Genomic DNA, 72089 nt, shown 5'->3' with positions numbered 1-72089 from the left:
TTTTCTTCTGCACTAACACGTGCCTGGGAGCTGCAATGGTGCGTGCAACACACACAGCTAGGATGCTCTAAGCAGGGTTACAGGAGAAATCCTACACAAAGCACGTCCCTGGCAAGCAGTGGTATTTGTTCATATTGTATAATGCTTTGGAAATAGCATCAGCCACATCTGCATGAGCAAAGCCTTCCAAAATAAAAAATCAGGTTCTTAGACACATATCTGCCTCCAGCTGAGTGTGCGCTATTATATACTTTGCTTTTAAGCTTTGAAGGGGCAATAGCCAGCAAGGCAAAGCTGGTTTCTTCACTGTAAGCCAGCAGACCTGTAGGACTTTAACAGCCTTTGGATCATCTCACATATTTGTTCAGCAATTCTGGGATGCAAGTCACCCGCAGGTGAACCGCAGGTGTGTCAGTAACGGCTAGTTTGCAGGCTCATTAATCACATTTCCCCAGGCTATAGTGCAATCTTTGCTTTTGACCCCGTTGCTGCAGCATCATCTTTTCCCTTATATTACTCTTTGGTATTTTCATGACATAGCTTTGGCAGCTATAAAACTTTCCACTTGCAGTCACCAATTTGCTGAACATCTCTCATGTCATAGCTTGTGAAGTATATATTTACATATTCTAAGGTTAATTGCCAGATTGAAATCAGACATTTCGCTTAACCTGAAACACTATTACTAATGCTGAGCAGTTTCACCAGGAGAATCTCTGAGGTTTTACTAGCTTCTGTCAGATACATTCATTCTTTATCTATGAGAGTTATCATTGTTTTTCTGCCTTTTATATCCCACGTAAAAAGAAATGACTGTCTATTCCCTAGCACCAATGTGAACCTCTGGCCAAACAGCAAATTAGCATGCAAAGAAGTATCAGGGAAACAGCTAGGGAAAGAATCAAATGAAGTTAAGGAAACACTGATGACGGGCTGAAGAAACAATCTTTCCTGTGAGTCATTCTTGTTTGTATTAAAATAGCAAAGTAGATATCAGCTAAGAGATAATATAAGTAAAAGGTGAATGCAAGTATTAAAAAAAAACCCAAACAGACCCTTGCAAATCTCAGTATAGAGTGTCTTGTAAGTAGCAAGTGAGTTAAGTCTCTGAAAATCCTAAGCAAAAGGCTGCTTCCTTTGGCACTGACTCCTTCATGGTCAAAGCATTTCTTAAAGAAACTCTCTATCTATACCTTTACATAAATAATTCGCATTTTACTCCTCACTGCTAGACTACTCCACTGCTATGGGGGCTCCCCTTCCACCGGGGACGGCATAATTTAACTGCAAAGTGATTTTGAACGTCTGTATCTACACACAGATAACTTTTATGTAGCTTTGTTTCTACAAAACACATTTGCGCGCAGTCTCTGCGGACAAGTACCTCCGTATTGCACCAGCTCTGTGTGTATGTCAAGGTACTTCATAACCAGGGGGTTAACAGCAGGGACTGCAGAGCATTATTCAAAGTACCTTCCACTCAGCTCCTAACGCATCCGCCTCTGATCACAAGTATATCTGCAATTAGTGCCTCATCTTAACATCTCGATAAGCAGTTCAAGCATTCAGAAACAAACATCAGTGGGTCTAACAGCTACTTTAATTCATTTTATAAATAAGCAATTGAGAATTTTGCTCCAAGTGGCTGCTCGTGTAGCCCATTCCGTAAACGGCGTTCTCTGCAGAGTAAGGCACGATGCGATACGAATGCAGCTCTTCATAATAGAGCGACTGGGAACAGCACTCCTGCACCATAAACTTCAGCCGTTTTCGTGCATCAGAGTAAGCAGTCCTATAACATGGAGCCTCTTTAAAGTATTCATAGCTCTCCCTCTCTGTCTCTAGGTGGATCTTCCTCAACAGATTGTTAATTAATACAGACCTACGGAGATAGGCTTCAGGGTCGTCCAGGAATCGGAGTTTCTGGAGAGAAAGTTTTAGAATACAAGTCCGGTCCTCGGGTAGTATCAGGTGCTGGGGAGTAAAGAGCAAGTAAATGGGTCTTTAGCACCAAGGAATGAAACTGGGGGAGGATGGGGTCTGGAACGAGAGAGCTACTCACTTTTGGACAATACTCATGGTAATCTTGATGTAAATGTTCTTCTTCTGCATATTTTCTCTTAAAGTAGGCTACTTTCGACGTCGTTAATGTCTTTGGTAGGCCCCGATCAGATCAGCTCTGCGCAAAACAAGAAAAAGAAGCTCAGTAATGCTTGCTGCCATGGTGGCTGTAACGTCATGGTCCCAGGTGTGTAGCGGAAGGAGGGGTCCAGCGGTGGGATGCAGCCAGGACGACACTCAGCCTCAACCTGCAGCCCTGGAAAAATAATTGAGAGGCTGACAAACGTGAAGGCATTTCTGAGCTGCCACCCGGAGGCTTGACAACGCAGCAAGCCCTGCTCCGGAGTGACAGCCACAGCACTGGACACATGCTGCTACTGCCGGGCAGGGTCTCCAGGACCTACAACCGAGCTGGGTACCCCTGGCCAGCCACAGCCTGACGGAGCAGGGCAAGAGAGATGCCCAAGCTGGAAAGGTCTCCATGCACTGCAGGAGGGACGCGGATGGGGACACCTGTCTGCAGAACAGGGGTCCCTGCACCACGCTGGGGTGCGTGTGGGACAAGGGATAGGCTTTAATTTCCAGACACCACGCACAGAGCTCCGTGGCTTCCTTAGAAAACCGATACAGAACGTATTCACTAGATGGTAGTGTCGTCCCAGAGAAGCAGGAGAGCCCCAGCTCGGTGGGAGGGTGATGGAGCTGGTTCGGTCTCTGGTTTGCTTCAGTTTTTCAGGGCAGAGAGGATGAAGACTCAGCCTTTGGGCTAAGCGAAGAGGATATTGGAATTTTGTCCTCTGACAAGAGCCCAGTGGAGATCTACTCCCCCAGAGCAAAAACACACAGAGGGGCAGGGCTCTCTGCACACCCACAGCCAACCTGACTGGCTGCTCCAACCTGGCTCATCTCTGTCAAAAGGTGACGGGACACTAATTCAGCACCTTAACGAGATCCATAGCTTCGGTGGTGTTCAGTCTGGTGGACACTGGGTCCTTGTTAGAGCCAGGATTGGGTTTTGCTTTGCTATTCACCAGGCAATACAAGGAGGCATGTGCTGTTGGGGGTGGCATCATCACCTCCCAAACCCTCTCTTTTGTAAGAAATTTCTGTTGTTTGCTTTTAAATGCACTATTTTTCAAAAAAAACTTAGTATGCTGACATTTAAAGGCAGTCCAGAGAAAGAAAGTATCCGGAGCCACTTTTTACAGTATCTCAAAGTCAAGTCCTACGGGATACGATTTCTCCCCCAAATTGAGATCTCCTTATGCGGGCATTTGAAATTTAGGTTTTCTGAGGAAATGAAGGACTTGGTTCTGGACTGTTTCTCTGCCACAGCAGAAAAATCAAAAGGTATTGCACAGCCATAACACGTATCTCGTGTCACCAGAAGGATCCTGCCATGGGGCATGGAGGGCTCCTTGAGTCTTAGCTGCAGGTGGGAGTGAAAAGATACCCACACATCCATTTCAGGAACTGGTGACATCTCTCCTTCAATGGCAGGAAGGAGTACCTTAGCGCTCCCTTCCTTCGTCTACATCAAAAACCCACAAGAAGGGTCTGACAAAGAAATCCCCTCATAAGAGAGTCTTCTTGTGTTTTCTACCTGAAATTCAAGTCTGTGAGGACGGAGGTTTCCCATAAAGGATGTTACAAATCTGGACAGAAAACTCTTGACTAGTGGACTAACACCTCGTTTGGAGCCAAGACGCCCAGCCCCAGACTGACATGAGTTGCACAAAAGAGCAGCATTTCCCCAGAAGAGAGACCCCCGCTCTTGCAGTGGGACAACACTATGGTTTAGTCAACCTGGACCACCGCACACACCAGGGACACTCCCTGCACTGATCTCAGCTCTCAAGGGCAAGGGTACAGCTGCAGTCTTCACCACTCTGTTAGCACTGTGTAGCTGCAAATACTGGTTTAAATTCCTATGCAGCAAACTTCACTGCTTGCAGGTTTTATTCTAGTATTTGAATTACACCAGAGCCTGGACAACCCGGACATTTAATTACTCTGATATTAGCTTCTCCCAGGTGAAAACCCCACTGCTGTATTATCTGAGTGCAATCACAAATGCATTTATCCTCCAAGCACCGTGGGATGGGAGAACACGACAGTTTTCCTCACACTACTCTAAGGAAGACAAAGGTACAGAAAGATGAAGTGACATTACTGCAGCCACCCAGGTTGTCAGGGCTGGGAGAGCAGCCAAACCCAGCGTACAGGTTGATAAGCCAACCATGGGCTCATCCTTCCCCTTCAAACCAAGCCTCTCCAGGCTAAAACTTGCTCCCTAGTGGTTTTCAGCATAGAGACTGGAAGCATCCCCTGAGCACTGGTGGCCCTGGAGACACCAGCAAACAGCAGGGAGCCAGGACAAGGCAAGGAGCGATGGCACCCTGGCCCTGGGAGGGAGGGAGGGAGGGAGGAGGGAAGGAGGGAGGGAGGGCTGTGCTTTAGCACATGCCATGGGCTGTGGGCTGATGCTGGCTGGCAGAAGCAGGCGGAAAGAATTGCATTTTGGAGAGGGACACAGATGAAATTCTTGGCAGTGGGTTCATCAAGCACCGAACTGGCACGCCCTTTCTGGGGTTACATTCAGCACCAGGCTGGGATATACCCCTCAGGTGCAAGGTCGTTGGCTGTATTTAAAACTCCAAAAGTCCTCACAACATCAGACAAAGCGGCAAAGTTTTAACAACCTCCATAATTGGTTTTAGTAGCAAGGAAGGGAAATAACCAGCAAATGAGCACCAAGAGCCACTCTGGGCTGTAGGGTTGGTTTTAAATGGGTTGCCACTTGCAAGTGGAAGGCCACACTCCTAAGAGCAAAGTAGCCACAAGCTGCTTGACACCATGCTAGCTGTTAGCAAATGCCAGCAATTCTAAATCTGCAGGACCCAAGGCACAGTTCTCCCCAGCCCAGCAGCTCCCACAGGTTGTCACAGGAGGCTAAACTTCCACCTCCTTGCTCTGGGCAGGAAGGGGTGCTGCCCGCACGCCTGCAGCAACAGGACAAGGAGGTGAACCCAAGGCAAGTGAGTCCCATCTCAGGGCTGCTCCACAGAAGCTCAAGGTCCGCTCTTGTGCTTAGTGTAGCTGCCATCCCGCCACCGCCCAGCTCGTCACGAGACATCTTTTGTGGCTGCTGGTGATGCTCGCACATCTGTCTGCGGGTGCAGGGGAACGAGAGCACAAACTGCGCCCTCACCACCAGCGCCAACGCTGAAGCCTACAAGGGGCACCTCTCCCTGCAGCACGCTTGCAAGGACCAAGCCTTTCTCTGATACTTAGCTTGAAAGCCAGAGCAGACTGGCTCCATGCGTGCCTAAGGGCTGCTTGGCCGGGGTTACAGGCATACAAGGCTGTAGTAATGCCGCAGTGAATCAGACCCTTAGTGTTTTGTTTAAATATAAACATATTGAATCAGTGCTTTTTGTGTAGAAGGCTATTCCCGCGAGCCAAGTGTTTTGACAGTTACAGCAAGGTGGTATGAGTCACTGCCGCTGCCTCAGTCAAGCTCAGAGACAGATACATCTTAATCACATTGCATTTTTTTCAGCGTTACACCACAAGTCAGGGCGCAGGGCCAAATTTCCCCACGGGGACTAACCAGCAGAGCGCTGAGTCCTGAGTGTGAGGTTTGTCCTTCCAGCCTGGATGAACCTCAGAAAAGCACATTCAGCATCCCGCCAGCATTCGGCTGCAAGCCCTCTGCTAGTCACCAAGGACTCGGTATAATTTGCAACAGCGGGCAGCGCTGCCAGGGCTCGGGAGCCACAGGGCAGGCGCTGCCGGCTCACGCTGGCCAGTGTTTACACCCCGCCGGTGCGTGCCTGCTCTGAATGCACGGCACATCGGAGCACGGCGGCTGTAGCTGCCATTAACGCTAATGGAAGTTTGAAACATAAATCCCACACGCGGCAGTGAGGGAATAGACGCCTCTGTCTCAAGCCTGCATCTCTCAAATGCAGCTTCGCGAGGGCTTTAATTGTACTTTCAAAAAGAGTAAAATGTGCCTGCTCCTATTTATTTCTCCGGGAGTAATTACAGCGCTCTATGGCATGGTACCCACAGAGTTATTAAGCGTGTTTGGACAGAAGGTCGTCTTATCTAAATTGGATTGGAAATAGATTTATAACACGGCACCTTCACAGCTGAACTGCAAATTGCAAGAAATTCTCATCATCTGGCCCCTGCGCTTCCGCATCACCCCAGCGACAAGAGCCCCTCTTCGGCATGAATTAGTGCTGGGTGATTTCCACAGGGCTGCCAGCTAGCCCAGACAGGAGGCAAGACGGAATTTAACAAACGATTGAACAGCCAGGAAAAAAAAAAAAAAAAAAACCAAAGCTTGTGCTTTTCCATCTCAGGCAATAGAGAGGGATCTGCAAGCCCCAGGGTCTGCACAGCAGATCCGCCCCAGAGCTCGTACGTAAGACCTTGGGAGCATTCCCACACCTGCCTGTACCTCCACCTCTCCTGCCTTTCCTCGGGAAGAAAATTCTTCCCTGCCTGCTCGGTGCTGCAGTGAAAGGGGTTGTACGAGCAGGTACCATTGGCTTGTCGATGCAGATGTCTGCAGGGGGTAAGCACAGAGGCTCGCTGGCCAAGCCAGCCCTGCCGACGCTGGGCGCGGAAGAGGGTGAGTCAAATGTGCGGGTGCCCTGCAGGCTTTCCTCTTGCTGTGTAAGGAATCAATATGCAAGCTAAAGCTGGCTGAGACAGAAACCATTTCTGAGCATCTCTTGCACGCACAAATAGAAGACCTCAGGCTTCTAAGCACACAGAAATTGGCATTTATTATCAGCAGGAGACGTGACTTTGACATGGCGGGAAATATTATCATGTCCTTGCAATTACTGTCAAACTGCAGTGATAAATTGCCCCGTCTCTAACCTTAGCAGCACTCACAATTAGGGAGTGCTCAGCTGAAACCTTCCTCTGATTTCACATGCTATGCTGCTGCATTTCCCCTCTTCAGGGGCAGGAAAAGCAGCCGGTCCCACTGTGGGATTCCCAGTTGATAATGCAAAGCTACCAGACCACAGGCAGATGAACATGCGGATCGAAAACACATGCCAGCCCCAGGATTTCACACGGACTGCCAATCGATTGCAGCCCTTCTAGAGTATCGAGTCTTATTCCTTGCTCAAGCAGAGAGACCCCCCCCCCCTTTAATTGACCTGTGGAAAAGCAGTGACCACAGCTGTGCTGTTGTCTGCTGGCTGGAGCTGCTGGCTTTGCACTTTAAAATGGTTCTTTCTCTTAGTTTGCTAATTGCTTTGCAGGTCTCCCTGCTGCAGATTCTCCCTGGGCACACATGTGTGCAAGGCACAAGCATCTGAATAGCTCTCACGAGTGCATGAAGACACGAGACTTAATAACTGAGTGACTATTCCTGTCTCACTCCTTGTAAACCCACTGCATTTATCAATAGAACAAAATCATATTTCCAACTTCACCCCCTTTCAACACCAATCCAAGTAATTTCCCCCACTCTGAAGGCAAGCCCAACCAGCTGAAGTCTGCAAACTTGTCAGTTACCTGAGGATGCGGAGTCAATCTGCAAAGGGTCTTTCTGGGATAATCTCAGCAGTTCTGGTCAGATTTCCCCCTCGCACGGGCTCAGCGAGCATTTCTGGCAGCACAGCAGTGCTGAACGGTTACCTGCCGTGGTGGATCAAGGAGAAAAACACATGGTTCAGGTGGAAAAGTCAGGACACACACAGCAAGTAGCTGGGCTGCAAGAGAGAAAAGTGCTATTTCAGCAGCACCACAGGGCTTAGTAACAGGAAAAATAAGAGTTCTGATGTCACATCCAATTTTCTGACTTTGACCTTGCTTCCTGGACTCCCTTTCAAACATCAGGAAAGTAAAATAAAACATTAAGAAAAATCACTTCAGTCTCTCAGTGGTAGAGCTGTAATCCTCCTGGAGCAAATGCTGCAAAAATACAGCTCGCTCCTCTACATATCCGGAAGTTTCCTGAGCTAGAACATGATTACTGCCCTGAACGCCACCTCTTAAAATGGCACATTATTCTCTCCATTAACTGTTGTCAGCCTCAGAGGAAAGCTAAAGGGCTACTCTTAAAACCGCACCATTATTTTGAGTTGTAGCATTAATTTCCTATCATACACGCGCCCCACACCCAGATTGCCTGCAGAGCAATACAAGTCTGGGGAAAGTCAGATTACCATTTTTATTTAACAAAATTATTTCAGCATGCGTGTTTCAGTGTTTGCCTTACATATAGTACAGTTTCTAGGCTGCAAGTAGATGCAGCAGCACCCAGCTGATGCCTCGCCTTCTGGGGGGAGTATTTTGCACGCTGTAGCAAGAATGTTTCCCACTCCGGAGGAAAAATGATCACAGATATGCATGTGCGTACCCAAACTCTGCGCTTTTACATGTGTGTGCAGAGACACACACACTTTTTATGCACATGAATGAAAAGAAACAGGTCTAAATCCTACAAGAAAGAAAGAGAGAGCATACATGTGTGCGTATTCATGTCTCGCAGCGATAAGACATCTATATTTAGATAGTTGTCTCATCCCAGAGGATGATGCTTCATTAACAGGCAATGAAAGAGTAGCTATGGTTACTCCTCAGAGTTCAGCTTTGACCGTAAAAAGATGACTCTGATTAAAATGACCTCTCGTAGAGCAGGAGGCACCTCTGCCCAGAGCCCATAGCACTGCAGGACGAGCGGCGAGCCTCCCTCTCAGCTCTTTGCTCTCTTCCCCGATGCAGCAAAGCCGAGAGCTCACAAACAAACACAAAACTTACTCCGTGCCCCCAGCCACCTGCTAAAGCCCTTTGGGCAGGTCCCGCCAGCAAAGCCCCACGCCGACTCACCGCCACGGACAACCCAACGTCTCGTGCTCCCCAGCCACCGCCAACTCATCGGCACTCACCCAGCGAGCCCTGGCTCCGGAGGGAGGGCTGCTCCCCGTCCTTCCCTCGCTGCCCGGAGCCGCCTGCTGCTCCTGGAGGAGGTGGTGGCAGTGGAGGAGGTGGCAGAGGTGGTGGTGGTGGTGGTGGTGGTGGTGGTGGCAGCTCCTGCGGGTCCCTGCAGCCACTGAGGAGCGCATCACCTCCCGGCCGCAGCCCGCGGAGGTGGGTGCCCAGATGTTCCCGGCGCGGATTGGTCCAGCGGGAGCAGATGTTGCCCGGTTGCTAGGAGCGTTGCTAGGGGCGTTGCTAGGAGACGGTGACGCTCTCTCCATCACTGGAGGGACTCGAGGCCGCGGGGAGGGAGGGAGGGGAAGGTCCTGCCACCGGGATGCTCCGCGGCGGGACGGGACGGGACGGAACGGGACGAGCCGGGGGATGGAGCAGACGCCGCGGCTCGGAGCTGGAAAGGCGGTGAGGAGCTGCCTGGGGCGTCGCGACAGGGGATGGGGATGTGAAACGCCCGAACCGGGCAGGGAGGAAGGAATAGCCCTGCCCCGAACCTTGGGGCAGGTGTGTGTGTGGGTGTGTGTGTGGGTGTGTGTGTGTATGTGTGTGTAAAACCTCATGTGTGTGTGTGTGTGTGTGTGTAAAACCTCCCGTCAGGGAAGGCTGAAGGATGTACGGAGCAGAGCAGGAGTCACAGGGGAAGAGCTGAGGGGTACTGGGTGCCCGCTTCAGGGCGAGACTGGGAAACGTAACCCGGTGTCTGGAAGGACTGGAGGGAGCAGTAAGTCCAATTTGGGACTGCTGGCAGCAAAAGCTGAGAGCCAAACTCTTATGCTCCCTCTCTGGGTCACGCCTCCTCTTCCCACTTACGTTCCTCCCTCCTTCCTCCATGTCCCCCACCAGATCTTGGCACACTGCTTTCCCCTGACACTTTAGGATGCTCCAACACGGTGCCCTGGGCCTCACCCCGGCACAGACACTGTGATCCCAAAGAGGCACCAGCAGCACCCTGAAATCCTGTGGGCAGAAACTGGGATTGCTGCAGGAATAGAAGCCACACAGCAAACCAACCCCAACCTCCTCCCAAACAAACCAGCAGCATGGAGCAACTCCTGCATCTCAGCCAGATGGAGGGATTTTGCCTCTGAGCACTCTACTTATGGCAATAGGTGGGATATCAGACTCAGCCTAGCATCATAACCAAAGGTCCAGCCAGCAAGGCTCAGAAAAAGTTTGAAAGAAGTAAAGTCTTACCTGTGTAAGGCAGTGTGCACAAACAGGGGAAATCCCTTTCCCAAAGATCCTAACTCTATAGGTCTATGTCCTGGCCGATAGGAGAGTTTTAAAAGAAAGTGGTTTTTAAAAAACAGTTCCTCCAGCCAGCTGTGTGTAGAGGTCATCCCTGGAAGAAATGGGCCGCTCCCAGGCTTGGGAAAAGGGGTTGTACAAGATGAGCTTTTCTGGAAAACCAGATTGGTGCCAATGGCTGCACTGAAGTTACCAGCACAGTACTGGCTTAGGTCAGACCCAGCACCCAGTCTGGGCTTTGCTTAGCACCTTTCTCCAAGAGAAAACCTCCTTAGACAATAAATTTTCTTCTGTGCCTCCCAGTTGTGTCTATGTCCACACACCTACCACGGATGACGCCACTGCTCCCAAGAGCCTCATGCTCATGCCATAGCCACCCCCATCCGAGCAATTGTTCACGCCAGCCCATGCCCCATCCTACTACTGAAGGTGACTCAAAGGCTCAGTCAGTGCCAAAAACAAGGCAAGGTGCTATGGGAACACAGTCATTTTGGCAGCATCTGAAGCTCCTGGGCAACCCCCTGTTTTGTGATCTGGAAGATGGGTGCCTCCCACATGTTGTACCTGGGCATCCCATTGCTGGTAGGACACGTGGATGTCTCATCCCTCTGGTTGTTCCAGGGTCTCCATGAAGGTCCTGCAGAGAAGCACACATCAGGCATCGTCCTCCTCCTTCTTACATGGTGGGAATGGAGGCACACTTCATTTGGCATTCACCTGATCAGTATGTCGTACAAACTTTAACAAACTGAGTCTTGGCAGGCCCGAGTCCCAGCTAACATATGTCAACACATCAGCCTCAAACCAGTCACTCCATTGTCTTTGAGTATCTGGTTGTATTTGGTATTCAGTATGCGCTGACATGCACGTGCATGCACACAGCTCCTCTGGCCTTTGAGGTTTGAGAAAAGATCAGTCACGGCCATATACTTATTTCAAATTATCTCTGAAGCTCTGCTTCTTTTATTGAGAAGTCAAATGAACTCAAACTAATTTCAAATTTGAATTTTCTAGGACAATAGGAAGGCACTGGAATTTAATTGATTTTGATTACCTGCCTTATTATTACGCTGCCAGTAGCGATAGTTCAGGTTGGTGTAATTTTAAATTTACCGTGAGATGAATCTGACATTTCTGTGCTGCTGAATAGAGGACTTGAGCGATTCTTCAGCTCTTCACAAAGATGTCATAATTAATTCAGTAATATCACTTCTGTAAGCAGAGATAGAAAAGGAAGACACAGAAGCACCTACTCTGCACCCAAGAGCTGAATGAACGACAGGCTTACTTACTCCAGCCTTCCTGAGATTGATTCTATTCTTTTTAACATTCAACACAATTTCTGCTGCAAAGACACATCTTCCCCTCTCTTGTCAACATACAAGCACGACTTATTAGCTGGCAATAATTTACAGCCAAAAGGTCAGCTAATCTTTCCCCAGCTGGCTCCAAGAAGCATTTCCATCCGCTGATCAGCCCGGAGCAAATTCTTCTGCAATCCAAGTCTGGCTGCTTTTCTTTGTCCTCTTTTTAAGGGGGCAGAGAGCACATGGAAAGAGATCCCCTGCCAGTATAAACCAGCATTGCTCTGCTGGCTGAAAGGGATGTCCATCAAGACGAACAGCAGATGCTCCATCCCATCCCACCTCACCCCACCCCCTTCCTCTTGCCAATGGAGCACAAGAGATCACCTCCCCTCCTCGTCTGAAGAAGAGCTTTCCCCTCTGCCAGGGACGCCTGGTCAGGAATCACTGCCCAGCTGAAGCACACAATGTTTTAATGCAATGGAAATTAAACAGAACTGTGAACTGGGACCAAAGTCTCTATTGACAGTGATATTATTTGAAAAGATAAGATTTTAAATGTGTGCTGCACAAGATAAAACCTGGACAGGCAGACAATAGAAAAGCAGCTTTTTTTTTTTTTTTTGAAGACTTTTGAAAGCAAGATTGCCTAGCATAGTCAGTGCTATAATAAATATATGTTTTTAAATGGTTTAGAGCAATTTGGAATTTAAAAACCCAGAACATTAGCATTTACTTTACTTTAACTGCCTCACAGAATTAGAAGAAATCAGTTCCTTCATTTCAAAGCAGTTACATCTCCTCAAGCCAACTGTTACAGAAAAATGAGTTAAAATAATGTGCCCTTTTGAATTTAAGCACCAAACATTCAGAAGATGTGTGTATAAAACCACCGATCTGCCCCGGCAACATCCAACCTACACACGTCCTGTATTTCTAAACACAGCACGCAGAAGGTACTCTCAAAAGATAAAACGTACCTGCAGTGTTTAGCATTTGTACCTGAAACGCCGAGCAGTTTCAGATGTGAGGAGTTACATCCTGGACTAATTTTTATTTCTGGCCTGGCCTACTCAGCTGCCTCCTGCAATGACCCTCAAAGCCTTTCTCACGCCTTACCTTGTCACAGCAAATAGAGGCGAGTAGCTCCAGTTTCTGGACCCTGCTCATGCCTCCCAACAGTTGGCCAGCCTCGGAGGGACCAGATGACTTCCCAAGTCATCCTGCCTGCACCTAAAATGCAGCCTTTGCATTTCACCCTAAAAGACCAGCTCTTTCTGGTTTTCCTGTATGGAACTCTATTTTTCTGCTCTATCTTCCAATTCATTGTACAAGAAAATTTGTCAGAATTTTAAAATTTGTTAATTTCTTTTGACCCTTTTACATTTAAAAAACCTTCAAAAAACTTCAGAAACAAGCTACGGAAGAGCAGAACTAATGAAGCCTGGTTTCCTACACATTTGTGATCTTTACCCGCTACATCCTCACCACCACCAACAATCAAATCCCACCACATCCCCTTGAAGAGAGACACCACATCCCCAGAGACAGCACAAGAGGCACAACACACTGTCGCTGGTCCAGAGTTGCGGGCCATCGCGATGCACCAGCTGACTGACCCTTGGCCATCAAACCTACTTCTTTCTGCTTCTCTGTAAATGATCCTCTGTCAGCTGACAAAATTTGTAGAAGCATAATCGTCTTTGAGACAGTTACCCTTCTTTCAAATGTGATTGAAATTGGCCAACCTGTCCAAAAGTGATGATGGTGGAAGAGAGACGGGCGAGGAGACAGATGGCAAACAGCTCAGCTTCTTTAGCCTCAACTGAGCTGATTGAGAAGTGGGAATGCTTTCACCTTCTCATGAAAAATGATATCACTCTTCCGTTGAAATTCAAAACTTAGTTTCCCGACATTAAAAATGTGACTTTTCCAACCGGTCAAAATTAGGATGACATCAGGGATGTCTTGGCAAAACAATACTTGGTGCTTCGCCAAGGAATGAAGCTGCTCTGAGCAAGGAATTAAAATGCAGCTGGAGGCAGAACAGGATAATCAGGACAATAAAACAAAACACAGCCAAGAGCCCCTGGGGATCCCAGCAAGACCCACACATGCTCGTGCTGAACAGTGGGCATCCCAGCAAGAGCAACAACAAGTGGGTTGCTAAGCCCACTGCTGTATTTGCACAGTGGTGTTGTACACCGAGCATATAGAAAGCCCGAGTATTTTACCATCGATTTTATGGGTGGCCTCATCTAGGCCAAGCTGCCAGAATCTTGGCACCAAGACATATGGCCCATTCCCGGCCCCCCCTGAGTTCAATGCCAGCAGCTTCACCGTAGCGTGTGCTGAGCTTGCACGGGGCCACAGGCAGGTCTGCTTGGAGGGATAAACCAAAACCCGCCTTGGCTAGCCCTGTGCTCGTGATCAGTCTGAGAAAACCCACCCACTGTGGCCATACGGCCAGCTCCTCTGTCACCACACAGCAGCTGAGGACATCCCCACAAGGACACCATGAGGCTGAGGTCACAGCAAAGCAAGTGTGGTGTTCCCAGCAGCGCCCAAGTCCTTTAGAGTAATTGCTGGTACCCCTCGGCGTCGGGTTTAGGCGAGAGAACAGGGTGGAGTTGGTGGGGGATTTGAGGCCAGGAGATGGGCAGGGTGAATTTTAACTGATTTTCAGAAAAATACATGGGGTAAAATGGTGTTAGGAATAATCAGCCAGGAAAGCGCTGTGCTGGTACCGACTCAGGCCACACCACTGCCTTGGCAGCAGCGACCACTCAAGCTCCCAAACCCCAGAGCAACACACAGACGGGATCTGGTTCTGCAGACGCCCCTCGGTGCCCGGAGGAGCTGCTGGGGGACTGACTGCAGCCCAGAGCGAAACCCCAGCGCCCGCTGTGCAGCCAAGCCCTGCTGCCAAGGTCTCCAAAAACGTAAAACTTCACCAGCACTTTCCCACCCTCACCCCCCTCAGCTGAGCCTGGACATCCCACCAACGGTAGTCCTTAGCAAAACACACATTTCATCACCAATCTGCACCAAGGAGGGCTTTTTCCTCAACACCCTTGTGACTGTCTGAGCCTGCCAGCGTACCCTGTTTCTCCACCATCTTTCACATGAAGGGCTCTGGGCTGGGTTTTCCATGTACCCAGACGCAGCTTGTACCGGCCTCTGTGGCTGAGGCTTCCAGGGACTGAAGCTACCAACTGTCACCAGAAAAAGAAACTATTTCTGGGCTGGTCCTGGAAAGCCAGCCCTGCAGATGCCAGCAGGGATTCAGAAATCGTGGTTTCTCATGTCTGCCTCAAAAGCACTGCTATTCTGAGAGGAACAAACTATGCTCAGTTCAAAATCACCAATTTGGAAATTTTTTTAGCTTCTGTCTTTCTCTGTCTTAATGTAGGCATGGATTACAACTGCGACCTGGCAGAAGTATACCACACACACAAATACATCATGACCAAAGGTACATGCAAGCAAAAGTAGCCACCAGATAAAGGCATACCCCTCACCGCTGCAGTGATGTGCCTGGCCTTGTGTCAGCCCAATTTCAGCTCTCCAGCCCAACGCTTGAGCTCTTACCTCTGTTTCCAAAGCCACCCCAACTGCTAGGGGGGCATCCCTCAGTGTCCCCCACACATGGCCAGGGTGCCAACAAAGCTGGTATCTACACACAGGAGACACATTGGTGACACTGACCCCCACGTGCCCTGGTGCAGGTACCAACACCTCCATGGCCGTATAGGACAAACGGTGGCTGGGGGACCACCACAGAGGGGGCTGGGCTGCTCCTCCAACTCCTGATGGGGGGGCTGGATGAGAGATGGGGGAACAGCGGACACCGAACACATAGCCAGCCCTTTTCCTCCCCCACGTAGAGCTGGCTGAAAGGCAGCGTACAGGGGGAGACAGAGACAAGGTGGGGCATGGGAACCTCTTCAGTCCCCCAAAGCCCCCCAGCAGCCTCCGCCTGCTGCCGCAGGGCCCCTCTGTCTGTGCAGACAGACACGGAGACCAAGTCGGGGGGGGGGGGATGGGATATTTCCCATTCCTCCCAGTTACACATTATGCACTGGACACCTGCATCTTTGTTCTGAACAAAACACATCCACCTCTCCTAAATGCATATTCACTCATTTCTGCCACAAAAAGGAAGATGTGCCGGTTTTGCATGTCTACATGAGCCATCTGCTTCTGTTTTATTGATAAAAACCTGTAACAACAGCATTCACCGTAACAATATAAGTCTGTTTCTAAGGTGTGGATGGTTGTATGTGTGCGTGGATAATTTCAGCCCAGAATTCTGCAGAAGCTGTGTTTAATGCTTTTTTTTTTCCAGTCAGATATCATCTAGACATTAGTATTCCTAACGCAGCATATAATTAGCGAGAGGCAATATATTGTATGATCATGCACGTTAGCACTTAAGTAGAATAAAAATGTTTCATTGTCAAGTACATGAAAAGCTAAGAATAATCCTGTACCACTCTTCCTGTTGAATATCCAAACATCTTTTCATCATATTTTTCATCTTTTTTTATCGCAGTTTTGCACTTCAGATATCTCTTTCAATCACACACACAGCACGTGAAATGATGTTCATACCATTCTGGTGGCCTCACCAGTCAATACAAGCCATTTATTAACTAGATTGAAGGTACAATTTTCAGTGCAAATCTTTGAACTTTACAAAAGTGAAAAGGGTATATGAATTCGTTTCTTATAACCTTCACAGTATGAACAATTCTCTTTTACAGACGTATTTACCATAAAAATAATTCAGCAATAAATTCAAGCTCCAGAAGCCTTCCTTTTGCACTGACAGAAGTTAAGGACTTGGCATTTTTTCTTAATTGGTCTTGTTTATTATTTGAAGTGATCCATTTATAGATAAATTTTGTGCTTGTACATCTCAGGCTGGGAAAGGAGAGCTGAAATCTCTATTACTCTTGATGTACCCTCAGCCACAGGGCTGAAATTACTCAGAACACCAACCAGCTCATTACCTGCCCATGGTTGGTGCTGAGGATATGACAGCAATGAAAGGAAAAACCTTAAAAGGTGGATTATTCTGCTAAGCGCCAGGAGGGAGATGCAGTAAGTGGGCTTACAACACTGTCCTGTGGCAAGGCACCCCGGCAGCGAGGGATGTCCACCCACAAAGCCGGTGGAGGGGAAGGATTACCACGTCACAGGGCGCGCGGAGGAAAGAGGAGGTGCACACACACCTCAGCCACCGCATCGCCAGCGTCCAGCTGCGAGTGCAGCAGTGAGACAACAAAACTTGCACCTGCCAGAGATGGTATATCGTTCCAGTACAGAAAGAAGCCAATACACACTAAAAATAGCTTATGACATACAGCATATTTAAATCAACAGTCAAATATACACGGAGATGTGCTTCATACAAATGCCTGGGAGCACTCTACCACAAAAAGTATTTTTATATATACACATACAAATGCCATGCAGTATTTAAATGCTAAGTCTGCCAAATTATTATTTCATAGAATCATCGTTTACTCTTCTTGACAAACAAAACCCTCTGCCGGGAAAAAGTCAGTGAAGTTACAGCTGAGAATACAGACCAGCAAGACAAAAACCACAGCAGTGCCAGCAGAGGACTATGGGGGAGATGTGGTACCAGCTTAATTAGAAAACTTGTGCTTGAGGTGCCACGTAGTGACAGCAAGAGATTGGAGGATAGGTTTTATCCTGAGCACCATGAACATAAAATATTGCTACCGGTCATGGACCTGACTTGGAGCAGACCCCTACAGACATTAATGAGAGGATGGGAGATGTGACGATGGAGACAGCATGACGGAAAAGCACCTGGAAAGTGTTAACAAGACACAACAGGGATAAGGAAAGCTGGCAAAATTATGTGATTTTTCCCAGCTGCTAATGAAGAGAGGAATTTGCAATGTTCTCCTAAGTCTGAGAAATGAAGGGAGAGGGAAGTATTTGGCGCAATAAAATGCCTTCCCTGGAGGTCAGGGCTAATTAATGGTTGTGGGACTCAGGAGAGAATTTAGCTTTTGTCTGAATCCTGAACCCTTCTCGTTCTTTGCCCACGACCAAGATCAGCTTTTTGTCTCATTACTCAAAGAGATCAGCCTATGCTGGGTATAACGTTACAGGGGATAGACACCTCCAGAGTATTGGGTATCTGTTTGATGGTCACCCATTACAGCTGGGAGGAAACACAAGAGCCAGGAGGTAATGTCCTCACTTCCTCGCACCTGCAGCTGCCCAAGGAGCTGCAATTTCTGTTAAACCACTTTTGTTAAGTAAAACCCAACAATTTGCTTTCCAGTTTTCTAAAGAGATGAGCAACTAACAGGTCTGAATGGAACTTCATAGCTGCCATCTGGCTTTTGGGTCTCTTCTTCAACTTTTTCCAACTTCAGATGCCTAATGGTCACTGGATGCAACATGGTGACCGTACAGCTTTTCGTTGTGCAAAATCACACCAACTACCACAGCCGACCTGCATCACTGTCAAGTGGCAGAGATCCTTCTGCTTCATCAGTGGTACCTTGTAGGAACCAGGTTTTTATGTCCCTGTGACAGGAAATACCCAAATCCCACGCATCTTCCCAAATTAGGATCAAAAATATCTCAACATTGGACATTGCCTTCTACAAGCACTGAGTTTTCCCTGCTGTGTGTATAAAGACCTCTCTCGTGACAGAGCTTTGTTCAGGCTGTTCAGCTCTGCAGTGCGATCTCAAAATTCATCCTCCCATGACAAACTCAGGAGCAGAGGGGGAGAAAAAAAAAAAAAAATCTCACCTTCATCCTTCTATTTTGGGGGAGCAGCAGAGGGAAAGCCCAGCCCACAGCTCTCCTCTTACCTCCTCGTTTGTACAGATGGCTTGTGTGGAGAAGAGAGGGATTGTAACGCTAGAAGAGATGAATGGTATCTACCAAGTTCTTTATCCAGGCTACAGTATTGACCTATATCTGCTTCATAAAGGTGAAAAAACATGGATAGCTGTGTGGGTTGAGCAGGAACATCTTCCTGCTGCCAGCTGGCAAACAGCTTGGGGATTACAGCATGAGGATTAATAGCCTTTGTCATTTGTAAGTGCAGATGCTAACCTTACTCACATGACAGACTGATCTTCTTTGGATTCTGTGCCTGTTTGCTGTTCCAGAAAGATGACCTTGGGCTGCTGTGAGAGACAAAATATTTACACATTCACTTCTTAAGGCCTACAGCGTAGGCTGCAGGAAGACACGAGCTCACCCTGCACTGAAAAAAAAAAAAAAAGAGAAGGAAAAGAAAAAAAAAAAAAAAGCTATACGGCTTCAGCAGATCTGGAGCTAAGGAATCATGCAGAGAAACTGGGTTTCAGCTCAGGCCTGATGCCACTGCAGCCCGGCTGTGCTGCTTTCTGGAGTACAGAGTGAGCAAACTCCTGACTCTACAATAGCACAAGCATCAAGAGCCTTCCCTCCCCACCACCTTCCCAGCCACTGCTTGGGGTTTTCATGCCTTGCACGACAGCTTGTTAAATCTGCACCAGACTCCAAATAAACACCCAAACCAGCTATGTTGCATTATCCTGTATGTCTTTCCAAGCTTTAGGATCTGTCAGCTTCTGGCTGCTTTTATCATGGAAGCAGATCAGCTGGGAGCCAGCATCACTGCCTGGGGTATGCGAATGTATCTGCTGGGGCAGCGCATGCTGAAGGGAAAAACTTGCCTCATTCAAAGTGTGAGCTCTTCTACAAACCCTGGCTGCTTTTTTCTTTCCCTTCAAACCGTAGTTGCAAACATCACACTTAGTACATTTCAAATGGAAAGCGGATGCTCCTGCATACTAATTCCTTCAGGCTCTGTTGTCCTTTTACAGAACACGATGCTTATGAAAAAAAAAACCAAGAAAGCAAGTACAGAACGGGTTGTTTCCTCTGTCATTAACTTGGTCCACATTGAGGTGAATGGGTGTCACTAATTCGTAATTATTGAAGTATCACAGCCCAACCAACAAGCTTCAAACTCCACAAGTGGACTAGAGATCAGGGAGGCAAGGTCTTGATAATGAGCATCATAACTTTAAGATGACCCCTCCAGGAGTCAGCTCCCTTGAGCCCGGGGATAATGCAGCAGGGAAGGTCATATTCTTTGCTCAGCCTTTCTGTCCACCTTTCATGCTGAAGGGCAGAAGGCAGCTGAGAGGCAGAGAGATGAAGTGCAGTGATCATACAGATTAAAGATGATGATAAATATGGGAGTGGAAAGAAAACTCTGCAGGCATACTAGCTCCAAGGTCATTGCCAGCTTCAACTGAAGGAGAAAATGAACTGCCACCAGAGGAAACGCCTGCTCCTCTGCCAAGCTGCTACCTTAGGCTTTATGCTGGAGAAATGATCAATAGCAGCTGGCAGCCTTTGGTTCTGTGCATCCAAGAACATCTAAAGACATTCATGACTGAAGATCAGTCGACTATGTAAAGCGTCAAATAACTTCTTGGGATCTGCAGCCGCTAAAAATACATCCAAGTATTGTCCTTGTGCCCCAGGAGCTGCACAACCCACACTACCCCACAAGGGAAACGCAGACAAGCCAGAGCAACAGGAGAGAGCAGGCCACAGCAGGGTCCAGGTAATTAAAGACACTGGTGAAAAGGAAACCCAAACAAATCAAACGCTGTAGCAGACCATCCAGATAAAGCCTTTACAAATGGGCACTTCAGTGGGCTAAAAGCAGTACTCATTTCTGTGGGCAACAGTTGAAAGTCACCATTATTCCCAGGGAATATAAACGTGGTGAGATCATTCCGTTCTGTTGTCGATACACATTAAAAACAAAAAATAAAATAACAGCAGAGAGCCTAGCAGGGGCGTGCTGGCTGGAGAGAGACCAAGGAAGGAACAGACTGCAACTAGCTGAACGACGCTGTTTGAGATACAGAGATGTATCCAGAGCACTTGCCCACAATATTCTGGGCTTATGCCAGTGCAGTTAGTTCCTTCCCACACAATGGTTTTGTGGGTTTTCAGGCTTTTTTTTTGTTGTTGTTTCCAAGAGAAGAAAATTCAAATGAACTCTAAGGGGATTCCAGATAGTGAAGGGAATGTCTAAAGGGAATCAATTATGTTAGAAAACATGAGTGAATTAGGAAGCCTCCATCATCTGGACTTGCAAATGCCCAAGCACTCCCAGAAGCAGGTCAGCCGTTCATTTCCTGCTTGCTGACCTCCCCATGGCCCTCCCGTGGCTCTTCTCCCCACTTGGAGCCCCACAGAAGTAGAGATCAGGTATCAGCAGTGGCATCCATGTGCATGGAGGCCAGTGGAGCACAGGGCCCCAAGTCTAATGACCATCGCCAACCGCAAGCCAAGTGTGAGTCAAGACCCTCAAGGAATGGAAATCTTTCTGGAAATTCAGCCTTGTCAGCCACTTCCAAAGGAAACAAGGGGTTAAAGCAGTGACTGAAAGGGCAGTGGTATTGACATTAGAAAGACCAGGAGCACAAGCCCAGCCTGTATCAATATTAGCAATGACTAATTCAATCTGTCAATGGGAAGAAATACAGGAGCTCTGGAACATGGAGGAGCTGCTGCAAAGCCTTCATTTCACAGACAGTCAATACTGAAAAGAAAAATAAACCACAAAAGCAACAAAAATCCCAAAATACAGCTACCAGGGATGAGCACCCCCAGCACTGTGCTCATCCCAAGACTCCTAAATTCCTCCACTGCTTCAGAAGAAACTTAATGAACCCCACAAACACACTGCTCAAGGCACAGATGCGTCCACAGGTTCAGCAGCAGTTCCAAAACCCCAGTGCTCCCCTTGCTTCACCCCTTTTCCTTTCCCTCCAAATTTTTCTGGCAAATCAGGCCAAAATGTTGTTGCAAGGATGCAGCAACCTGCTTCCATTGGAGAGTGAAGTTTTAACATGTGCTCAGATATTAACTCACTCTAAGGAAGCTAGTTTCACCTGCTTTCCTATGACTCCCAACACTTTACACTGAAATTATATATTAAAATTCAGTTTCCTTAATGCTGTATCTTCAGAAAAGCTCTTGATGTGAAAATGGCATGGCAGTCCGAAACCAGTTTACTTCATTGCCTTTTAAAATAATCTTTTCCAATAATTTTTTTTTAATCACCCTGCTATAAATCTGGGTTATCTCCAGTTCACTGCTGAAACATATGTGAACTTACACTTTTCCCTTAGCTAATTATTAAGCATAAGCAACACTTTGCAGGTTCAAGAAGTTATGAAGAGAATCTCAGTAAGTTTATTATACATCATACACATCCCAGATAATAAAATTACTTATAAACACTTGTACATACATTTTACACAGTTCAGGAAAAAAGATGCAGAGATTGGAAAACAGCTGAAATCAGCAAATGCACCTTTTGAATTGGGCTGTTTCCTCTACTTTTTTCCCAGAAGAAAAGTACACGATAAAAAACATTTCTATTCTGCTGGTTACCACTCAAACGCTCCTTTTCTCTCACATTGCATTAACAGTGCAGTCAAAAATGTATTTGTTTGCTGAGCTGTATTTGGGTTAGATCCTGCTTTGTGATACAAAGCCCCAGTAGTGCAAAGCAGATATTATGCCAGTTTATCTAGGCAGTGGAGGACAACCCTCCTGCATAGGATACCCACCAGTCTCACCAGAAAAATGATGCTCAAACAGGTAAGTGATAAGAATATATAAAACCATAGCCTGTAGAATAATTTGGATCACCTATACCAGAAGTCCTTCTACATGCAGATTATTCTGTCTGCCTCACGAGGACAGACAAAGCCTGTGTGTATGACACCAAGTGATTACCTGTGTGTATTGCACCGCTGCCCCGCAGGGTCTGGCTAGCCGGGATGTGATGCAAACCAGCCCCGAGGCTCAATTTTGGTCAAACAGCCAGTGCACTAGTTAGATTCGCACAGCACCGTCGAAGGGAAGGAGACAGCTGTGGTGCCGCAGGAGGCAGAATTTGGTGCCAGGTCGCAGTAAATGACGAAAACATGAAGTGATTCAGTACAGACAAACCTTTTCGGTAAAATATTTCCTGCGTCTTGCTATCATCAGCAGGAATTGCGAAATGCCAGTCCTCACCTAGAGAGCACGGAGAACGAGAGACTGGGCAGCTGACAGCATTTGAAGGTCTCAGCACCTTACTGCTTACATACCATCACTACACTAGAGGATGAACATCCTCTGCTGTGTCACACACAGCATCGCAACAGCTAACAACCGCTAAACTTTCAATAGTCAAGTAGCAGACTAAGGCATGTTGCCTACCCATTCTCTCCACAACTTCACCTCGCAGAGACAGGAAAAAAGAATAAAATGGAAAATGACAATATAGTCTGAAAAGTAACTACATAAAAGTGTCATCACCTCATCCAGCAAGCCTGCTCCTTGCATGGTTTTCAGTCAGAGGCAGGAATCATAATACTTCTCTCTGGTGTTAGTTCAGCAGAGCCAGCAGCCCCCCTAGGGAGATCCCCCAGAGCCTATTCCTTGCCTGCAGGAGAGCTTGTCTCCAAAGATGAGGCGACATGGTCTGGCATCCTTTACTGCTCTGCGCGCCAAAAATGGCCCCCTTTCAGATCCCGAGAAAACATTACAGGATAGCATATTTGAAGAAAAGCCCTCAGCAAACTGAGTTGTGCTGAATTGAATCACAGCGTAGCCACGGACCTAAAGCCTTCCTGTGTAATGCACACAGAAATGCTTTTCTGAATGAACCTCACTTCTAAAAACCAAAGTAACACATGGGCAAAACAACGATGCAGAGAAGAGTGATTCAGGCACAAAGGTGGATGTGCAGCTTGTTCTGGTCTTTTTTTGGTATTAGTGATGACAGAAGCCATGAACTTCAAGTAAGCATCTAAACATGCATTGTATGATTGCAATATAAAACAGATGCTAGTTATTTCTCATGCAAACCTATGGCAATGCAGGCTAACAAGTGCACGGGATGCCTAATTAAAAATATTGGTAGTGTTTAGTTGCAATATCAATTGCTAGAACAAGAGAACAGTAGTAATGTCTAGGCACTTAAAAGTTGACCGAGAATTCAACAGTGCTTTCCCATGCTGCCTGAAAAATATATCATCCAGTCTACAGTGGTATCAAACGCTTATTTCTAGGATTTAGAAACATGACAATAAAAGGGAGAAAATGTGATCTGCATGCAGGTTAGCCTTTCTGTGAGCTATCTGCGTGTCAAGAATATTTTCAAACTTCATTAACATAAACAAGGAGAGGGAGGGAAAAGAGAGTTCACCCCAGAAGAAAACAGCATCAAAATCAGTCTGTGCTGATTAAGCCTATGACAAAATGAGCAAGACAATGACCAAGGAAAGGATTTTGTAGGGATTCCCATTGCTTCTCCCTAGGGTTAATTATTTGGATGCAGAAAATGCACAACAACCTGGAAGGACAAGAACTGAACTTGCTTCCCAGGCCTTGCCACCTTTAATACCCATGACTGCTGACACTGAGAAGTCAGGTTAAAGTGTAGGTGACCTGCCAGAGCACGGTGCTTGCCATGGGATAGTTGTTTTCTGCTGACTGAGAACAAAGGAAGACAGCCCATAGTCCCAGGACCCGCAGGCTGCCCTGGTAACTGCTAGGACTCCAGTAGTGTGTGCCACCTGCAGACCTGCGTCCCCTTCGATTCCTTCATTTCCTGCCAATGACTTTGCTCTTCCTCTCCGCTGCTATTCTGACCCATAGAAATCCAGCCAATCATCTCTTTGCGCTTCATGCTGCGTCTGTTGTACACGGAGATCATCAGCGTGACATCAGAGAGCTGGAAGAGGGCAACTTGGAAGATGAAAGTTTCCTTGTAGACAGGGTTGGGCTGTCCTCGACGGATGGAGGTCTTGCAGCGAGACATCTCCTGACCCACAGAGTTGAGCAGGCAGAGCTTTCCGTAGGTGTCTAGGACAAAAAAAGAGAAATAATATGTTTGGCACAGGTGACAGACTAAATGAAAACTGCAAGCAGTCAAAAAACACCCAAAACCCCCCTCCAAATAGAGCAGCTTTGTCTGCAATGAATAACAGAGGAGGTCTGGACTGCTCTCCCTAGTAAAATCTGTGGGATGAGAAGCAGCAGGTGACAGCACATCTTGGATTTCCTCATATTCAGCTGTGGAGAAAAAGGAAACTGATGCGTGTTTCAGCCCTACTCTCTTGGAAAGAGCAGGAAATCTGGTTCCCAAGCCTAGCAAACCTAAGACTACCCAAAACTATGAGCATCTCTATGGATTCTCCACATCAAATTATGTGTCTTCACCTTCCCTTCTTCCCCCCCACAATCAAGCTTTGTTTGGGGCTGTCTTACCAGGGCTTCCCTGGGCTGCACTTGCCTCTCCACCACTCTCCTTTGGAAGAATGCCTCTATGACCTATTATTTGAGATAGCAATCAAAAAGGGTCCTGAATAAGAGGGAAAGGAAACTGCATACATAGTGAAATGATTTGATCTCACGTGATAGTTTCAAGGCTCTTTCCAAATTCTCATCTTATTTTTTTGGTGGACTCAAGGTCAATTTTATCCACTATTTAAGTCAATACAAGGGGTAAAAATCCTTAGTAGATACAGGGAAGAGACGGTCCAAGTCCATATTCTTGTAAATCCATGCTTAAAACTCTTGCTGCCTCCTGTATGTTATGTGGTCGCTAACACTGTGGTCTCCAGCAGAGCTCTGTGGTCACAATGCTCCACAGACCCAGCTCAATGTATGTTTTCACCTTGCTCTGCATGTGATGGTAACAGATCACTTGGCTAGAAAAGTCCCTTCCTAACCCTTTTGCAATCCGTGCCTGGGTTTCTGCAAATGAGTAGTATTTCAGAGCGTGCTGAAGATAGGAAATAAATAACAAGCCTCCATCTCTTGTCTACAGCATGTCTATCCTCTTCTGTTCCCGTTTGATGTGCTATTTTACGCACTTATCTACTGAGCAACACAAGGTGTGAAATTACACTTCAGGTGTGAAAACACTTCTGTGTCTCCAAAGCAGGGCTTTCCGCTCTTCTCAAACTGTTCCCCTGAAAAAGCTGTCAGGAGACTGACAATCGAGGAGCAAATTGTGAGCCTGCACAGCTGCACAGCTATCAAGTTACTGCGGGGAAAGTTCAGTCCAGCCATTAGCTGGGGGTGACAGCCTGGCTCCCAGCATAACCCTGGAGATGAAGTAGACCTTGCCAACAAAGACCTACTCATTAGACAGAAAAGCAGAGCTCTGACATGAAACAGTTTCCTGTTGTATCTGGGAAGGAAAGAACTGCTTTATCAAGAGGTGGATTAATGCCCACAGTAATATTCAATGTTGGTGGTGCTGAGGGACTGAAATCTGTAACAACTTTAGACCCATCAGAAACACAAAGCCCAAGAGAGGATGCTCTCTTCTAGCTTGACTCAATGTGAAACCGTGCAAGATAACTACCAGACACAATCTCTTGCAGTACTTGTAGAGATGTCATTTTGCTTTGCACTGACAAACCATAATGCACACAGAAGCATTCCTCATGTGGAAGTCCTTGCTGCTGGTCTGAGGCTGAGGGGAACTCCCCAGAATCAAAGATAAGTGGGGAGCAGGAGTTTTATGGATTTTTTTAATGTATTCACTCTGCTTTTTGTGAGGAGAGGTTTTCAAAATAGTGAAAAATCTCTGTCAGGCTGATTTTTAAATAAAAACAAGCAGCTTAATTAGTACAATTCCCTGCTTGAATTTTAAAATTTTTCTTTCAAACTGAAAGCTTACATTTTCTACATAATTTCAGTGCATTTCCCAAACCAATCTCATCTACAGGCAGAAAGCTGAAGGAGCTTGTTTCTGCTGACACACAAGAGAGAGTGAGTGCTAAATAGAGTGCCCAATACCTCTGTTTTTCTCTAGATATGTCCTTGGTGTCATATCGCTTTCCCCACTGCCCTCTGAGAACTACTTTGCTGAGGGTGAGGGCATTTGATTGGGATCACAGTAGGGGCTGGGAACGGTCAGCAAGGGCAGAGCTGAGGCATGGAGCAGCCCCTGGGAGGGTTTCCCTGGCTGTACTGGGGCAGAGGATGGGCAGAGCAGAGAAGCAGTACGCAGCCAAGGACTGCTACAAACACCCTCACAACTATCCCACCTGAGCATGGCAATGCGCAACATAACTAACAGCAGATGAAGTACTTTTTTAGCTTATCTTCCCATGCTACTTGAAAGAAAGGTCACCCACACATGCCTGTATCTCTTTTTCTGAGAAGATGGGGAGAGGACTGAGGTCTAGATTTCCTAGCATCCTTCCTTCTGACTGCTGCCAGCACTGGCAGCTCAGGTAGGATTCATCACACCTAACTGCAGGAACATTCATTTGAGCAGACCCTAAAGGGGTAAACCCATTTATAATCAATACCACCAAAGAAGCATATGGCCTAATTCAGCAGTGGCCTAGTAGACTGTACTGGGTTTGGATGGCAAGGCTTTGGTAGCTGTGGGGCTACAGGGGTGGCTTCTGTGAGAAGCTCCTAGAAGCTTCCCCTGTGTCCGATGGAGTCAATGCCAGCCGGCTCCAAGCTGGACCTGCTGCTGGCCAAGGCCGAGCCCATCAGCAACAGTAGTAGTGCCTCTGGGATAATGTATTTAAGAAAGGGAAAAAACATTACTGCACAGGAGCAATTTCAGCTGGAGAGAGGAGTGAGAATATGTGACAGAAACAACTCTGCAACCTCCAAGTCAGTGAAGAAGGAGGTGGAGGAAGTGCTCCAGGCACTGAAGCAGTGATTCCTCTGCAACCTTTGGTGAAGACCATGGTGAGGCAGGCTGTCCCCCTGCAGCCCACAGAGGTTAATGGTGCAGTAGATATCCACCTGCAGCTGTGGAGAACCCCATGCCAGAGCAGGTGGATGCCCAAAGGAGGCTGTGACCCCATGTGAAACCCGTGCTAGACTTCTGGCAGGACTTGTGGACCCATGAAGAGAGGAGCCCAGGCTGCAGCAGGTTTGCTGGCAGGACTTGTGACCCTGTGGGGGACCCATGCTGGAGCAGTCTGTTCCTGAAGGACTGCACTCTGTGGAAGGGACCCACACTGGAGTAGTTCATGAAGAACTGCAACCCGTGGGAAGGACTCACGTCGGAGAAGTTCGTGGAAGACTGTCTCTGGTGGGAGGGACCCCACACTGGAGCAGGGGAAGAGTGTGAGGAGTCCTCCCCCTGAGGAGGAAGGAGCAGCAGAGACAATGTGCGATGAACTGACTGTAATCCCATTCCCCTGTGCCGCTCAGGGGGAGGAGGTACAGAAATCAGGAATAAAGTTAAGCCATGGAAGAAGGGAGGAGTGGGGCGAAGGTGTTTTTAAGATTTGAGTTTATCTTTTGTTACCCTTCTCTGTTTTGATTGGTAATAAATTAAACTAATTACCCCAAGTCAAGTCTGTTTTGCCCATGACGGCAATGAGTGAGTGATCTCTCCTTGTCCTTATCTCAACCCACAAGCCTTTTGTTACATTTTCTCTCCCCTGTCCAGTTGAGGAGGGGAGTGATAGAGAGGCTTTGGTGGCACCTGGCAGCCAGCCAGGGTCAACCCACCACATAGACAATGATCCCATTACAGATGATTTAGATTTAAACACTAAAGCAAGTGCCACAGCTAAAACACATCATAGGGTGCTGTTTCAGGATGTCCCAGTTAATTTTCCAGGCAATGAATGGATGGGTTTTCTGCAGCCATAAACTCTAGGATGTCACATCCCTGACTGAGGCCTCAACTTTTGCAAGTGAGGAGTAATACAGCTGGCTTTAAAGAAAACCGAGCATCGCACGACCAATGACTTAAACCCAACAGAGATCAAAGTCAGAAAATTAGGCTTTTTCTTTAATACACAGCAGATCTGTTACATAATTCTGCACCAAGATCCTGTCTATACAGTACCAAGGTCGGTGGGAATTCTGCATATATCGTCTGGATCAGGCGAGAACTTGCAGGCTGGAAGGTGACTACGCTCAGGGCAGAGCTAATACCAGGAGCTCTATTCATACCCACGTAAACAGAGGCACAAAACCAGTGTAAGTGACAACTAAATCAGGCTTCTAAGTCTTCTCAAATTTATTCCACTGGATGTATTTTATGAGCCAAAAGAATCAAGCTTGCCTGAACTGAAATAAAAGAGTAGGTGTGGATAATATATTTAGCATCTGAAGATTTGGTTTGCAGAGCTGGTATGTATGAGGCTGAGCTGTTATTCTGCTTCACTACCTACATTTTAAGATTGTGGTTTGCCCTTACTGCATTGTGCTCCTTGCAGCATCTTTTTAAATGTCTCATCTGAAAACACTTCCTAGTTCTCCTTGTGGTCCAGTCCGGTCCTCTGAGATGGAAAGCTCTCTCCTCCAATCAGCTTTGGCAAAGAAAATCCATCCCCAGATACACAGTGAAAGGCAAGGATGAACTTGAAAATTTACTGAGGATAGTATGTGTGAGAGCATCTATTCATTATGAAGGCAAACATTTTCCATTTAATTACACGCTCAGATTCAGTAATGGCCTCATTACTGTGGCATCTCAGCACTCTATGCACTTCAGTGTATTTACTTTCATGCCACCTCTGTCAAGCACAAAAGAAGAAGAGAGATTAAGGCTTACATTCTTTAAAATGCCTGAGTGCTCACCTTCTATTTAGGCACCTATCTCACTGACATGAAGAAAAGCGAGACCACTAAACATCTGGGAGTGTCTGAGACTGCAGCTTCCCCACGGTTACACAAAAGTCTGTGAAGAAGCAAGAAAAAGTCTGATTTTGCTGAGACCAATTTTAGCACTGCATACACCAGGCTCTCCTTTCCATATAGCCTTTGGAACAGAAGTTCTTGCTACAGATCATTTTTACTCTAAACTCATCTTTCATCTCTGGTATGGGTGGATTGAACAATGTTCACGTATACATAAAATATCGGCAGCTCTGCATTTTCACCTGAGTGAAAAGCACTAAATCGAGGAATGCTGCAAGAAGCCAGATGTATTTTGGGCTGGCACTGCATAATCTTACTTCAGAGGTTTGGCCAAACCTCTCCTCGTGCAGACTGCTCTGCCTCCATCAACACTGCCCCGACCATAAAACACCTCTTGAGAGCTCATCTGCAAAGGCAATCAGTTTATCCGCGATTCTTCTAATGACCCATTTCTGTCATCATCCTTCTAAGGGAAGTAACTGATAATGACAACTCAGCAGAATAATCAACTATTATTAATATATTCCTGGTTTTGGAGCAGGGACCATGGCGTGTATTCTGCTTTCATTTACCCTGAGCTCCACCATTACTAATAAAGCTGACCCATGAACAAAAACACTGCACATACAAAAGCGTCTAACCCCCTGCTTGAATTTATATTTAGAAAGGAAATAAACAACCAAAGACTGCCGGCCCCTTGAGTCTGTTGACAGCAGGGCACACCACAGTGCTGTATGGACTTTCCCACCCGCGCTCCAGGCAAGCTAGCTCATTTCCAAAAGCAGTATAACCATGTCAGCATGCTGCAATCCAGACTAATAACAGCCGCAGTAAAATAAAGCCTTGGGCCTAGAGCTTAATTTCACCCAGCTGGCATGCCCACGCTCCTAGCCTACATAATAAATGGCAGCATTGCGTGGCAAAGCAGCCCCAGAGCTCAACTCTGTGCTACTCTGTACAGCACAGCTCAACGCAAGGTCTCAGTTAGAGACCCAGAAGGCCCTTGCTCCATTAGTCATGGCTTTACTTTCCCATTAAACCACCAGTGGGGCAGAAATACTCTGAACCTGGCTCACTGCAGCTGGATTGGGAAAAGAGCAGGGAGGAGAATTAGACCCAAGCTTTTTTTTCCCAACCCCACCTTGTGAAAGTCTGGATTAGGCCAGAAGCAGCTCATGGCCTTCTCCATAAATCATACAAGAGCCAAGAGCTGCCTACTGAGTTGCTGAGGAGCCAACTTTTCTTCTCCTATTCCACCAAGTCTCTGCTGCTCAGATCCCCTCTCCTGTGGCTGGCAGCTTTCAAGCAACGGAGAAGCTGGGATCTGGCAACCTTCATGACATGTGAGCCACCACAGAACAGACCAGCAGCACCTTTAATTTCAAATGCAGCAGAAAGGAGTGCACTGATCCCTGGAAGCCCCGTTTGGCCTTAGGAGAGGGAATTGCCAGTATCGATGACTTGTTTCACGCAAGGAGACTGGCTGCAGAGGGGCAGCAGACAAGGGTTCACTGGAAGCAATGCCCAGGGGTCTCGGGAAGGAAAGCTGCTTCCAGAGAGCCTCCGAGCTCAGTTCCTTGGTGATCCTCCTCTGCTGACAACACACCCTATGTCCACTCCATTTTACAGTGCCAGCCCTCACCTGGGACATGTCAAGCTTAGGAGCCAGCTTATCAGCTCCCTGCACTCTCCAGCCCTGAGGAGGTGCGGCTTTAGTCAGGGCTTACACAGCTAAAGCAGAATACAGACACCTCTCCAGATGCACAAGGTAACTCTCCTCTAATAAAGGCATTTCAACACTTTCAACAACATACATTGGGCTTTATGCATTGCTACTGCCTCAGAGAGGGGGTGGGAACTTTAACAGAGAGTGTATCAGAAAGCATGAATGCACACCTTCTCAGCAACAGCAACGTAGTGGCATGATGTAAGGACGCTTACGCCCAGCTTTTCTCAGCTCCAGCAGTGGAGCCCACAGGCATGGCTTTATTATACAAGTCTGTCATCAGATCTCCTGTAAATAGAGCTCTCTAGAGCAGACTTGAACTAAACATACAGCTCCAACTGAAATTTGGAACTAGGGGAGTTCTACCCTGGAAGCAATGGCTGTGTCTCCTGCTTGTTTTGGGAGGGGAAAAAAAAATATAATACCATTGAAAACGTTACTGGATAACAGCACACTATCACTGCATGTCTAATTATCACAGAACATCCCTCACCAAAATCTCACAATTGCTCCTTGAAAGTCCATTGTTATGTGACTTGCTTCTCTAAGCCTAATCAGTCCCAGGTCTCACATGTGGTGGCAAGAGCTGTACCCAGCCAGTTCATCCACCCAACAGTACCCAATATCACACACCTTAGTAAGTCTATAAAAATATGGCAAATATAGCATATGCTGATTCTCTCCCAAATACTCTCCCAGTCTCCAGCAATTTGTGACTCAAGAACTTCCTCAGTCAGAGGCAGTGTCTTTGTATTTAATGGTCCTCAGTGGATTTTTCTTCGTGAACTTGCCCTGTGCTGTACCAAATTCAAGCAGACTTCTAACATCCATGATGTTCTGCAGCGAGCAGCTCAGGCTCAGTAGCGTAGCTGAAGAGCTGTCTCCTCTTCAGGACCCCATACCTCCTCGCTTCATTTTATGATCCTTTGGTTTTGTATCAGGAGATACAATGAGTAACTGTTGCCAATTCACTCTGCCAATGACACTTATGATTTCATGGACCCCTGTGAAATCTTCCCCTGGCTCCCTTTGTCACAGCAGCATAGGAGGTGCAGTCTATTCAGCTGCAGCTTACTGGAAGCTGTTCCCACACCCCTGGCTGTCTCCAACACTCCTCACCACATCTTTCCAGTTCTGCCAAACTCTATTTGAATAGAGGGAGCCAGAACTCTACACAGTATTCATTACAGTCAAATACCAATTTTTCATTTTGTCCTGTGTATATTTCTAACCTTTATTTTTTTTTTCACTACTCTACTACTGATGATCCTTGAGCGGACATTTTCCTGTGGCTATTTACTATAAGCCTAATGTTTCACTCAGAAGTGGCTCTGAGTTCATCCAGATTAAGTTTGAATTCCACCCCTGCCCCCATACAATACCTTGCATTCATCCACACTTCATCTTCCACCTCACTGCCCAGCTGCTCACTACTAAGACATCCTTCTGGGGCTCCTTGCAGCTGGCCTCATTTTTATCACTCTGAACAAAACTTTCTCAGATGATCTTATTGTAAGTTTATTCAGGCTATATTCAAGGATGGGCAATGAAAAGATGCAGAAGGAGAGATGGTCTTGTACAAGCTTACTGTGACCAACTGGCAAGTACTCGGCAGCAAGTAGCTGCCCAGCCCCTCTACTGCTTTGTTAACCAAGCTCTCTGGAGGACTGAATTCGCCCCAGCTCACCCTGGTACAGAACACCCTTCTATTACTGGTGAGATGGAAGTATGAATTACAAAGCTTTAGGAGCTCAAGCAAGTTCCCTGTTCAAAGCAAGATATGCAGGTTAAAAGTTAATTTTTAAATTTGGTTTCCTGGTCTGATTAGGAGATATTAAACAAATTAACATGTGCCTTAGTTCTCCAGGAATGAAACAGGGATAGTAAATTTCCTTCCCTCACAAACAAGTTGATAAAATAAAATCCACTAATGGCTTTCAAGCACTCTGATACCAGAGCAATGAATACTGTGTAAGGATTCTAATTTTTATAGAACATCTTCTGTACTTCTTGGCATTGTTATCCATGGCTCAGGTAGATCGTAGAATCACCACAGAATCATAGAATGGTTTGGGTTGGAAGGGACTTTAAAGACCATGTAGTTCCAACCCCTCTGCCATGGGCAGGGACACCTTCCACTAGGCTGGGCTGCTCAAACCTCTTCTCCAGGCTGAACAGCCCCAGCTCTCAGCCTGTCCTCATAGGGGAGATGCTCCAGCCCCCGATCATCTTCGTGGCCCTCCTCTGGACCCGCTCAAGCAGCTCCATGTCTGTCTTATGCTGGGGCCCCCAGAGCTGATGTTTGTTTTCAGACAAGTCTTTACTTCAATAATTTCTCCTATTCCCAACAGAAATCCTGATAGCTTGTTCTCTCCCTCCTGTCTTTTCCAGCATTAATGCTATTGTATTTGTTTAGTGGGGTTAATACGCTGGTGGTATAGTAATGATCATGTACTGATGTAATTATTATATGTGATTAATTCCACAGCTGCTGAAAAGCTTGGAGGACCTTTCTTTGGAGAGGGAATATCTTTACAATAGTCTCTCTCAAATTGCATTACATACAGACATAAACCCCAAAAGAAATGTAAAAGGGGAAGGAATGAAGGCTGGATTAGAGCAGAGACAGCTGCACTCAGCAGAGCAGCTGATGAAGGTTAAACTTCATGGGAGCAGAGACCATCTCTGTTGCATGTTTATACACTGACTAGCACAAATGATTCCTGGTCCATCACTACAATCCCAAGGTACTACTACCATGTGCATGGTATGTAACTGGTTATAAATTTTTAAAGACACATCCGCTAGTAGTGTAGGCTTCTCTTATTACTTTTTTTGTAGTAAACATCCTTTAAATGAACACACTGGGTTTTGTTCTAAGAAGATACAACACCACAGACCAAAATACAAACCCCTACAAAATGCCAGCACAGATTAATGATTTTTACAAGAACCAAAGAGAATGAGGTGCACAGCACACAAACCATTAGCACTAAAATACCTAGGGTGTCCACAACCGACAAACCGTAGATGGTTTTCTGCATGAGGCTTTTTTGCACACACTGATAATTTACAGTCCGATGCTGCAGCTCTACTCTTGAGTGCTCTTAAGTGCTTTGAGTGATAATGGATCTATTTGTGTGATCAGTGATTGTACACTCAGGCCTATAATTCAGCATGTTCCCCAGAACAATACCTGGACACTTATCCTTGACCAAATTATCCTTAAATCCTGCATATGCGACCTGAAGAGAAGACACTGCCTGCAAGATTTAAGTCTCTGTAAGCTGTCCAGCTGTTTCCTAACCCACTTATTACCCATGTAAGCACCCATGACTTCGATATTTACCTGACTCAGCTTAACACACTGCACGCCATTTAAAGGTTTAAGCGAAGGAGAGGATGTGCCCAGGAAAAACCGCGGTGTGCACAATCTTCCTTTCCTTCTCCAGAAACCCACTGGTTTAGCCTCTGCAGTTTTTAACCCCTAAAATCACCAATGGCCCAGTCAGTTCCTTCTGCACAGTGAAATCTCTGTGCAAGGATGCCAAGGAGGGAGCATGCACACTGCACAAGATGCTGAGCTCACCTGTGCAGGATCCCAGGTGGCAGAGAAGAGGGTCAAGGCAGGCAGAAAGCACAGCTAGAGAATCTGATGTCATGCAAGACTGTCTTAACATCCCCATAGCTGCAGGTATCAGCAGCAGCCAACACTAAAGCCACTGGGCTGTGACAGGACCACATAAGGGTACTGTATAGGCTCTGTGCACGCAGGGCTGGGAATGGAGATGGATTCTGCCCATTGACTTCTCTCAGTCTTGCCATAAATGGCTGCCCTGAATAGCAGTTTGGGCTTGGTATTTCAGTGTCCCAAAGCGCTATTATAGCTGAAACCCCCATGATACCTTAAAGAAATAAATCACTCCCTCTGAGCCTCAAACAACAGAACCACAGATAGGACGTATTTGAGAAAACACAAGGGCTATTTGCTCACCCTCCAGAAAGGGAGATAGCAGTTTTAGTTTTCACCTAGCGAAAGACTTATCGAGCATCTCATTCAGCCACCAGCATGTTTCAGACAGTAACGATCGGACCTCACAGCACTCCTCTGCAGTGCCTGCAGAGTTATCAGTGAAATGCTACTCCAGTACCTGAGACAAGCACTAGTTTTCTTCCTTCTTTTTAACTTCCTTCAATTTCTGCTTCACTGGCTTTTCTTTTTCTCACCACGTTACTGCAAACTTCACAGGCGCAGTAGAACAATGCAAAATAGAGAAGAAACAATTTGACTTGGAATAAAAGAAGCAGATTGTGATAGGTTTGGAATTTGCCTGTAATCATTTATGAATTTCCATGTTTCACCTAATAACTGATCTAACACTGAGGGATACTGGTCTGACAGTGCTAAAGTTGATCTGGATACAGAAAGGATGTGAAGAAGCAACTCAAGATAGCCCTAATAGCAAAGATGGAAGAACTGTTATGAAACGATGTCAGGACTATTAGTTTAGATGGCAGAAGACTTTGGCTAGCATAACAAAATTATTTAACTAGGTTTATCTGAAGCCCTACAAACACAGAAATGGAAAATTCAGGCAGAATTTAAAATGAAAGCTCCCTAAAGGAATGCCTTTTTTTTTTTTCCTCATATCCTGCTCCCACTCTCATCTCATCAACAGACACAAAATCCTTCTCAGGTTTAATGATGTTGCCAGCCAAGCTACTGCACTCCTGTGTGCCCATCAGCTAAAAAGCTGAATAGGACATCTAATCAAGGCAGCTAAACTTTCCCGTGCTGAAAGCTAACCTGTGCACACAGAACTCATCTGCCAAATCCCATTTCACCGGAGGCCAGAAATGGGACAGACACAACTCCCCAGCACTCACAGAGAAGGAGTCATAGGGTTGCTCAGCTTACTGCAATGCACGGAGCTATACAACTTGCACCCAGAAAGACATTCGTTAGAAGAATACCAAAAATGTCAGTAATTTGGTCATGATATTACAGGTAGTAAGCTGGAAGGCAATTATTTAAGTTCTATGCAGTGAAGACATTTCAGTATGGGAAAACAGTGGGCATTACAGATGCCTGACCCAGCCAGACACAAGACAACTTGTGCAGGACCTGATTTAAGAAAAGAATCTCTGCATGATCCACATCTTCAGGCAACTAAGAGACAAAGCTCCAATACTCCAGGTAGATACACTAAAACATACCAGAAAAAAAATGCAGCAAATTAACTTGGACCTATATCAGGACTACTTTAATTTCATTTCTGAGAATAAAACTTTAGGATGTATCTACACTGCAGCATACATAAACACAGGCGAGCTTGCTTGCTAGAGCATGTGGTAAGACTCTTGTCTTAGTCTACCTTTGTTTTAAATTATTAGAAAGGTCCCAACTTGAAACCTTTTAATAAAATATGTACAGGCAACCAAGAACATGTCTTTAAGTAACTCACAGGGAGACCTGTGTTGCCACAGCTAATACAAGACTAGCTAGGCCTACATAGACTGGGGTCATGTGTTTCACTGTTGCAAGACTTGCCCTTAATTCTCAAGGGCTGACTGATGACACAGATTATTTCTGTAATGTACTGAAGAATAGTTTAGTGGAAACTTAAGTTTTCACGTCCATATAGTGAAATATTACATAAATATTTTGCTAGCTCTGGGCCAAAGAGCACAGCATCTTGCAAAGGCAATCTTAGCATTTTGCACGCTGGAGACACTACGTCAAGTCCCGTGAACGCAAGGAACTGTCAAGGGTTATCACCTCTGACAGGCAGGCAACGACATCACAAAAAGCAAACACACCAACAAACAAACAAAATGTTATTTCACATTGCCACTAGCTGCTGGTTTCAGACAGGAGGCAAAAGGACAATATGAGATGAATACAGCACTGCCATTCAAGCCCTGAACGAGGCACCCCAGCAGCAAAGCAGATAACACCAGGCACTATGGCTGCGTGACCCCATCTATACTGTGGGCATCCGCACCGTCCAGCCACCATCCATCTCAAGGACTAACTACAGCTCAGGGACTAACCAAACCTACTGTAAGGCAATTTCCATTTTTTCCTTTAGGTATTGGAGGAAGGGAACTCAACTGCTGTGACCCAGAAGAACAACTTTCAAATCTTTTTGCAGATTTTCTTGTGCAGCAGCAGAGAATTCACAGCAGCAGGATCCCCAAAGAGCCTAAAGCACCAGGTCACCTACCGCTCAGCAGCACAGCAAGGGAACTAAACAAAGTATAGCCCTGGGAAACACTTAATGGCACTAGGCAGGACCTCTGTAGATCACATGTTAACACATAATCACTTGAAAAGCACTTCTTTTTATTTTATGGATCTGCTGAGAATTACTCTATGCTTTGGGTATAACAGCACTTTTGCCATAATCAGATGTTGTGAAGGAGTATGCAATAAAAGAGACATTCAGGTATTACTGTCCCGTCAGCTGTGTCTTCATATGATTGCCTCCAACTACACTGTAAATTTTACCAGCACATGTATTTGAAATAATACTTTTAATTTTCAATCAGATACTCTGCAAGGAAACTGAGCTCAGAAATGACATAATTGAATATCTTGAGGAGGAAAATAAAAAGCAAATTTTGACTCAATGGCGTTATTTAATAGCAGTGAAAGTACTTACCAGGTGGCCTATTAATTGCGAGGTTTCGGAAATGACTGCCTTTGATCATCTCCACTGACAGCCGCCCCGTAGTGGCATTGTACGACAATCCCACGAGCAGCTCTGGCACCCCTCCATGTGACAGGGACTGTGTTGAAGAAGCGCTATCACTGTGAGAGATTGCTGACAGACTAAGCTGAGAGTCTGCACTCTGCAGGGAAAGAGCACTGAAAGTCTCATCAGGACATACACCACCACCCTCCCTTAATTTATATCTTGTTTAGTAAGATCTCTCTTAAGAAATGACAATGACTAAGAATGAATTATGATGGGGCACCAGAAGAATCAGAGCATCACTTTCACGAAAACATCTCTGAACTTTCTCTTTAAAGATGAGGAACTCTGTGTAACGTGTTATCACCATCGTAAATCAAAGCCTCCGAGACAAGCATACATCCTACTACATCAAATGCACAGTAAATCTCCTTGACAGCAACTTTTGGATGGAATGCATTTTGCAGCTTGGTTTTTTTTGGTCACGTACCATGTATTTGCTTACTTTTTTTCCTTGCTACCATGATGTTCTCTCTATACCCTCTTCACCCAGAGCATGATGTTTTATTCATTTCATGTGCACAGCCTCTCGCTGAGCTTTCTGTAGACAATGAATCATGACAGAGCTCATCTACACAAATTGATTGGCATAGCCAAAGCTGGATACAACTGTGCTGTGCATGGAAGACTATGAAGCAACACAGCCAGTTCCTTCTTACGTGACCCACCTCTCCACTTCCATCTGTCATGAAAAGGAACATTACTAAGCATTTCTAGTAACATGGGAACTGCACAACACAGCGGTCCACAAACCAGTAGCTAGCGCCAAAGGAGGTAGCTCTTGCACTGGCAGTAGTACAGGTCCACCAAAGTAATGGTGCACAAGGACTACTGTCCTTATTGAAATTAAGATATAATTAGCCTTGGTGGTTCCAGGACCCATCTTCTATTTCTGCATGGCACAGCATTTGATGACTTGTGTAGATGTAGTACATCCACATGATTACATGTAAGTTTGCTAGCTTAGCTGTTGCTAATAAGGCACAGCTTTGTGTAGGGAAGACATGCCCTGTGCTTGCCCTTACTGATAACTTTTTAAATGACAGTAAAACAGATCCACCAGTTGACTCCTAACAGCCCTGAATGAAAGATAACAGGTAGAGCTGGTCCCCATTCACCAGATGAACAATTTTATGGACTCCGTATTTCTTTCATCAAACTTACTCTCAAGTTACTCCTTGGCTCCAAGACCAACGTCACCTTCACTTCTCCTTCCTGGCTGATGTTGCTCAGGTAGAACAACTGCTCTCCCATCATCTTCTCTCCAATCATCTTGTGCACCGCGTAGAGGCGGAAACGAATGGCGTGGCTGCTTAACTCCTCTGGCTCCAGCTTACTGAAGGTAATTTTATCCTTGAACATGGGGATGGGTCCTCTCTGAACACTCGTCTTACCCCTCTGTTTCTTGCTAGGCATCAGGACTGTGTGCACTTGCCAGGTGTTCACACCACTGCGGTCTTTGTCTGGGATATCCCTGGCCTCCAAGATAGTAACTACCAGCTTTTGACTTGAGGCTTTATAGTTGAAGATGACATCTAGATCACCACATTTACAGATGGGCTCATGAGCACCATGATGAGCTGGTACACTGATCACTTCACTATGTTCCTACAAAGAGAAGCAAGAAGTAAAACCTCCCTTAGAGTTCAACTGCCTCTGTGATCCCAACTCTGTTTAAAAAAATTGTTCTCCTCACTTGTTCTTGCAAGCATAGGCAGTTGCTCTGCAAAGTAAGGATCTCACTGTTTCTCAAAAGGCCAGTGACAGTTAATTGCCTGATTTTGTGTAATATTCCCCATACAATCTAGTAAGCAACAGCACTTGTTGAAACATTTCCAACAAAAAGTTTCATCAATATTTAAATGTTTTGCAGGAGACTGTTAATTTGGCAAAAATTCTACATAGGGAAAAACTAAACAAAGAGGTTTTTAAAATTTCATTCATGTCGATTTTGAGTCATTAATAAAACTTTGTGACTTCATTTGGTTAAAAAAAAAAAACAGCGTAACCTATTACTTTGAACATACACTGGAATTTTTTCAAAATAGATCTTCTTACATTACTGAAATCAAACAATTCAGTTAAACCTGCTAACTTTTCAGGTATTTTGTTTTGCTGGAACTTAAAAAATTAAGTACTGTGTTCAATTTGATGGGAGTGGAAGTCACCATGTCAGAATTTCTTGCAGAATGGAAATTCCATTTCTAGAATCTACCCTATAATTCAATACTTTTCCTACAGCTAAAGCAATGATAATTGAGAAAAACAGTCTGATTAAATACATATTGATTCTTTATTCCCTTTTTAAACCTCCCAAGAGAAGCATCTGTTCCTTCTGTTCAGTCTGGATACTAATACATTCAGACCAAAAATTCAACATAAACAATCAAAGCATGCACAGACCTATTCACACACAATCTTTCACCTACTCTTAAAACAAAAATCATCTTGACAAAACAAGATAAAAACCAGGGATGCTCACCTTACCTTTTGATGAGTGGGCGTGTGCGTTTCTGTTCAAAAGTGCTTTTTTATCTTAGAGCTAGAACGTACTTCATGTGGTAAAGGGGTTGCTATAGTGATCAATGATTTGTATTTAAACATGAGTATACACTGTACTAGGGAAAGATTTTCAGTTAATAGCCAGAAGGTGAATTAAGGCCTGTCACTAGCAGTCTGAGTCACCCTCCTCCTCAAACATTTATCTTCTTTTGCATTTCAAGTAACACTTCTTTTCAACACAGGAATCTTATTGTTTAGAGTACAGATGATGGGCCATAGGACTTCTGACGTAATTCCCTTCAGAAGTGTCTAGGGTGGTATGCATCTCAAACAAGACCTCGGACAAACCTCAAAATTTCTATCTACTGCCTGTCAATCTACTTTTCAAATGCTTAGATTTATCTGCCATGATGTGCAAAGCTCCAGCTCTTCCTGTTTTCATAGGTGTTTAAGATTCGTGCACGTGAATACAAAAGTCCATGTGTGCACATTAGTGACGGAGACCTGCTGTCACATGTCTTGCAGAAGCAATGTCAAAGACAGAAAAATCACAGCTTGGACAGCACACAAAATAACCTGGTTGCCCATAAAAATGCCTTTCTGTATGAACAGCAGGCTGCAAAGACAAAATGCAAGGCAGGCCAGGTTGCCTGGAGAGAATATGACGTTATGCAAATGTTAAGTGCTGCTGTGTAGCTGTCAAGTTATTTCTGTTTGGTTGATGAAATAATATTTAAGAACAAAACGTAACGGGATTATGCTTGATTCATGTTTCCCTCCACATGTTCATCCCTCCCCAGTTTCATCTGTGCATTTGCTATTGAGGAGATGGAATCAAGACACATTTGAGAACTGCTGCTGAAGTGTGGACACAGCTGTTCTTGCAGCATAACTTTGCTTTCATCTACATCCCTGAGCTGGAGAATATGAACTCCTATGTGCCATCATAAACCCACAGGTATGAAGATCCAAGAGGCTCCTTCCTGCCCCAACAGGGCTGAGTACCTCATCTTCTGGCAGAGCGTAGGGCAGACTGAAGGTCAGCTATCCAGTTTTTGACAGAACAGCTATAAAGGATATGGATTTCAAGAAATCTCAAATTGTGATACTATAGCTGTGGCCACACCCACTGCAGAGAAAACCGCATGAACTGGAGGCAGAGAGGGAAAGAGAAATGCCAAACTCTGTGGCAGTGACCTTTCCATGGACAACCAAGCTTTAAAGACCTCATGGGCTGGCCACTTCAGAGAGCACTGTGCTACCCGGGGCTCACCCCTGCACAGGTTTTCAGTACACAAAGCTTATGGACACTCAGTCTTCTTTCTGTGGAAGTCATTGACAGAATTCCCCTTGGCTTTCAGAGCTCAGCTGGTGCTATGAGTCCTTTATGAAGGTATTGGTTATACAGACACTTAAACTGAATCCAAGGAAAGTGTGGGTTTTAGATACGTCATCAGTACAGTTGTTGAGAGGTCAAGCCATATATACTGATTAATACTGTATGTCTAACCCGGTCGTTCAGGACAGCCGATATCCACTTCACTAGGTAAAATAAGTCCATTTCTGCCAGAGAAACCTGAAAGAGCAGCTAATTATGGACAAGGCTTGAAATGGTACTTGTGGTTCCACTGCAGGGGCATAAAATTATCATTTTTGTCTCTAAAGAAAGGTCCTTTGAGTGGAGCATAATAGCACTTGGACATTTCTGGCATGTCAGAACATTTAGTTCTTGCAATAAAAAGTCTTTCATTAATCCACACAATACCTTTAGATGAGAAGCTGCTTGTAGTAGATAAGCTGGGACTTGGGCGTATCTGCCCCCTGATGCTATAACCATTCTTTGCATTTTTAAAATACAGATACCAGAAGCAAAATGAGAGATGTATTCCAAAGAAATATAAGAGGACACTGGAGACATTGCGGCCCATGTGAACCATGGCAGTGTACATCAAATGTGGAAAAGGAGAAACGAGTCTCAGATGGGCAGACCAACAGTGCATGTCAAAGGCACACAGCAAAGAGAGGGCAGGGCTGCTGCCACGTGGAGTTCCCATGTGCTGTGTAGTATTTCGTGGGACTGGATTGTGCAGCAAACCAAAATGCTGTTCAAAACACTCCTTAGGGCTGGAGGAGCTGCTTTCCATCTCTTTAACTGGCTGTAGGCAACATACTCTGAGGAAAGGAACTTTTCCCTCAAAGCCTTGTTGCTCAGAGTGTGATGGAGGTATTAATTTCCACAGCTGAAGAACAGTCTCTTTTAACTCAGACAGAAGATGTGACCTTTCTGTTGTTCTTTTAATACGTCTGATGCAGCCTGATATTTTTCTGGAAATTTAATCTTGTAGTAAAATAATAATGAAAACTAACACATAACACAGAAAGATTATGAGAGAAAAGAGGGAGGCTAAGTCATCAGGTGTTTACAATGCCTCAAAATCTGTAATGTTTTCTTGAGGCTTCGAAATAAAGATGTAGAACTAAGGGAAAGATGAGGAGCTCCAACCTCAGGCTCTCTTTTTTCCCTGGAAGGATGCCTGTTATCAATGGGGACCAGAGAGATGGTCATTTGGCCAAGTCACGGGCCACCCCTAACAGCTGCCTCCAGCTTTCCAGATGCTTCCCATTGTCTAAGCCATAGAAACCACCTGCAAAAAGAGGCACAGATCTGACCCAGTGACCACATACCGTGTCCCTAGACACACACCCTGCACATAAGAGTGCTCTTTGCTAAATGATAGCAAATGCTGTCAGGCAGCTAATGGCTCCAATTTCAGTTCAGAGACTGCAGTCAGAAATCAAGCAATAAAACAGCTTCTCTGAATTAGCATTAGTAGCAAGAGGTGAAATACCAGAAAAAAGGGAAGCACGCACAGAGGGGTGTATGTTCATGTACACATGCACACATACCTTGTGCTGTGCTGATCAATTTTTCATTTAATTTCTCCTCTAACATTTTTTGGCCCCCAATGTCCTTCAAAAAGCTTCCACCGTGTATAATAAATGACAATTCACCATACCTCAGGGGTCCAAGCCGATGAGTTGTCAGTAGCACCATTTACTTCAAATCCCTGGTTGGTAAATGCTGTCTCCATTTCCAAATGTCCTTCTGTGGCTTGCTGTCTAATGCCATCAGCAATACCAGACTCCATCCTAGGTGCTTTATGCTGTCCAGCGCCCCTACTCTCAGTTGTTCTTGAATCAACAGATATGTGGTCATCTTCACGATAGGATAGGTTGTCTTGGTAACTCAGTTGGCTTAGTCCATCCAGATCTAACAATTTTCAGCAAGAAAATAATTTCAGAGGGATTAGAATAAATTCCTCCCCCTCTACCTCCCAAAATGTGCCTTTCTTTCCTTTTTTCCTCTTTTTTTTTTTTTGCCCTTATCTCTAGTGTATGTAAGAGACATTTCTACTTCCGAGTACTGCAGCACTGAACTTCTAAAACAACAAATCCTATATAAATCAGCATTTGATGGGGTGGATATGGCTGTTTCTCACCTCTTACTGAACTGAGAAACCGGTTACCTTTACTGGAAGAAGCTAACCACCAAATGCAATTACCAATGAAGCGTTTGGGATATTCAAGTGCCTTGGGGCCACTTTGCGGCCCCAAAGCAATCACTCCCATGAAAACACAGGTCAGACAAATTACAGAAAAGCACAGCATAGGCCTGATGAACAGGTATCAGCAATTTTCTTCCATGCAGGAGGAGAAGAAGGAGGAAAGGACAGGAGTTAGCATTGCCTTAAAGGGCATGGCGCTGGTGAGGAAAGGAGTTTCATGGAGATAACAAGAGTGCCACCACGACCCTATCGTCTATCCCTGAGAGCTTGGGTGCACATGACCGGCCCCACAAGCCAACTAGGAATCTTCAAATCTCATGTTTGGGCTAAATTGTCCCAAAGGCAACAGAGGGCAGATGTGTTCCTTAATTTCCTGCCTGCTTTTATTAGTTTTAACTCATCTGATCCTACACACTGACTCCGTAGGCTAAAGTAAGGTTCATTAATGACAGTAAAAGAATCTTCTCTCCTTCAGACCACAGATTCCTTCTTCTGCACCACTGAAGTCTCTATTTGAACACAGGGTGCTTTTCTCTACTTGAAGGCATCAGTGCGAGCTCTCTGGGTGGAGCGACACAGACAATTAAATGTGCAGGGACACAGATGAAAAAAACATCATGACATGGCCTTGAATGTGTTCTGCAAGCACTTTCAGAAGAAAACCAGGGACCTTTCTCCTCCTAATGCATCTGATGTCAGGCCTTGCTTTCGGAACACAAAGAGCTAGACTCGGCCTCCATCTCTCAAATAAGCAAGGAGCACTCTACAGTGAAAGAAAACAAGCTGTGCTTCCAGATAGCCGATGGCAGTAATGAAAACAGAACGACTTCTTTTGCAAACACAGATATTCGCGCTTTAAAGCTTTCACAGAATAGTTGAGGTTGAAAGGGACCTCTGTAGAGGTCATCTTATCCACCCCTATGCCCAAGCAGGGCCCCCTGCTTGTTTGTTCTCAAAACCGTAGGTTTGTTCTCAAGAAGGTCATTACTATAGAAGAATCCTTTTTTTTCAAATTTGGTCTCCAACTCAGATCTTTAAAAATTAGTATTAACTACTGTATTTAATAGAAAACTATTTGTTTTGGTTTAGATGAATCAATGTTTTCATTCCCCACCTGATAAATTAGACCGAGAACCTGGTGACAACTGACATGGAGAAGGCTGAGGTACGCAACAACTTTTTTGCCTCAGTTTTCACTGGCAACTGCTTGTCCCACATCTCTTGAGGCCCTGAATCTCAAGGCAGGGAGTGCAGGAATGAAGTCCCACCCATTGTAGGAGAACACCAGGTTTGAGACTTTCTGAGGGACCTGAACATACACAAGTCCGCTATACCTGATGAGATACAATCCAGGGTCCTGAGGGGACTGGCTGATGTAGTTGCTAAGCTGTTCTCCATCATACTTGAAAAGTCACAGCAGTCAGGCGAAGCCCCCAGGGACCAGAAAAAGGGGAAATTCACACCAATTTCACACCATAAAACGGTAAAAAGGAAGACCCTGGGAACTAATCAGTCAGCCTCACCTCTGTGCTCAGTAAGATCATGGAAAAAATCTCCCTGGAAGATATGTCAACACATACAGGTGACAGGAAGGTGATTAGACACAGTCAGTATGGCTTCACAAATGGTAAGCCCTGCCTGACTAAGGTGGTGGCTGCCTACGATGAAGCGACTGCCTTGGTGGGTTAGGGAAGAGAAACAGATCTCATCTAACTTGACTGCTGTAAGGCCTTCAACATGGCCCCACACAACATCCTTGTCACTAAATCAGAGGGATATGGATTTGATGGATGGACTACCTGATGGATGAGGAGTTGCCTGCATGGCCTCAGACAAAGAGTTGCAGTCAATGGCTTAATGTCCAAATGCAGATCAGTAACAACCGGTGTCCCTCGGGGATCCATACCGGGACCAGTACTGTTCAGTATCTTTACAAATGACATAGACAGTGAGATTGAGTGCACCCTCAGCACGTTTGCACATGACATTAAGCTGAGTGGCGCAGCTGGTACACTTGAGGGAAGGGATGCCATCCAGAGGGACTTTGACAAGCTTGAGAAGTGGGCCAGTGTGAACCTCATGAAGTTCAACAAGGCCAAGTGCAAGGTCCTACACCTGGGTCAGGGCAATCCCCAACATCAGTACAGACTGGGGGATGAATTGTTTGAGAGTAGTCCTGCAGAGGAGGACTTGGGGCTACTGGTGGATAAAAATTGCATATGAGCCAGTAATGTGTGCTTACAGCCCAGAAGGCCAACCGTAACCTGGGCTGCATCAAAAGAAGTGTGGCCAGCAGGTTGAGGGAGATGATTCTCCCCCTCTACTCTGCTCTGGCAAGACTCCACCAGAGTACTGCATCCAGCTACAGGACTCCCAGCACAAGAAAGACGTAGACCTGTTAGAGCAGGTCTGAAGGAGGGCCATGAAAATGGTCAGAGGGCTGGGACACATCCCCTATGGGACAGCCTGGAGAAGAGAAGGCTCTGGGGAGACCTTATTGCTGCCTCTCAGTGCTTAAAGTGGGCTTATAAGAAAGATGGAGAGAGACTTTTTATCAGGGCCTGTCGTGACAGGACAAGGGGTAGTCATTTTAAACTGAAAGAGGATAGGTTTAGATGGGATATAAGGAAGAAATTCTTTACTATGAGGTGGTAAAACACTGGAACAAGTTGACCAGATGTCCCAGGTTACAGTGTAAGATGTGCCCAAATAAAAAAAAAAGTATTCTATTACCATCTTCAGGAGCTGTTGAGACCAGGTGGGGCGGTGCTCCCTGCCTCCCCCCTCTGGACTATCTCCTGTTAACGGGCACAACAATGCCTTATCGCCTGACCCATCGATAACTCGCTCCTGGGCTATCTCCTGTTAATGGCCCATCAAGGAACTGCCTCAGGACTCCCCATCCCATTGTGAGATGCTCCGCCCGGGGGGAAGGAGCCAAGCAGTCCATGCTAAATAAAAACTGAGATCTCGAACACGCTAGCAGCCTTCTTCCACTGGATTCCCAGAGGAGTTTTTCCCCCCACTGGAGTTCCAGAGGACAAGAGCTACCTACCTACCACTGGACCTTCGGAGGAAGACCAGACCCTTTAACAAGATCGCTGCTTCAACAGAACTACACCCATCGCTTCAGGAGGACTGCAGCCAGCATCTTATCGGACTGCTACTGCCACCCTAACAGGGTGTCAGGTTGTATTTTCTGACACTGTCAGTGTAAACCAGTGGGTTGCCTTTTTTTTTTTTCTGCCTTGAGTTATATATATATATATATATTAGTAAAGAACTGTTATTCCTATTCCCCATATCTTTGCCTGAAGGCCCCTTAATTTCAACATTATAATAATTTGGAGGGAAGGGGGTTGCATTTTCCATTTCAAGGGAGGCTCCTGCCTTCCTCAGCAGACACCTGTCTTTCAAACCAAGACACCAGAGGAAGTTGTGGATGCCCCATCATTGGAAGTGTTCAAAGTCAGGTTGGATGGGGCTTTGAGCAACCTGATCATGGCAGGGGGGTTGGACTAGAAGATCTTTAAAGGTCCCTTGCAACCCAAGCCAAGATCTACACAATCCCTCTTTCTAGAACAAAAAGCCCAAATCTCTTCAAGTAGAAGAAATTCTATGTTTGGCTTTAGCAGCAAATATGCTGTTTCTGACTCATACTTGCTCCACCAAAAAAAAAAATCCAAAGGCAATGGGGATTATACTCAGGAAACATTTCCTGGAGGTGTGCAGAAGTCCCTGCCCCTCTCCTTGGCTGCTCTTTCAATTCAACAGCTCAGAGACTAGGACAATTACTTTATCCTCTTTTTTCAACTATGAACGGTCTCACATTCTGCCTTGCAGTAAAATGTTTCAAGCATGGGCACTTCAACAGAGAAGTCTGAGAGCACCTCAGAGTTTTGTAATTATGGTCCTCTTCTGAGACATGGGAGATGGTCCTTCGGGAAGAAAGAGGGATCCAAATTCAGATCTCTCAAATTCCGAGTGAGTGCTCTTCTCATTCCCTTCTGAAATGCAAACCCCATCTTTTCTCCTCCTCATTCTCCCATCTGGCAGACCTAGTCCTGAAATCGAGAGCCCTCATTGTCTTGCCTCTGCCCTGACCTGAAACTCTTGAGTGAGGGTAGAAAGTAATTTGATTTTTTGCCATTACTCCCATTCTTCTCTACAAAGTCAGAAAACAGAAAGAAGTAAACATAAGAATGTCAGCAAGAAATAAAATAACAGAAATTACACAAATTTACTGAGACTGAATGGGTACAGCCGCTCCTTAAGGCATTTAATTAGCAAGCCAATGTCTAATACACATTATAAACAGTGGGCCATCCATCAAAGCACACACCACACAGCAGGCTTTCAGAATAAAATGCTACTGTAGTAAGAAATTATCCTCACACAATTGTCTTGTGGTTTTGACTCCTGCTGGGATAATATCTAGATCAATAATAGAGGAATTTTCAAAAACTACATTAAAGCCATAAAAGGCTATTCATAACAGAAGAAATCCAGAAATATATTAATAGAGCAAGCCATCTCCCTAAGACTCAGGCACAAAATGAATGTGTTAGGAAAGCAAATGTAGTATTCAGGGAAAGGAAGGGAAAAGGTGATTCACCAAAACCATTCAGTGAAACAGTCTGGCTTTTTCTTTACATTTAAAGTAGTTTGGTAAGAGATAATCACTTATAAACACCAGTATTAGAGGATCATTACAGGTAATAGCCCAACTATACAGACTAGAACAACTACACCTCTCCAATTACATCTGTTCTAACATTACATTCACAAAAAATTGGTGAAAACAGAAGTTCTTTACATAAAGGAAAAGGTCAGAGCAGTAAAATGCCTGTAATTTACCTGAAAGATCTTTAAGGAAGAAAATGTCAACTGTCTTATGAATACCTGACATGAATAAACAGCACAGCATCAGGGAAATACATTGAGACAGCATCATCTAAGTATCTGAACTCTAATTAGCCAAGAGCCCTGCAGAGCAACAGCAGCGAAATCTAAAATTAAGGGCAGATATTACTGTACATTAAAGAGTGTGGGTTTGGTTTGGTTTTTTTTTCCAGTCTTCCCCCCCAGCTTTTCCCTATTGTGTCACATGTCTCTGCAAGCCAGGAAGGAGGAAAGGGATTCCCCTTGATACCGGGGAACAGAAGTCACCAATAAATCAGGAAAGTCTGTATTCAAGGTTGGAGAACTGGCTACAAAGAAACCGTGATTTTTGTCAGATGAAAGGATGAGCATCACCTCCAAATAGAGCCCTAACAGGTACTGGGATATGGAAGCATGTCTCAAAAGATACAGGGAAAGCTCAGCACATCAAACACTGAAAATGAGGCTGGAATATACTGTGAAGTCCCCCCTCACATTGGCAGGTAAATGGCCTGGTTAACCTACAGTACCTTTCTTATTTTTCAATGATACATAATCTCTCATTACAACATGCCAAAGAAACGTCCTGAGAGGCCTCATCACTTCCTAAAACAAACCATCAGAGTTAAAAGATGGAGCCTAGTAGGTGTTTCTAAATTAACACCATACAGTCCATTGACCAGCAAGAAACATGGAGATGAGGAGTTTAATGTGTGCCTGTTACCTGTGCTGACCAAGGTGATGTTTGCTCTGTGGACTGCAGTGAATCACTCTGGTTTTACAAGAGAAAATGTGTCTTGTCTTTGTGATTTTCCAAAATTAAAGAAATTCAATCCCTTTTTCTAGAATGTGTACATAAACACATGCTGAAAGTTAAGAACCTCTTTAAATGTTGTCCAGAGGAGGAAAGGATTTCAGCATGGATCTAGGTACTTCTGGGCTTGAAATCCTCCTAGCTACTAGGAGTGATTTTCAAACCCCTCTTGCCAAAAGACAGTAACAGCAGCAGAGGTACGAGTTAGCGGGACTGAGTCATATTTGTTCTCATACAGCAGTAATCCTCTTGCCTGGTGCTTGCTACAACCCCAGTTCCAAATCACTCTGCAGCACCCCAGCACCACGTGCTCCCTTGCATTGAACCAAACCAGACGCAGGGAGACGGAGCAGTGCTCCTGCCCCTAGTTATGTTGAGATCATCCATCAAAAAGTGCTAAAAAACTTCCTAGAAGACCCTCAAAGGAGCAGAATCATTATATCATTAAAATAAATCTAAACAAAAAAGTCTTGTAAATTTTAGGGGTTAAAGAGAAAAAAGGATCTTAAATTTCAAGTGACGTTATGCAATCAGGCCAAGATTGTTTAATTTACCACATGCTGGGTAATAGCCTGAGAAGACTCCATGTTTCCAGAGCTAAAATAGGCTCTTTATTAACAGGGTGATTTGCAGAGAGGCTGTGGGCAGAGCTGGCATTCAAGCCATTCAGCTCCCCAGAGCATCCTCCAAACACTTCCTTCCTGTGGTGTGCAGTCCTCTTTCCAAGCTCTATTTAGGTTACTACAAAGACTTTTAACAGGTGAGAAGTTAAAGCTAAAGGAGTCCAAAGTGCAGACTGTCATGAGACTGATAACAGAAACAGAGGGTCAAGGAAAACCTCACGTAAGAACATGATGTGAGAAGACTTTGACGTATGTCAAAGCTGAGTGGGAGAGAAGTTATTCAGGGTTCTCTGAGATGCTCAACTTCACTGTATGGCCAAGTTTGTTATGGATTTCTGATTCTGCAAGAAAAGAAAACCACCAGCTATACAAGTAAAAGGTCTGTTAAGAGAACACAAGGAGAAGAGAAGAAGGTCTGAAAGTGCCATGATCCCAATCTGGTCTCAGGACTTTCAAAAGATCCTTCATCCCGCCCATCCAGAAACGTCCAGAGGATCTGCTGTTTGATACACCCTCGGGGCACAGTGACGGCTTTACACCCACAAACCTTCCTGTGTTTTGTGATCACAGCACAAGCTAGGGGCCAAAATTGACTCTCACACATATGGAGACCTCGGACCAGCAACTGGAGAGTAGCAGGGTATGGGGTTATCTAGCATTTACCCCAACCACTCAGCTTTTCTCCCAAATAAACGTCTCATATTCGGAGCCGTGGGTGTTTGCCGTTCGATCTCTGTACACTCAGTAGTAACAGCAGCTCTACATGCCTCAGAAACCTCTATGGGTTTGAAGAAGACCTGACATACCCAAGGACTAGTTTATAGGCATTTGTTCGTAACAAAGGGTTTAATCTGGAGCTTGGTGAGGAATGGGGCAGAGAACCAAATTTCTTAGTGAAAGCAGGCTTCAACATCTGGTTTAATCTAGTTTCTGAACAGCTATTTGAACAATATTAATATTACCTCTGAAAAGTAAGAGCAACTCTGCACCATATTCTGCCAGAAGAAGGTCTCGATGGAGAGCTATATCTTGAAATGGTCACTCTAATCAGAGGATGCATTAAAATCAAGCAATTGTATTTCAAAATTAAAACATTCTAGGGAACTAAAAAAAAAAAGGGCACTTTCACAGCTCTTCCCTCTAATGAACTTCTCCAGATTTTAGAATGCGTTCAGGCCAATTTTCTAAGTAGCTACGTTTTTAAATGCATTTCATCTCTGTTTGTATAAAAGAGTCATTACATTAGTCCATAGAAGATCATAAAATTCTTTCATTCTGTGCCATAAATTTTTAGTTTCTGTCATTGTCTGACATTTGGCGTATGTGCTGGCAAATGATACAGCATTATTCATTCACTGTTCACCTTGTGTTTGCACAACTGTTACAAAAGAAGACATTCAACTTCTGCTAAAAGGCTTGCTAAAGAAATGACTTAAATGGCACAGATCAAAAATAATTAGAACAAAGTCCTGCATCTTTACTCTGGCAAAATTTGTAATAAAATCCACGAAAATCCCTGTGGATTAGGAGCCAGAATTCAAAAGCCATATATAGTTAATGGAAAGATCTTCATGGGCTCCAGCAGGGCTTGGATCCAGACTCTTCCCTTTAAGTATTTTAGAAATGAGCTGCAGGTAACCAATAAGGAAACCACGTTTAGTAAAACAGAAAGCAAGATTCAGGACTTGTTCTCCACAATAAAAGGACCTTTTCATGTTGAGGCTACAGATCTTAGACTTCAACTTCTTTAATCTTAGTTCATGCAAACAGTACCTTTGCATTCAGATACCTCTGTACTGTGCTCCTTGTGGCTGGAGGGTAAACGTCTGAATTTGCGTCTATGCTCCACGCCTGCTGGTGTTGCTTTTTCAAATACTTCGGATCGAAAACTTTGTGAGCGCGACACAGAGATCTCAAACTGCTTAATCACCTCATCATTGCTGCCTGAAGATGCTGTCTGCTCTTCATCCTCCCTGTAACTGTTTACTGGGAGAAAAACATAACTCGGGCTTTAGACAGTCTGCTGCCCTTGGCCAAGAAGCCAGATGACAAAGCACACTTCTAGCACTCAGATGGACCTTCTGGAGAGAAAAAGGGAACCAAGGGCTTAGGGGAGGATCGGGGAATGAACTTGATCATCACCTGCTTCTTCAAACCTCTGGAAAGCCTGTGAATGTCATATTGTATCAACAACATTTACATATTATTAGACCTTGCCCAACACTGCACGCTACCCTATTTAAAAAAAAAAAAAAAAAAAAAAAAAAAGGTATTTAACAGAGCAGAACACAAAGTAACACACATAGTGAACCACTTGTAAAATCATTAGCATGTGCAAAGACAAAGTAGTAAGCAAAGGACTTGAAAAATTTGTCATGTTTTCATTCCCCTGCAGCTCTGATAAGGTGTAGAGGGAACTTCTTTTGTGCAGAAAAAGCAACTCAGACGTAGTCCACCCTGGGTAATATCATGAACACATAAATACAGCACGTGGCTAACAGGCACTGCTGACTCCATCTGCCAGCAGCAGCAGAGGAACTCAGGACACCAATGTAAACTGTAACCTTTAAAAGTGAAAACACACATTTGAGCACGTCCCCATGAGTGCCCTTCCCCTCCTGCTACCAAAACGTGCTTTGAATCTGAGATGACTGTACCCTCATTAGCGCGTGAATATCTGCCAGATGGGGAAGGAGGGTTCAATACATACTGTATATACTTGGCCTGGCTTTGTCAGGGTGAAAACACAGAGGCATTTTGCTGATATCCCTGCCATCAGCATCAAGCAAGCACAACAGCAGGACGTTTTGACCCACCAACATACACAGAGAAGGGAGCGGTGGGGACGACAGCCAGTTGGTGTGTACGTGCATGTTTGCATAGACACGTGTGAACAAGCCAGCTGTCAAGTGTGGTCAGTCCACTGCTTGCTTTTGAGCATGAAGCATATGATATGGTTGCCAAGACTCGCTTTGATAATCGCCATGGCAAACCCGAGCAGCTGAACAAATGGGCATTGCAGACAAACGGGTGGAGGGCAGCTTTCCCAGTGACACTGCCTGGCTTGGGAGGGAAAGCACCTTTTTCCACCTCAAATCTCACATCAACCACACAGCTACAGGTGGGGAAATCGGTGCTTTTACACACTGTGTTAGGTCTACTAAAAATGTGCAGTATAAACTTAATGACAACTAACTGCTGTCACTGCTCCATAAATTTACCTGCTGCTGCACAGAAGACGGCACTCAGCTCCTTGGGCAGAGAGGACCAAGCAAAGAAGCTGGCAGTATCAAAGCAAACTGCTCCCACCACCAGCCCAGCCAAACCTGGCTTCTTCCATGCTGCCACACTGGTAGATTTGACCCTCTGGTCTGATTTGCCACAGTTTGACAATAAGCCTTCTATTCCTTCTAGAAAATTGCTGTCAATTGGAGGAAAAATCTAAGTGCTCCTATTCTGATAAAAATGAAAAAGGTTTTAGACATTAGTTTGTAAATGGTCAGTGACCAGCTATCATAAAAATTGATTACTTTCATGGAAGCTGTTAAAAATAATGTCTTTGAAATTTCTTTAAATAAAAATTATTTCAAGCTGTAACAAACCTATGGCCTAAATGTGCTATGATGTATCAAAATATTTGAAACACACAGAAATAAACATTCATTTTCAGCCAACTGTGTTGTCAATTCACTACCTGCAGCTCATGCAACCTCTACAAAATTAATTTAAATGCTTGGCAAATGCTGGTAAGTTCTATTTATACGTGTACATCTTTTGAGGTATTTAAGATAAAAAATAAAAATTATTCCAGTTTAACCAAAAAGTTCACTTTTCACTCAAACAGTTTGCCAAAAATCCTGAGTAAAATACTATCTTTAGTAATTAAGTGACATCTTTCACCATTTTCTAAAACAACGGTAACAGTAAAATCCTGGGTCCATGGGCATGAGGCTGTATACTTAAACGAAAGTGCATTAATGTACATATCTGGTCATTACAAGGCAGCACTCTTGGACTCCTCCTGTAAGGGCATTCCCTGGGTGACCTGCATGCAACTCCCTGCAAAACAGAGCAGAGCCCTTTTTCTAAGACAGAAGGGGAAGGATGAAGGGATGGAGGGAGGAGTTTGGCCCACTTTGATATATTACTGGCCACTTGACTTTGACTCCAACATTACCAATCCCCAAAGCATGACTGCATCACTTGTTACGACACTGGATGCTATTTCTTACCAGCATTTGGAAGCATACAGGCTAATTAGACAGTGGCACTGAGGAATCTGTAGCAAATGCTGGATACGCTGCCACTGCCGCTGAATCTCTGCCTGAGCAGCAGACAGCTTCATGTCAACTTCATTTCTCAGTATTAATAAAAGTAACTTTACCCAGGGGAGAGAAAAATGTTCACCATTCAAATATACAAGTGTCCTGATTAGAAAAGGACAAGGGGGGAACATTTTCTGTATCACCATGGAAACTTAAATAAAGGACCCATAATTACAATCTAAATTCTGGAAAGATAATGAATACATCTTGAAATCTGCAGATGTTATGTAGCATATACATATTTCTAGCAACTTCAACTCAATTACTTCTATGCAGCATCTGTTTTACAAATCAACTTCCCACCACTCATAAGGAGGCATGTGGGATTTACTTTTTTTTTTTCCCCCAGAGGAGACAGTGGGGGAGGAAGGAGGGTGACCTCTTTTTTCTGGCAAGGTATTTCAAACCACCACTATTTATTCATAAATTTCAAATACCCAATCAGCTACAAAGTTAGCTTACAGGCATCCAAATACACTAAGCTAAAATGCATGAAATAAATAATTCAAGAATTTTTGCAGTGTTACCAAGTATATAGAATAACTTATACTTTGCTCAAAGATTATCTAAGAAAAAAAATTACCAAATAAAATACATAGTGTAGGTGTAAAATACAGAGGTACTGCACGCACCCTGGCTGCCAGCATGTTAAAAAAAAATCGACAACAAACAACGATCATTTTGGCTGAACAATGAAAATTTTGCAAATGCCAAATTTCTGCTTTCCTATACATTTAATGCTGCCCTTGTGTGCCCACTTTCTTCTTAAAGATTTTGATTCTGCTTTACGGAAGTCAGTGAGAGTTTCAATGGGAGCATCACCAAGCCCTGAAAGAAGCAGAAGTACTATACCAAAAAAAATTTATTTGATCGTATAACCAAAGACAATATCAGTACATCTATGCATAATGCACATACTCGGAGGATCTCGGAAGCGCTCTGTGCCATGTTCTTTGCTGTTATAGAAGCAGTAACATAGCCCTGGCCTTAAAATTTTCATGATCAGGAAGACATAAAGAAACAATGATCTGCAACAGCTCCTAACTCAGCAAAACCCGTAATTGCACACAGAAAGGAAAGCGTTTTTCTTTCAGAAAACTGGAAAGGTCTGCTGCAAACACGGAAATTGTTACAGCTTCTCAGAAAAAAAGGACCATTTTGTAAAAGGAACATGCAGCAACACAGGTGGAGTTGCTACTACCAATTCCTATGCAACTACAGCTCTTATTTGCACTGTCTTCAATCTGGAGTCTTCCTCTCGTTGATGCTGTCAACCATTTGAACTGGGAGTTCAACAAGAAGTACAAAGAAATGCAATTACCTGATTTATGGGCTTGACTAAGGAGGAGAGCACCCCATAGCTTCATTTATGCTCAAAACTATTTGGAGATAAAATCTGATCACAAGCTTTCTTTTGGTGATCAAAACCAGAAACAAAATCCGAAACACCCACCTAGACCTCAAATGTATTTAAAATTCATGGAGAACACGCTGTGATACAGTAAGCCCATGCTTCTACATACGCCATCATGGACAAAGAGATTGTGCACAGGGACCATGCACCATTGACTAACACCGACTGGTTGTTTGCTAACAAATGGAAGGCAGCCTTCAGCTGGGCTTCCTCCTTGCACCCACACCTATGTATCCTTGTCCCTTTCTAGTAGGTACACCAACCAGAGAACCATTTGGTGCACAGTGTTAAAGGTAAGGTCCACCCCTCTTTGCCAAGTGTCAAGTGACAGTGTCCTGCTTTTGCAACGTGACAATCTCTACCTCTTCACCTGTCCTCAACCCATGACCAAACCAATTGGGAAGCTCTCCAAGGCGAACACTTTTGGGTGTTTGCGTGCAATGCAGGCAGAGAGAATTACAACTTGGCAGCTTTCATACCCCGGCACATTTCCAGCGAAAAGGAAAAAAAAAGCAAACAAAAAAGCCAGAGGGTAATGAGAAACTAGACACTATTTGGCTCTGACCATCAGGCACCTCTATAGCTGAACAATACAACAGTCAGAGGAGTAAACTCCAATTCTGCACACTGCTGTGCAAAGAAATAGAGACCTGCCCACAGAAAACAGCATGAAAATCAACATATTTTCCTGTTGCTTTTTTCCTACTCCTGAATTTGGATTTAAAAATAGGAACATGGGATTCAGCTTCAAACCGACTCTCACTCTGCTGCCTAAGGTTCTTCCATAGCTAAAGGAAATGGCAGCCAAGAAGCAGAAGCACAATCTTCCCTGATTTTCCCAATCACCTACTTTACATTTTACATGTGGAGTACGCATGAGTCAGCCTTGATTTATGCTACTGGGTTTTATTAGCGCAGGCCTGGGATTTGTGGAGAAGTGAAAGAAAAAAAGAGATTACACACTGCAGGAGACACTGCTAAGCCAGGAAAACCCCTGGTGTGGATGCAGTTACATCCATGAGTCAGCCTAGACCCCTTTGCCAGCCCAGGTTAGGTTGCTTGAAGAAAACATGCAGCTGCAGAGGCAGAAAAGCACCTTCTGTCAGCAGATGCCGCATCTATGCTGGGTACACTCCAGGGCACAGGTGTAGCTGTGTATGCTCTGGGGTGTGGGGCTGTAAATGCTCATGGACTCGGAAACTAAACAAACTGCTGGATCCCAATGGCCGACGAGTTAGAAAACACTGTCCTTTCCTTCCAACAAAAAATAAGTTTCACTTTATAAGCATTATTTTTATGACAGTTTTCCTACTACAAGGGGTTGAATTTCATCAGGGTCCCCATCAATTGCCTCTTTTACTTGTTTGCCTGGCTTGGATACACACTTCTAATGCAAGGGAGTCACTTTGTAAGCTCTTTCTACTACATTTAAGGAAGTTTCTCTGAATTAGCACTAGCTTCTTCCAGAAAACGGCCTTCCACCTAGCAGAAATCACATTGGCCTAGAAAATGCTCAGGAAATCCAGGACACTGACTCTTGCTCCTCTTTAAAGCGGCTTCACTATGCCACACTTACAACCTGCCAAGTCCCAGCGTAAGCACGCCAATTACACACCATTCATAGCACCCAAGGCTGTAACCATTAGCTTCACACCCACACGTCTTTGTTTGCTGATTAACAGGGTGCAAATCAACTCCCTCGCAAAGATATTTGTTTGGGGTTGCTATGGATAACAACTGCATTGCAACAAGGCAGATATTTATTTTCCCACTGATTTTTCTAATTGAAACTTTCTGTTTGCTACCAGAGGGTTGATTCACCACAGCCCCCCTTTACCACCACTGTAATACCACCGTTTCTATGGCACTCCTGGGAAAATCACAGACTTGAGCAGCATCAGTGGGTGAGGATGTGATGCAACAAGACCCACATGTGTTCAGGACCAAAGCTGTCACCTAAAATGTACAATCCTGTTCTCCTTCCCTTCCCCTCTTCCCCTTGTTTCTGTTTTAGCAATCATGTGGACAACTCACCTGATTCAAAAGTATATAGGGAAGGGGCTGGTAAACCCTAGCTGAAGTAATGAGCTGGTCTGGTTCACCACACAGTGGCATGCTCATGAGGCCAGACATGGAAAGCAGCACAACTGTGTGATCAGGGAAGGACAATATATCTCAGCTGCAGTTTGACATCAGCTACTGACAACTGCAAAACTGCACCCTCAGGCCCAAGGGTTTTATAGCTACATTATTTATGGGCAATAAGTCTAGACCCCAAAACTGACCCTGCGACACAGAGCTTCAGCAAACCTCAGTGCTCTCATTAATCCAAATTCAGGGCTTTCTCTCCAGCACCACCACTCATACTATTTGCTGGAAAATACTCCCACAGAGATCATGCTGCTACATATAGACCGTATGGGCTTGAATCTCTCTCAGCCTGAAGAGAGAAATGCCTCCAAGCACCCAGCTTGCGTGGGTGAGCACTCACGCCCAGTGCAATGAGTCGCTACAGGGATGCTACTTCTCACATGGATATTGAGCTCTCTGGACAGGGGAGCACCTGCCTAAACATCAGGGAACTTTTAGGTAGGGTGATGAAGCCATGAGACCATCAGCTATTTTCATGGTCATTAGAAGGGATTTTCTACAGATTTTGCTATGGAGTGGTTTAAGATTCAACCTAAGTCATTCCTGTTGGTCTTACAAACAGGTACTGATGAAGCCTCCCTAACTCAATCTGAGGGAACTGCATGAGAACCATGAAAACAGCATCTGCAGAGGTGCAGCCCAACCACACCTTCCTCATCACCTGGAAGACTGTCACAGCCCAACAATGCTATTCACTGTCTATAAAACTGCACATTTTTCCACCATGACTGTAATCTCCCTCTTTTCTTTCATTGCAGTCTTTTCCCTTGGTTACTAAAACCGTTTCAGGAGTCTATGAGGCCACTCAAAATGATGGCTGCTGCCAACAGGTCATTACAGCAGCCAAAAATGAACCGGGCGCAAGGAAGTCATATCCACAACCCTATCCAGCAAGAGGTGAGGAACCAACACCAGCTCACCTTTTGGCAGAGTGATCCCATCTCATATAAGCTTACGTTAGTGGGTTTTGTACTGTTAAGCAACACAAAGAGGCTAGGAAGGAATGGAGGTAGATTATTCATGCTTCTAAAAGTCCTAATGGTCATTCCCTTCTGCAAGCATTGGCCTGCCATCGTGGGTTTGCATAAGCAGCCTTCTACAAAGCAGGCCAACAATTGCAACTGCAACAACAAAAAAGAAAAAAAAAGGACAAAAAGTACAACTGCTTGTATCATCTCACAGAAATACTATGTTCCAGTGCTGCACAGAGTGTTGCTAGTATGCCTGCACGTAACCTCCACCACAACGCAATGAGATCATTCACACCTGCCTCGCCTGTAGTAGGAGATGGAAGGTGAGGAGGCAGGGTTTCTAGGAGAGAGGCAGCGCTTCCCAGATGATGCCAAGATGCTGTTTATTGGTAAATGAAGGCTCCTGAGCCTAAACAACCTTCCCAGAGGAAGACAGAGTCGCAACTGCCATATGGGGAGTGGGAAGAGGATGCCACTTAGCAAGAGCGGATCAGAAAATACATGTACAAACACAGACGCTCTCACACACAATTTGTTCTGTAACTGCACTGAATGGCAAAATCCATTTCTTCCTTTTGAATACATCCTTCTCCATATAGCTTATGCAACCTCCTAGATGGCAAGAGCAGGTGAAAAGTACTCCTGAACAGAGCATCCTTCCTCAAGCCCCCTAGGGAGCTAGGTACAAGGAAGCTCTGCCTACCAGACAAGGAATTTAGTGAAAACCCAGAGTATTAATCCACTGTGGACTTACAAAGATACTGTGTCTAAAATCACCAAATGAGGATGAACAGCAATGCTGACAGGCCTAAGATAGAGCCCACAACGGTAGCAGCTTTGGAAGCTCATGTTTTGAACCACTCTTTGGCTTCATTCCCCCAGCGGGACATACTGCAATCCACCCTCCTTTCAGGGCTATTGCACACTCTCATCACCACCTACTTTTCGCATCATGGATGAAGATCCCTTATAATTTGAAGCTTTCAAAAGACAACTGCAAAGGAGTACTTTAAAGACAAAAAGGGACATGGTACCACCTTCACAAGGACAAAAGTCTGTACACAAGCACTTTCTGAGTGGTTATGAATTTCCCAAAGAGAAAGCATTCAATGCAAACTCACATCTGCACTTCATTTCAGAAAGCCGCGGACTCGTACCACATTCTTCAGAGACCAGATGCATATCCCCAGTCACGTTAATGCTTTCTCCCACTCAAGCAGCCAGGAGTATTTTCTGTGAAGTGCTTTTGTCCACTGTCCGTCTTTGCTTTCCTTCACTCAGTCCTAGCGGTGCTATTGATTCAGTGTAGCCTCTTTAAACATCCTGCTTTGAGTATAGACACTGGTTTTTATAGAGCTACATTCTGGCTAGAGCACTGGCTGGCTCCATAGCCAGACAGGTGATAAAATTCATAAAACACTTGGGATCTTTACATGGAAACTGGCCATCTATCTATTTTAGTCTCAGGTTTGAGCAGAAGTTTTATTTACCGCACAAGCAGCATCTTTTTGTTATGGGTTTATTTTGCTATATGGGTTTATAGGACCCGATGAAAACTCACTAAACCTAGGAATTCCTGGCCATACAAAAGGTCATTTACTAAGGTCAGAAGTGCTCACCTACAGCAGAAAGAATAATTTCCTCTACTACAGCAATTACTGGCAAAAATCAATGACGCCTGTTAAGCCAGAGGCCAAGGTAAGTAAATGTAACAGTGCTTTCTAGTTTTAAAAACTCCCAGGGCCTCAGTCGCATACCTCCCCTTACACACGTATTGAGGATAACTGTCTAGCCAATAGACAGGATTCCTGTTAGGACATCAAACCTCCTAGCATTCCAAGGTCACAAAAATTATTTTAATGCAACTGAAATGCAATCTTTAGTTAGTGGTGAGATTGTTTAATTGATGGAGAAAAATCTCCAAAGACTTCATGCAGTTTAAGTGTAGTGCTCACCTATACATTACACTAGTGTTACGAACACAGTGTCAGACAGCTCAGGAGACTCTTCAATCACAGAACTCGCTGTGGAAAAATAGTTCAGCTCAGATTCAGAAGACTCAGTTCTGCTGGTGTGGCTGTCCCCATACCTTTTCAGAGCAACATCTGCTGAAACTGCTAACTCAATGGTCACTTTGACGTTTTCTTTCCAAAGGACATGAGCCTTGAGGAAGAAGTGGGCTAAAGCCATTGGATTCATGGCACAATTATTGCTGCTCTTCACTTTTTTCATTTTTTTTTTTTTTTTTCTCTATGGATTCAGGCTGGGAAGCAGGCAGACTGGCCAGCTCTACCCCTCTGCTTGTAGTGCACTACTTTTAGAAGTGGTTTACTGCTCCACTGCTTTTTTTCAATTCTTAAGCCAAATGTGCAATGACAGATTTGGCAGCCACACTCTCGCCAGCCACCACCCCCAGTCAGCTGAGTAGCAGTATCTTAGCGGCCGGGGGATGCAAAGGCTGCTCTCCCCGTTCTGCAAGGGGAGACAGTTTCTCTATCAGAAACACTGAGGTTAGACAATGAAGGAGGGTCTCAAGGAAGCTGCAAGAGCAAGTTCCTCTGTATTTGCAAAATTTCCAACTACATGATTTGCAAATGGTGGCAGGGATCTGCATGCATGGAAGGGTCTGCCTTCCCATCCTTAACCTCTTAAACCAAACACCTGGCATTGCAATATTTCCTGCTGAACTATCTCCTCATTTTTAAACTCTGGATCAAAAGCATCCAAAGCGAAAAACTTTTCCCTGCCTTTGTTTGAAACCTTGGCACAACATTACTAGCATCATTTAAGTACAGACCAGGACTCAGCGGCAGCCAAACCTGCACCCTGCTGATTAGTATGCCTCACAGTATCTAACAGATGTTTGACTTAAGAACCCAAGAATTTCATTGCTCAAACACTTTATTAGATCCCTAAACCTAGAAATTGTTTTCAATAATGTGTGTGCTGCTTTGGGGCCTCAGAAAAGCTGCTCTGGGAGCTAGGTAACATTTCCTAGGAGGCAAAAACGTGATCAAAAACATATTTGATAAAAAGGAGAAGAGGTAATGATGTTTTTTAACTGCAATTTTATTTTACTTCATCTCAGAAGCATGATCTAACTTTAAAAGAGGGTAACGACTATTGGATTTTCTTTTGCATCTTTTTTAAAACAAAATGATTCTCATTTAGGGTTGGTGGGGTTTTTTCCCCCTAAACCAAATAAACAATAACACTGGAATGACCTTGTAACAGGTTTCTGTGACTCTTAATCACCAGTGGCTGCTAAATGAAGCATATCTATTTTCTCTGTTACATTACTATTGGCAACCAGGTCTTCAGTAAGTGCCCAGAAATATTTCCATGGCAACAAAAAGCATTCAGCATTGCTACTGTTTTGTGCCAATTTAGCTTTAAAATATTCTATTGTGGAGAGAAATATGGTACATTAAGTGAAATAAAGTCAAGATGCAATGTTCTGAAAAGAATATAAGGATAAACAGGAAACATGTATTTTGCAGAAATGGGGGAAAAAAAATGCCAAATGGAAGGAAAAATGTTCAAAGCTAATATTGATGCTACTGAACGCCTTTGCTGAATGTCATCAAGTCCATATGCTCACTTACATTGTCACTTAGGGTTAGATAACAAAGCTAACAGAAATAAGGATACCTCAAACATCTTCTCTTGATCATTTTAATCCATGACTGAAATTTTAAGTTGCCAGGGTATCACAGCCTCTCTGCATGTCTAGATTATCATGAGAAGAGTTCATACTCTTGATGTTAGAGAATGATTCTAAAGGAAAAAGAGGAAATAAAGAGTTGAAAAATTAGATAGAAAGAGCATGTGTGTGTTTTGGAAGGGAAGGGTCACTTAGAAGAGCAAAACGAGTTCTTACACATCAAAGATGTTGTGGAAGACATTTTCAAACCACAGTTCAGCACCTCCTCTCCTATTAAACAACTTAGTTCTGAGAAAAAAAAAGCATCAGCTCCCAGCCCTCCGACTCTCAAACTCCCAACTTCATGACTATAAAGTCTTGAAACCATTGGATGGCCCTTTGCACGGTGCATTGCAGAGATAAAAAGATAAAAGACTATTTGAGAGCATTCCGAGTGACATTCCCTCTGGTGTAAAAAGCTATGCAACGCCCTCTAAAGTGCTTCATGTGGAGGCAGAGAACTCTAGGCAGCTGCAGTGTAGGTGCTGGGGAGCTCTGTAAAGCCAGCCTTCCAGTCCACAATGCCTGCAGACAGCTTACTGAGAAGGAAAGCCAATAAATATTAAAAGATAGTCCAACAGCAACTTGATCAGTACCTGCCCTCACCTGGGAGAGAGGTTCAGAGTGATGCCCTCCTTTAGCTGTTGTGATGGGTTACTCTGGCATCTGACTGTCACTTTGTGTCTCTCACCCGGAAAATTCATCTAGTCCACCACATGCTCCTAAGGACACTACTTCTCAGATGTCCCTGTAGACAAGACTGCAGGTGAGAAACTGCTCTGACAGTGACAGCAGCCCGTTCCCAGCCCCTGTTTCCCTAAGAACTCATCGCCTTTTCTCCCATCCACTGTGAGCAAGGGTGTAGTCCAGAGGCAGGACAAAGATCTGGAGGCCACCATTGGAATAATGCATTCCACACTTGGTTGCTCCCCAGCCTACTCTGAGGAGCCCCAGGATTTGCCATGAACTGCTCTAACAGCCCCTCTTGGGGGTACAGGCTCTGCAGGAGACAGGCTGCACCCTGGATAGCAGTCATCCAGGAGGGTCCATGGCCCCAGCACTTCCTGGAAGGACACTACATGCTCTGCTCCATTGCATCTATGCACACACTGGATACATAATTCAAGCGCAAACAGTAAATCCAGCCCTGCACAGGTTAGAGGTTGGGCTCCAACAGATACAGCTCTAGGGTCCTTAACCTGAGAATTGCCAATTGTTCATTTGGAATAAGAAACAAGCAGTCCCAGTTTGGTACACAGAACAGCTAGACCAAAAAGCTCTTTTTAATTATTTACTCCCTGGCCATAACAGTGTGAGGAATAGTAATAAAGAAAAGAGCTAATTTTAACATTCATTAAAGAACACCGTCAAGGTTTATATCCTCTCAGTCTGATATTCCTGTTAAATATGAAAACAAACAGGCTGATCTTCCCCAGTCTGCACAGAAATGGCTAAATATGTAAGACTTCCCTAGAAGCCAAGAGTGATTAAAAGCTCTTGGTCATTATAAAACAAATACTTTCAAGAGCATCTACTGTCTGCTTCAAAAAGAGAAATTGAGATATTGGAAGCCAAATTCTGAAGACCCTCAGTGAGTCTCAAGTTCATCAGCTCCATACTGTAGACCCACACCTCCCTCCCCCCTTCTCCCTTATCCCCCTTCCTAGGATGTTCATAAAGAGTGGCTTTAACCCAGCAAGACCCAGGGATGGTGACAGCAGGACTGCAGCTGTCCTGCTGGTAGCTGAGACATACATCTCCATCAGTCCTCTGTGACCCAGGTAACTTCCAGCCACTTTTACAGCAATATTTAGTGAGTACTAGTCACAGGGCTGAACTTCAGTCCTGAACACTGAAAAGCTGTTCACGTCATTTAACGATCAGAAGTCAGTTAGGCCTATTTAAAATTGAAAATATCAAATTCAGTTCTCCTTCCCATAATCTCCTGCCTGCTGTCCTCTTCAGTCTTATTTGAAAAGCCTGTGGGGGTGGTGGGAGGGGAGGAAAGCGATTTGGGAGCCTTTCATCCATAAAATCATGAGATGCGGCTGGCTTTTTAGTACAGCATTTCACAGCACATGGCACAGTAACATCTTGAGATTCCTGGCACAAAGAAACAAGGTTTGAGATTATATATATCTTTAATAGCAATGACGCAAAGGCAGATGGTTCTCAAAGCAAAGGCTTAAGGCTAAACACTCCCTCTGAAGGGTCCTGCTACCAGAAAAAAACATGGGGGGAGAAAAATACTCCTTGTTACAGCAACAGGGCCCAATTGCCTTCTAATACATAGCATTTCACCCTGGAGATTTCCACTTGTTTCACTGAGAATAGTCTCACGAACAAGAGAAGAACTGGAAACAGAAAAGGAAAGGTTAGTTTTTTCTTCGGGATTTGGGGAGCTCTATTTCAGCTGTGGGAAACAAAGACAACACAGAACATAATGAGCAGATTAGCAGCTAAATCAAATCAATACCAGAAAAGAGAGGTCTGGATAATACTGTCAGGGTGTGTGCTAGGTGCTTACCTGCAAAACTTGCCTTGCCATTATTACATTTTAAGGAGCCACCCAAGCTGAGGTTGAGCTCGTGACCTCCCATCCTCATAGAGGGCTCACCTTCTTCCTCAGCGATGGGAGGAAGTCGATCAAGCGGTGGCTGAAGATCTTCATTCGTCCAGTAGGATCCATCAGTTGTCAAAGACCTGGTGCTTTCAACACACTGCTCTGGTAATCTGCTGGTATTTTTAACCCGTTTTTGCCTCTGCAGACGCATGTCAGAGCCATCAGGGAGGTCTTGTGAAGCAAGATCAGGACCCCCAATGTGACCATCTTCTCTAGGATACAAGTATTCCTCATCCCAGAGGTCCAGGTGTCGTTCATCATCTGATTCCTCAGAATAATCCTCATAAATTCCGTTATTCTCCAAGTCCTGGTTCTTTTCTTCTCCTGACTTACGACCTGCTCCACTCAAATTCAGCAGTGAAGCAGATATAGAGTCTCCTGCTTGTTGGATAGCTTCATATATTTGAGACATCCAAGAAGACAGTGGTTGAAGGAAATTCTGAGCAGCCTCAGAAGCCATGTTTAACACTATGCCAGCATCTGGTGATCAGTTGTTCAGCTTTGCCAGCACGTCACTTATAATTCAGGGAGCTACAGAATAAGCACCATAAGAGATTACTGTAAATTGCTTGTCCATCAACACCTGTCGACACACTATCTACGTAAGATGTTTAAAACTGAGAGAATAAATGGAAAAAGCACCTCTACCCATGAGAATACCACTAGAAATCCAGAAATGATGGACAAATTACACACATTCCTGCAGAGATCTGGAAAGCTTTCATTCAATTGCTAAACCTTATATAAAAACATAGAACATTGGAACAGAAGTACCTTTTCTGAAGCTCACACATTCTGGTTACAGCTGTCAACAAACCTGGTAAAAAAAGTACAAAACAATCTGTAGTCAAAAATCTCAAATACTCTCCTGGCCCTGACTTCCACCTCATTCTTAGCATTAGCATGTCCAGATAGGAAAATTGAAGGGTGGAGAATTTGGGGAGAACTATGTTTTGATTTAAACATAAAGTGACAGGCCTAAAGTGTGCAGAACCAGCCCGTGGCAGACAACTATCTCAAATGCTTTGCTCCAGAAAGGCTCTGAAGAAGACCTCTCTGCCCACAGAGTCACACAACCCAGAGTTCTTTTGTCCTTCACTGAAATGAAAAAAAAACAAAAAACACAGGAGGTGGAATATTATAGGCACAAAATTACTGGGACAGAAGCAAGTTAACAAAAACATTGGTATCACGTTGATATGATAGGTTTCCTCAAAACTCATCTAAACCCTAAATAAAAACATAACTTGCAGAAAGTTAAAGTGCCTTTTTGCCCAGTACACACCTTCCCACATTATCACATGACATATATTCTTTTAGGAACTCTTGAGAAGAAGGAGAAACCTACAAATAGGATGATGGATTTAAGAAGAAAGAATTAAATAGTTGCAGACTTTAGTCTAAAAGATAACTAAAAAGAAGCATAAAGAAGCTTCAAAAATTAATAACAGTGTATGGCTGAATTTAGAGGTCTAAGAGCAATCAGACTAAAAAAGGATACATGTCATATAAGCAGCAGGAAAATAAGCTCAGTAGCAATGTGTATTACCTCGTGAAATAGTCTCCAGATAAATGTAGTGGGAATCCCAGTGTTTTGGATTTTTAAATGGAGCATGGACTAACGAGATCCCACCTTGCTTGGTGAGCAGCTTTTTTACAGATGAGATCAGTGATTTAAGAGGTCTTCACCTTTTGAAACACCCGTGCTGAGCGATGTTGTTCAGTGATGTTGACTTACACAGCAGAAACTTCCGACAAGTTTACTATCAGCTTCAGCACGTACTAACAAGGGCAGTAAATGAATGTAGATTACTAAAGCCATTTCAAAAGCTGATGGCTGTTCCAAACTTTCTGGGCTCCAGGCACACACTGTTCCAGTATCCACCTGTGAACCGCTGGCCTCTGGCTCAGCCGCTGGGACGCAGGTAACATTCCCTGCCACGCATTAAACCTTCGGCAAAGAACAGACAATGTCACAGCATAACCTCCCAGGTGAGCTGCTGCTTTCATTGACTCTCCTCTTTCCAACCCTGCCCTTGGTGAAGCCTCTCCGCTTTGCGCAACTTATTTTCTCATAGACCTAAAGTGACTACACACTCCAATGTGCAGATTCGCTACCAGTGAGTCACAGCAACAGAGAAGTCACCAGGGAGGAGATGCTATTTGTAAGAATGAGATTCTCCCAGGCATGGAAGGACATACATTTGGGTCCATAAGTACTGTATACATTTTTAATCTGTCATTTATTTACAGGCAACAGCAAATGAATCTCTGATTTCTGATGAAAGAACTTCATAACACTCTGCCTCCATCTGAGCAGCAAGATACATGACAGCAGTAGCCCTTGGAGGGACGCAGGCATCCAGGAGTGATAGCTAACCAATGCAGATAAAACATATGGGTTCTAAAATGAAGCACTGATCTATTCTAAAAATCAACAGAACAGAGACTTGTGATATTTGCAGAGGGAATAATTAGCTCCTCTTCTTACTAGATTTCAGAGCTAACACCCAACTGGTCCAACAGAGCCATCCCACTTCTCCCGGATGCTGTGGCTGATTGCACCACGGCTCGGGCAAACAGTGCAGTCTTGCACAAGGGACTCAGCATTAGGGAGGCTGGTATCACAGCTATAAAGATGGAGGGAGTTTTTCAAGGTAAGATTTTATTTTAGTCTGGAATTAAAGCAGTGATCTACAGTCACCGGCAGGGCTTAGATGTGGTCACCCAGTCATCTGAAGAGGCAGATAAGAGCTGAATATGAATCTTTCATATACCAAGTAGTTGACCCAATCATCTTGCTATGCACACACGTATATACACATCCACAATTCTACCTAAGACCTGGAAATGTGTCTGGATTACAGCCAGAGAACTGGAACAAACAATTTGATTTCAGTTTATGGATAATGGATAGACACTGAAGTATATTTCACCAAAAAAATGGGAACTGCTTTGCAGTAAACCCTGCAAAACAGCTGTACAACTTGCAATTCAATGCCTACATAATACCTACAGCCAAAAGTAATGCAATTTCCAGGGAGCCTGACTCCATTTACCTTTGCTTGTCTCTTTCTCCTGTCCTCTCCCTCTTAGCAAAGACTCCACAGTCAGCGATATCCTGAACAACTGGAGTTCAACCCAATTATAAATCGCTTATTTTTGGTCTTGCAGCAGATGGATAAAATGTGTAACAAGCTGCAGACAAGTTTAGGCAGGCAACTTTTTTACAAACTCAACAGAGGATCAAAAGGGGCTGAGCTCTGTTACAGGCTTGCTGTTTCCCAGGAGCTCTCTCCCTTAATTAGCAGGCTCTGCTCTAACAGGGTGTTTAAGATATATTTCACAACATGGCCTTTTCAAAATAACAGATTTTTACTTTTGAGTCCTCTAACAATTTTGACTTGCATTAGAAAAAAAAAATAATAAAAGAACTAAGAAGAGCATTTAAAATGTGTGGGAAAGAAAAATCCATTTCTTTTTAAAAGGATTCCTCAAAAAAGAGAAAAGAAAAAAACAGTTTAACAAATTCACTTAAAGTTCCATCTTCTAAAACTAAGCACAAGAATTTTCACACTGAATCACCTGCTTAACTCAAAGTTGTTTGTTGGTTTTATTTTCCTTCTCGGAAAATCAGATAGCTAAAAGGATCAATGTTAAGCCTCTCACAGAAACCATCATAACCTTTACTACAATCTATATTCCCTTGTCTTGATAGGATCGTTATTTCTGAGCAGCGTTCCCATTGAGAGGTGCAATTACTGTATGGCTAAAAAAAGAAGACTATTAACAGAATTGCAAACACCATCCCAGTGCAGAGGTTTGTAATATTAGCAAAATGTCTTTCAATCTTCTTGATATGCAGGCTTCTAAAAATTGCCATCAGATGTGCATTTCTTAACAATGATTTCCCTTATTCAAACTGTTGTAGAGCATAGGCACAAACTTCCTTTTCTTCAGGCACTTTTTGTGTGGCCCTTGCAAAAGTTTTCTACCAAACTCCTCCCTTCTAGGGAGGCTTGTAGACCACAGGTTGAAAATAGTGTCCCATCATATAATAACCGAAAAATTTTCAAATGAGTGCTTATTTCTGAAACACTAGAACTAAATCAAAGTGTGAAACTAAGCTGATGCCCAGAACGTCAGGGTCTGTGCAAAAGGCAAGGCCATTTTGCTGTTCATGAAAGGAGAAGGTAAGGAAGGCTTGAAGAGGTTAAGATGATTTAATAACTCCTTTTAAGATACTGAAAAATAAAATGAGCCTGATCCTCCTTTTGGACTGGAGTCCAACTGGTACACATGTAAAATAGCACGGGGGAGATTAGAAAAGTACTCTGCTGAAGGCAGGCAGCAGCAGCACTGGGCCAAGAAATCCTCTATCCTAGTTTGGGGAACAATTTGGACTCTTCGCTCCTCCTGTAGTTGCCAGAATCGTGTTTAACAAGACACTAGCAAAGCCCTTCCATCCTCACGGTGAAGAATAACCAAACACTGCTACGATGAAACTCTATTTCCAGTTAAAATTGTCACAGTGCCAAAACCAGCCTGTGCATTTGAAGCTGTTCAGTTGATTGAGCCTCTTGCAGAAGCATTATGAGGAAAGTTCACAGACAGTGCCCAAGGTTCACATCAACTGTGAGCGTCACTGTTGACCAAGTTTCCCTAAGGTAAAACAAAACAGAGATACAGAACATCTTGGTACCTTTTTGGCCTAGGTGCTATAAAAATGCTATTTATGTAGCTGAATTTAACGCAAAAAAAGGACAAGACAGAGGCACTTTCCAAGTGATTATGTGATCTGCAATAACAGTTTTCAGCTGGTGAATGAGAACTCCAGAGCATTCAAGGAAGATCTAATGGTTTATGCCAATAAATCACACACACCTCACTGGAAACATTCATGGGTTACAAATCAACAAGGCAATAAACCCACTAATGCAACGCACTGGTCCTGCAAGCCCGAAAAGGTTGAAGTGAAAACAAAGATGAGATCAGACAGACAGCAAATGCACCCTGCTGCACTGGGTTTAGCCTACGCAGGGGAAGCTTGCAGACTTATTCCTCACTCCCAAATCATCTCATGTCTTTGCAGGCAGCTTGCTACTAGTGATGCTGTGCCAAATTAGTTGTAAAAATTGTTACCCAAATGACAGAAGTGGTTTTGATCAGGATATTTAGCCCCATGGTGTCTCCTTCTTTCTTCTCATTCCTTTGTTGCATGCTTTCCTTTTGTCAAAAATAATGGCAAGGATTACCGATTCTCAGTTTCAGCGGGACAGGGAGAAGAAGAAAGGGATAGAAGAAAAAAGAAATTATGCAAATGTGACACTAATCGTTCAAAACTGTGGAGCCTTTTTCAAAAATCCCAGATCTCTCCGCCATATAGAGCATACGGTAATAAATTCAGGCAAAAAAAATGCTCCTGGAAGACCAGCATCCTAACATTATGCTCAGAAGCTCCACCAGCAATGGGGCGGAGCAGCTGACAGCAGTTTCCTATACTGCCCACTTCACACCTTTGGTTTCACTTAGACTGTAAGACCTCCTGAACTCAGAAATACGTTCGTTTCATGTAAGTCCATTAAATAGGGAATCTGTGACTGCACAGATAGATACTATTGCCACCAAAATATTAATACAAAACTTCAGGGAATTTTCAGGAGGAGGAAAATGGAAACACCTTCCTCAACCATGACATTTGGCCTGGATATACTGGAAAGCCAGATTCTGCCTAAGCATGGTGTTAAGTCCAGAGTCACTCCACTGAAGCCAGTCACATCATCCAAATCAAAATAAGGTCCTTTGCGTTTAAAGAGCCACTTGTCACCATAGGCACAAAAAACTAACAGTTCCGTGCCAAGTGGTAGTACAAAAACCAACAACGAATAACTCTAATTATTTATACTTCTCAAACTGAGGGTTACAAAAAAGGGCATAAAGAAAGTCACAGATCATTGTAGTATTAGAAAAGTGGTGTTAGTAGTGGCAACTGTGCTCTTTCAAGGTAAAGGAGTGAGCAGCATCTGTAATTACTGGATTAGGGGAATGAAAGAAGAAACCTGCAGTCAGAAATTATAGCACATTCTATAATTGAGCTGCTGTCATTTGTCGGCTTGTACGAAGACAGAAGAGCGAAGGAAATCACAAGTTCAAAAGGCTGGAGAAACACCAATTTACACCACCACTCAAACCCACCCACCTGTGCTGTCAAGCTGTCGCACAGAGCAGACCCAATAGACTGAGTCTCCACCCCGCCTGCAATCATGCTACCCGGCCTGCAGCATCTGAACAAGCCAGGGTCAACCAGAGCAATTAGTTGCATGGAAATTGGCAGTAGGCAAGCATGTCTAGCCATTTAACACAATGAAGATATTTTAGAAACATTTTGAGGAGTCATGCAGTTACTGTTACTCCTGCCTCCCCGACTCTCTGTCATTACAGAGCCTATGGAAATTGCTCTGTATGGACCACCATCGACCAGTGCAGACAGTGCTGTGTAGGAATCACAGCCCAGAGTGGCAAATGCAGTGGATGATTATCCATTCCTGGTTATCCATCTCTGTGTGTGCACATGGCTAAGTCCATAGCTCCAATCTCCTTTCACTTCTGCCAAGTCAGCCACCAGTCAAGTAGGACACGCTGGGAAGCTGAGGGGTCACTGGGAAAACCAGACCTAGTTTCAATTGATTTAAAAGAATTCAGAGCCATAGATCTGAGCAGGCAGTTGTCCCTACC

General features: G+C 44.6%; 1 protein-coding gene across 1 annotated transcript; it reads right to left on the bottom strand.

Moving 5' to 3' along the window:
- Positions 1-24207: 24207 nt before the first annotated feature.
- On the bottom strand, positions 24208-65820 carry SYT16 (synaptotagmin 16). The gene is made up of 5 exons (XM_086462980.1): positions 65259-65820; positions 43301-43554; positions 38946-39389; positions 37689-37878; positions 24208-24521 (listed from the first exon to the last, which is right to left on the bottom strand). Exons 1-5 carry the CDS (start codon positions 65812-65814, stop codon positions 24208-24210), a joined length of 1758 nt encoding a protein of 585 aa, XP_086319106.1. The 5' UTR covers positions 65815-65820.
- Positions 65821-72089: the final 6269 nt, after the last annotated feature.

Source organism: Leptosomus discolor, chromosome 3 (assembly GCF_034619465.1).
Source record: "Leptosomus discolor isolate bLepDis1 chromosome 3, bLepDis1.hap2, whole genome shotgun sequence".
Lineage (NCBI taxonomy): Eukaryota > Metazoa > Chordata > Aves > Leptosomiformes > Leptosomidae > Leptosomus > Leptosomus discolor.
Note: the sequence above shows the minus strand (reverse complement) of the source record. Positions and strands in the feature narration are given on the sequence as shown.

Excerpts from the sequence above, each read along its gene's own strand:
- SYT16 (XM_086462980.1), bottom strand. The coding sequence starts at position 65,814 with ATGGCTTCTGAGGCTGCTCAGAATTTCCTTCAACCACTGTCTTCTTGG. Across the intron at positions 37,879-38,945 it reads AGCCAAGGAGTAACTTGAGA|AGTGCAGACTCTCAGCTTAG; the intron begins GTAAGTTTGATG and ends CTTTCCCTGCAG. Across the intron at positions 24,522-37,688 it reads CGCAATTAATAGGCCACCTG|ACACCTACGGAAAGCTCTGC; the intron begins GTAAGTACTTTC and ends TTTTTGTCCTAG.